General features: G+C 43.3%; 1 protein-coding gene and 1 non-coding gene across 2 annotated transcripts; one reads left to right on the top strand and one right to left on the bottom strand.

Moving 5' to 3' along the window:
* Positions 1-718: 718 nt before the first annotated feature.
* Positions 719-53,172, bottom strand: NEMF (nuclear export mediator factor; the record flags this gene model as incomplete). The annotated part of the gene is made up of 33 exons (XM_058665411.1): positions 719-825; positions 1,042-1,121; positions 1,203-1,246; positions 1,341-1,441; positions 2,564-2,596; positions 3,379-3,576; positions 3,716-3,793; positions 6,166-6,313; positions 8,311-8,360; positions 8,499-8,541; positions 10,758-11,034; positions 12,370-12,490; positions 12,582-12,640; positions 13,110-13,167; positions 16,199-16,311; positions 21,371-21,433; positions 21,795-21,898; positions 27,030-27,118; positions 29,054-29,117; positions 30,740-30,931; positions 31,121-31,329; positions 31,409-31,486; positions 32,904-32,966; positions 33,664-33,739; positions 33,819-33,889; positions 34,738-34,811; positions 39,211-39,297; positions 43,377-43,444; positions 44,310-44,458; positions 47,810-47,935; positions 52,203-52,305; positions 52,462-52,530; positions 53,114-53,172. Coding segments are annotated over 33 exons (3,225 nt in total), but the record flags the coding sequence as incomplete, so codon positions are not given.
* LOC118759363 (small nucleolar RNA SNORA44) lies at positions 49,993-50,110 on the top strand. The gene has a single exon (XR_004996155.2). It is a non-coding gene; the product is annotated as a small nucleolar RNA SNORA44 (small nucleolar RNA).
* Positions 53,173-54,921: the final 1,749 nt, after the last annotated feature.

The following is a 54,921-nucleotide window of genomic DNA, read 5'->3' on the forward strand; positions in this document are numbered from 1 at the left end:
GGTGTTTTCCAGTCAATTGGAAAGTAAATTTTGTAACTTAAAGTATTGTTACTTCCATTCATTTTATCTCCTTTGTTAAGTGTGGTCACTAGCAATCCTCAAGTGCACTTCTGATATAGTATATACTCAATGTTAGTAGCAATTAATAGAGATTGAAAATAGTAGAAAATTGAATCAGGTTACTAGGGAGAAAAAAAGTGAGGATGTATACTGAGACTTATACCAATTTCTTATAGGTATTTCATAAGCTGAGTCATGAAAGTTGTTAGTATCTTACATCTGATTAATTATTGACAAGTACAGGTGACTGCAAAAGAAAATTGATTCCAAGTCCTTTAGAGTTCTCAGGAGATAATCCTAAATATGTAATTACCTCATCACAGAAAACAACTGATTAGCCCATGAGTAATAGATGTATCTATTTCAGACATCAGACTACTGAAAAGGCAATAGATCAAATAATGAAATCACTCCTCCGTCCAGTTTTACAACATGATATGAATACTTAGTATTAACCTCATTTTCAGAAAATGTGTAGTAACTATATATGTATTTAGCATAACATGTAAGGAAATACTGTCAGTGCTTCGTCTATATAAAATTGGAGAAAACAAGTCCCTTTGACAAACATAAGATAATGTTCAGTTCATTTTTAAGTGTGGACATCCTATTACATGGTGTTTTCATCTTTAAACTTGGAAAGAGTTGTAAAACTGGATCTTCTCAAATACTTAGAATTTATTTCACCTATTTCCTTTTTACACTCAGAAGATTGGGTGCAGACACCTTCACTTTACCAGGAATGTTTCTTGATAAATCTGTGTCCTTTAAAAAGAACAAAAAAACAAAAAACTGAGTATCTTCATATCCAGTATGGTCAGCCACATTTCTGTAAGTTACATACCCTCCGTCATACTAAAACAAAGGCACTAACTAGCTCAAATGATCTTGTGCTTAGAGATAACATGTTGGCTTTTTTTTTTTTTTAGTAGAAAATGCTACGTTAGACCAGTTCCCTTAGAGTTCTAAAGGAAATCTTACCTTTACACTGCGGAATAAATCTTTCTCTCTTGCTGTTGCTTCTTTGGAATGCATGAAATTATTCAGGGCTGTTTTTGCAGCTGTATATAGAAAATAAAATAGTCTATTTTTGTTCACAGAAGTGTTTAGAAATGTAACTCAGGAAAACAAAGTTAAAATACCTTTTCCCTTCTTCTGAACTCCAGGAGTAAGCTTCACTTTGTATCTTTAAAAAGGGAATGACATGTGTTAGATAAACGAAACAATTCGTAAAAGTCACTGTGTGAACTGTGCTAATAAGTAAGCTCATGGTGACTTACTTATAGTTTGTCATGGTGGTGTAAGGAGCACAGATTGGAATGGCAAACAGCAGTATATCTTCAGGATGTGGCTGGCCTGTCAAAGAATCAAACAGATTTTCCTAAAAAGGGAAAATAGAAAAAAAACAATAATTTGTACCAGTCTTAAAGCAAACTCTGTATAGTTCTAAGCAGTTGAAAACCAATGTCTAAATATATCCTTTACTAATTAGTTTTGCTTGAAGAGCAAGTAAAAACGGTGGTTTCCTACTACCACCTATGGATGCAGTTAAGAAAAGTCTGGGGCCCGGCGGCTTGGCCTAGTGGCTAAAGTCCTCGCCTTGAACACGCCGGGATCCCATATGGGCGCCGGTTCTGGTCCCAGCAGCTCCGCTTCCCATCCAGCTCCCTGCTTGTGGCCTGGGAAAGCAGACGAGGATGGCCCAATGCGGGACCCTGCGCCCGCGTGGGAGACCCAGAGGAGGTTCCAGGTTCCTGGCTTCGGATTGGCACAGAACCAGCCGTTGTGGCTCGCTTGGGGAGTGAATCATTGGACGGGGGAATCTTCCTTTCTGTATATCTGACTTTGTAATAGAAATAAATGAATCTTAAAGTTTATGTTAAGTTGCACAATGCAATGAACTAAAATGTTTGGACAACACATGTAAGTCTATTGTATGGAAACTGGTCTGACACTTCAGGAGACCAACAGTTTCCTGGGAAGATTTTTTTTTTACCCGCCAGTGTCTGGAGATGGGAAGAATACAGGGTCCCACTGGCATTTAGAGAGCAGATAACATTTGTAAGATGGATAACCTTCTATTACAAAGTGCTAACAGTTACAAGCTTGAGCAACTCTGGGCTTAAGAAATTCCAGGCTTCTTGTCATTTGTGCATAAAACTGCCCCTATTGTTTAACATGAATAAACAATAAAATGCTTCGTGATGAATGGTAATTGTTTGCCATATGGCATTTGCTAAATGCTTTACTTCTGTTAACCTTTATTCTCAAAGCAACTCCCCTGGTATGTCAATGGGGATGACAAATGCTATCCTACTGTTCAGCTGCAGAAACTGAAGTTCAAGAAATATTTCCGTGTTTGCACAGGTAGCAGAATTGGGATTCAATCCCAGGAAGCTTGCCTCCAGAGCTCCACAGCATACTTTAAAAGTTTAAATCAGACGATGGAAACTATGTTACAATGACAGGATTGGTAATAGGAACCCCCACACAAATATCATACCTCATTTCCCTGTTGATCCAGATCTTGGTCTTCCTATGTGGAAAGAAGTTATAAATTAAAATGAAATTCCATACCATTGGATAAGAAGGTGGAGTCGTGTTGCCGTTTCTTACAAGAGCTCTGGGTCATGTTCTGCAGCCCTGCCTGCGGACAGGCTCTACCTGTTACCACTAATCACTTCCTCAAGACTTCACCTCTTAATACTGTTCTTACACAGTATTTTAGGTTCGAAAAACAGGGATTCCACAATTATATTAGCACTGAGGCTTCAGCACCTACCTATGAAAGAACATGCAAATTTAATACCACTAATGAGTATGTGTCGAGGATTTAGACTGGGAATGCCATACATGTTTGAGACAAAATTGGTTTTAGCATTACTAAATAACACAGTTCATTAAGAAAAACAGAATGTAATCCTAAACATTACTGCACTACACTGAACAAATGATTATAACTTTAAGATGCTTTATAACTTTGTGATGCTTTAGTTGGCATCTTAAATCTCAAAATGTTTATAGTAATATCTATTGGTAAAACAACTGGGTGACCATGTTAACTAGGAAAATGTTTACTTCCACTGGTTTTGCACCCAGACAAAACCAGTACTTTTAACTGTAAAACCACTCTCAGACTTTTTATGCCTCTCCATAATTTAGTATTTTTGCAGGTTTATGCGTAGGTGCTACAATTTGATCCTACAGTTTGTATTTAAAAAAGGACATTGCATCCTGAATAGCATTCGGCACCAGGCCCATGTCTGGGAACCCTGGGATGGGTTGGTCACCAGGATGAAGACAACAGTGTCGCCGTACCTTGTCATCCTGCGGATCATCCACAGCTAGGTCCTGTACCTCGTGAGTGACAACATCAATGGGCGGCTTTGCTTTCTGAAGGCTGTCAGGAACCCTCTGTCCACCTCTGGGTTTCTGAGGCTGTTTCTTCACAGGTTCATCCTTTGTTTTTCCTTTTTTCCCCTTTTTCCCTTTTTCTTCTTTGTTTGAACCTGCAGACTTTGATTTGCAGAACAAAAATCAGTTACTATTACACTATTTTGATTTATTTTTAAACAATGTCCTGAATACTTACTATGCTAGATAGGAGCTGGATGCCCACTGAAAAGCAAAAGAGATTCTTTTTGTTGTCACTTACCCCCAGCAATTTCATGATCAGTTCACGATCTTCTTCGTCTTGGTCTTTGTACTTCTCCTTCATCTTTTTCATTTTACTCTGTAAAATCAAAGATTCCACTTGGAAAAAGAGTAAAGAGAGACATTACAACATAGCACATTAAGTCTCTGCCTGCAAGTGCCAGCATCCCATAGAGGTGCCAGTTTGAGACCTATCTGCTGCGCTTTATCCAGTTCCCGACTAATACATCCAGGAAAGCAGCAGAAGACAGCCAAAATGGTTGGGCTCCAAAACCCACATCAGTGAGGATCCTGGCTTTTGCCTGGCCCAATCCTGGTTGTTGCAGCCGTATGGGAGGTAACCATGGGATGAAAGATGTTATCTTCTGTGTAACTCTGCCTTTCAAATTAATACCAAAGTTCAGTAGAATAAGCAAGTATTTGTAAAACAAGCCAAAACTTAAAAACTGGGACTTTTTAAAAATGCTTATTGAAAAAATCTGTGCAGAGGCACAGCATGCTAAGCACTCGATCCTGTGGCCAGGTCCTTACCTTTCAGCCCCACTTCCAACCTAGCTATGGCCTGGGAAAACAGAAAACAGCCCAAGACCTTGGGCTCATGTCCCTGTGGGAGACCAGGAGGAAGCTTCTGGATTCTAGCTCTGAATCAGCTCAGTTCTGCCTGCTATGCCCACATGCAGAATAAACCAGTACACAGAACGCCTTCTCTAACCTCTGTTCCTCTGTAAAAACTGCTTTTCAAATTAAAAAAAGTTTGCAAGTTTTCTACAAAAATGGATAAACTACAGTACTCATGCTGAGGAATTTATTTTCTGATAACAGAAGTAAGGATTAGTGAGTTTCTTTTTTTTTTTTTTTAAAGACTCGTTTATTTTTATTGCAAAGGCGGATATACAGAGAGGAGCAGAGACAGAGAGGAAGATCTTCCGTTCGATGATTCACTCCCCAAGTGAGCACAACAGCTGAAACTGAGCCAATCTGGAGCCAGGAGCTTCTTCTGGGTCTCCCACATGGGTACAGGGTCCCAAGGCATTGGGCTGTACTCTACTGCTTTCCCAGGCCACAAGCAGGAAGCTGGATGGGAAGCGGGGCGCCGGGATTAGAACCATCACCCATTTGGGATCCTGGTGCATTCAAGGTGAGGACATTAGCCACTAGGCTACTGTGCCAGGCCCTACGAATTCTTATTTAACTCCATGTTTTAATAATTCGTAATTCAAAATTTAGGAATTTATAATGTACTACTATATAATCGGGACACTACTCCTCATGACTCTTTTTATAACATCCTTGGCTATTCTTTGGAACTTACTTCAGAATTTTATCCTGTTAATTAAAATCTCAGGTGGATTTACATGTTCATATTAAAAACTTATATTTTTATTATACTGAAGTCTTCCATATGCATTTATTTGAGGCTTACTGGGAAAAAGTGTAAGAAATTCTGACCATCATGAACTTAAACGATCATGAAACATCTTCATAAATACTAAAAGGAAACTTAATTTTTAAAAAGATACACTGACAAAAATCATAACCCTTTTTCAGATTATGTTTAAAAATACATTCTATATCTACTTCCTCTTTGATCTTTAATGTAAGATCTCTAACCAAAAACATTAATAACTGAACAAGAAAACTGAGTAAGCTAAATTGTCAGTAAAGATCAGCTCTCCCTTTTAGCAGCTGAATGACTGGCAAATGTCAGTCTCCCGTTCTATCCTGCATGAATCGGCAGCTGCCATGTAAATGATCTTAGAGGTCTAAGGAGCTTGTCACAGTGACCTCTCCATGTTTCCCAAACCTTTATCTTGTCAGTTTTCCTCTAGGGAAGTCAGACAAAGTCTTTTTGTCTACATCTTCTGCTTGATGTAAACTTTTTTTTAGTTTTTTTTTTTTTAATATAAACTTTTAAAAACCAATGAGCCAGGCATGGTACAGTAAAAGATTTAATGTTTTGGACCCGATGCAATAGCCTAGTGGCTAGAGTCGTCGTGTTGCATGTGCTGGGATCCCATATGGGCGCTGATTCACTTCCCTTCCAGCTCCCTGCCTGTGGCCTGGGAAGGCAGTTGAGAAAGGCCCAAAACCTTGTGACCCTGCACTGTGAGAGACCTGAAAGCGGCTCCTGGCTTCGGACTGGCTCAGCTCCTGCCGTCTGGCCCCTAGGGGAGTGAACCAGTGGACGCAAGATATTTGTGTCTCTTCTTTCTGTAGATCTGCCTTTCCAATAAAAACAAATAAGATTTATTAAATAATAAATTTAAATATATATATTAAGGAGCCAGTACTGTAGCACAGTGGTTAATCCCATATTCCACGTCTTTGCTACTCTATTTGCAGCTTTTAGAAAGCCAAATAGAAATGACAATTGAGAAAAACCTAACACTACACAATTTGATAGGTGACCCACATTGTGCTCACTTTACCAAACCATCCCTAATTGATTACCTTTTGTCCTCGTTTCATTGGCTGTGTAGCTGCAGTATTTCTGCTTGCATTCAGATGAGCCTCGGTGGGTACAGTACTCTCTTTGTCTTTTCCCTCTGTCATTTCTGAATCTCCTGAGTCACTTGTAAATTTCTTCTTCTTCATTTCCCTAAATACAAATGAAATGCAAACGTCTAAGCTTTAGAATTTCAAAACGTTAGTGCCCTAAAAAAGATGTGTTCTAGAAAGTGGTTTCTGCTTCATCTGACAGTCACCAGGCCATAGTTTTTACAGTACTTAAAGTTGATGAGGCCATCAGAGGAGAAAGCTGAAACACATCCATCACCCATCGCTTTACCATTCCTCATGCCATTCAGCCAAGCCTACTCACTGTCCAGTCGGCCACTGAACACCCTGATGGACAGGCACTGAACTGACAGCTTTTGGACCAATATGGTCTTCGGTATATCTTGGACACTCAATGAAACATCCATGGATTGGTTATTTGTATAAACAGACAGATATTAAGAAGGAAGGGGAAAATCTTTTCATTGTGATGATATTTTTCTATTTGTTGCCTCTGGTCCAGGTCCCTGCCCCTTTCCTACTCACCCATGCTTCTTCCAGCATGTTCTCCATCAACTGTTGTATCTGGACTTTTTCATGGTATTTTGTAATTATATGTATCTCATACTCAAAGTCTTTCAAACCTATTATTCACATCAGTTTTGAGATAAAATCTAAAACTCTTAGGTTGTCATTCCATTTTTGTTGTAAATTCACCTCTCCAATCTACCCAGTTTACAAACACTATTTTCTTCTTGGAATGTTCCTCCTTATATTTGCTTACCTAACTGCTAACACATCTTCAAAATTTGCAAGGGCATTTCAAAATGTTCATGGAAAATAGAATTAAAAGGTAAATTCACAGGGATTGGTAAGATGGCTCAACTGGATAATCCTTCTGCAAGCTCAGGCATCCCATATGGGCGCCAGTTCATGTCCTGGCTGCTCTACTTCCCATCTAGCTCAATACTTGTAGCCTGGGAAAGCAGCAGAAGGCCCACAGCCTTGGAACTCTGCATCCACACGGGAGACCCAGAAGAAACTCCAGCTCCTGGCTTGGGAATGGCTGAGTTCCAGCCTCTGCAGCCATGTGGGGGGTGAACCAGCAGATGGAAGATCTTTCTTGGTCTGTCTCTCGCTCTTTGAATCCATCTTTCCATTGAAAATAGTCTCTCTTGTTTAAGTTAGTTCACTTTGGGGTGAAAATTTTTAAATCCTTGCACATTTTTTTTTATAAATTCCCATGAAATTCTTGAAGATGTCTCATGCTTTGAACACATTTCCGAAATATCTTTGGTAGATTCATCATTTTTATACAACATTATTTCTACAGATTTTACTTAGTGCTTTTCCAATTCAGGGTGCAAAAGCTTCCTGAAGACATGTTAAGATTTTATATCCTTTTCCATGCATTACTTTGCACAGTGCCAAGAGATTCAAATAATTCTCTGAGACTTTCTATGATTAGCTTTCCATAGCAACCAGTGCAGCTTCCTAAGGTGCTTTACCTACGCAATCCTGTCCACTCTTACAGATACTGTCCCCCTTTTGATCCTGCCATTCTAATTGCTTCCTGAGACCTGGTTTTTAAAAAATAAACAAAATAATTAAGTATAATTTTATGTAAAGCTTTCCTAACCAAAATTCAAACAAAAGAATGAGCAACAAGTAATGCAAAAATCCAAAGCAATCTCCAAAAATTTTTTAGGAATTCAGGAGAATTTGGGATTTTCAGATCATAAGAATGCTCGACTGGTAAAGTCTATGATTTCAAAACCCAAAAAAACTCTTGAAATCTGAAACCCCTCTAAAGCCTTTTGAATAAGGAGTCCTCGCCCTGTATTTACATATCTTATAAAACTCATCCTAGACCTAGTCTATCAAAAACCCAGATGTCATTTTGTACATGATCACACAATAAAAGCTCTGCCTCACCACCTGAGCTGTTTACCGTCACAATTAGCATCTTTAAAACAGGAAATCTGTATTAGAACTGAATGTTACAAATTTGGCAAATATCAGTAGCAAAGTGATACATGATAACTCAGTTGTTTAAAAAAAAAAGCAGGTTTTCAGTTAGATAACACAAATTATGTTTACCTTCTTTCCTTGGCTGACAAATGTCTCCGGCTCTGTAATTTACTGTCACTCTATTAAAATTAAAACAACAACAAAAAAACAAGCAAATACAAATAATAACATCACTATTAATATTCAAGAAGTAAAATCAAACAATTATTCTATTAAAGAATATGATGATCTTTTATAAAACTCTCAAAGAAGTTTACCAAATTAGAAGATTCCTCTTTTGAAGTCAACTTCTGGAGGGACCTAGGTAAACAACAAGAGAGAACTGGCTTGAAGAGATTGATTTACAAAATCCCAAAATGGCCCTGTATTAGACTTTGGACAATGGCAATTCCACCAATTTTCAAATTTCACAAGTTAGGAAAAAGACAAACTGCAATGCTTTCCCCATTTTTGTACATATTAATAAGTGGGGCCCAGCGCAGTGGCTTAGCAGCTTAAGTCCTTGCCGTGAACGTGCCGGAATCCCATATGGGTGCCGGTTCTAATCCCAGAAGCCCCGCTTCCCATCCAGCTCCCTGCTTGTGGCCTGGGAAAGCAGTTGAGGACGGCCCAAAGCCTTGGGACCCTGTACCCGCATGGGAGACCTGGAAGAAGTTCCTGGCTTTGGATCAGCTCAGTTCCAGCCGTTGTGGTCACTTGGGGAGTGAATCATTAGACAGAAGATCTTCCTCTCTGTCTCTCCTCTTTGTATATCTGACTTTGCAATAAAAATAAACGATAAATCTTAAATAAATAAATAAATAAGTGGCGTGGACTGAAAAGGTACTTTGCATCAGAGCCTGCCAGATTTTTTGGAAGACGCTTTGAGCCGTATCTCATACTGCCTTCCCAGGCCACAAGCAGGGAGCTGGATGGGAAGTGCAGCAGCAGGGACATGAACTGGTGACCATATGGGATCCCGGTGCATGCAAGGCAAGGATTTAGCCACTAGGCTGTTGCAATGGGCCTTCTGCTAGGTGTTTTATGCATAAAATCTTTACCAAAACCCCATAGTAGTAATACCATTCTTTTTTCACCAAGAAAGTACAGCTTAAATAGAGAATAACTTGCCTAAGAACACACCAGAAGACTGAATTCTGATGTGATTTCAAAGTGGCTTTCCTTTGTTGTTGTTTAAGATTTTCTTAATTTATATGAAATAGAGACAGAGACATAGAAGTATCTTCCATCCACTGATGCATTCCCCAAAAATGGTCCAGAAAACCAGGGCTTAGTCAGGTTCAAAGCTGGGAGTTTTCTCTGCCCATGTAGGTGGCAGGAGCCACGGATTCCCAAGCCATCTTTAACTACTTCCCCAGATGTATCAGTAGGGAGCCGATTCGGTATCCAGGTAGCAGGACTTGAATTGGTCCCCATATGAGATGCTGGTATTGCAAGTGGGAAGCTTTATACCTGAAGGCCACAATGGCCCGTAGGGCCTGGTGCAGTAGCGTAGTGGTTAAAGTCCTTGCCTTGAACATGCCGGGATCCCATATGGGCACTACTTCTAATCCTGGTGGTCCCGCTTCCAAACCAGTTCCCTGCCTATGGCCTGGGAGAGCAGTCGAAGACGGCCCAATGCTTTGGGACCCTGCACCCACGCGGGAGACCCAGAAGAAGCTCTTGGCTCCTGGCTTCTGGCCTGGCTCAGCTCCAGCTGTTGCAGCCACTTGGGGAGTGAATCAACGGAAGATCTTCCTATCTTTCCTCTTCTATATATATTTGACTTTCCAATAAAAATAAATAAATCTTCAAACAAACAAAAGAATCCTGGCCCGTGAGCAGTTTTTAATTTATTCCAAATAGTATGCTTTGAAATAATGGGTTTCTCAGGTGGTGGTCAATATGAAATTGAAGATGGAAACACCTTATTTTGTTTCACGGAATGACCTTTGTTATTAGCATTTCTAACCATATGCTTGCTTTGATTGTGACCTAGTTTTTCCATTTACTGTATTTTTGCTACCTGGATGGGAATTGCTTTAGAATGAGACTCAATCGGGCCCGGCGGCGTGGCCTAGCAGCTAAAGTCCTCGCCTTGAAAGCACCGGGATCCCATATGGGCGCCGGTTCTAATCCCGGCTGCTCCACTTCCCATCCAGCTCCCTGCTTGTGGCCTGGGAAAGCAGTTGAGGACGGCCCAATGCATTGGGACCCTGCACCCGCGTGGGAGACCCGGAAGAGGTTCCTGGTTCTCGGCTTTGGATCGTCGCGCACTGGCCCGTTGTGGCTCACTTGGGGAGTGAATCATCGGACGGAAGATCTTCCTCTCTGTCTCTCCTCCTCTGTGTATATCTGACTTTGTAATAAAATGAATAAATCTTTAAAAAAAAAAAAGGAATGAGACTCAATCATAGTCAGAAAAGACAAAAGGTAAAATACTGAAGAACAGCACAGAGAGGGTAAGTTCTGAAGTCAGTCTTGCTATTATTTGTGAGTGCACTGGCCCCACCATCCCTCTTGTGTTTCTGAGTCACCTTTGGGACTGAAGGTGGGACAAATCAATGGCAGTGTCAGGATAGTGCAGCAGCTCCTCCCCTTCATGCTCTGCTTCACCGGAAGGCTCTGGGTCTTTCACGGCCTCTTCCCCTTCTGCCTCGTCTCCAGAGCTCTCCTCAAGGACTTCTTCAATCAGTTCATTACCACCACTCTGCACAGCAACATCATCTTGGTCAAACTGAGCCCTAAACTCCACTTCTTCAGGAGGTTCATGTAATTCCTCTTTATCTTCTTCACTGCTGGTGTCATCTCCGTCTGTAGAATTATCATGAAAGGTTAGCGTAGGACTAACAAATCCATGAGATTTTTATGAAAACTTCATCAATAATATTCTACTAACTCCCTGTTTTCCTAAAAAGTCACTAAATAACATGTCTAGTCATTACCAAAGTACTGTCACTTAAAATAATCATCTGGGCTCAGCGCAATAGTCTAGTGGCTAAAGTCTTCACCTTGCATGTGCTGGGATCTCATATGGTTGCCGGTTCTAATCCCGGTTGCTCTACTTCCCATCCAGCTCCCGGTTCATGGCTTGGGAAAGCAGTTGAGGACAACCTGGGAACTTGGGACCTTGTGCCCACATGGGGGACCTGGAGGCGGCTCCCAGCTCCTGGTTTCAGATCGGCTCAGCTCCAGCCATAGTGACCAATTAGGGGCGAATCAGCAGACGTACGGGGGAGGGTCTTCTCTGTCTCTCCTTCCTTCTGTGTATCTGCCTTTCCAATAAACACAAATAAATCTTTAAAAAATATCTTAGGTGTTTATTTCATTTACATTTGAAACTGTAATTATTTAAGAGGAGGGGCAGATACAGAAAGCTCTCCTCCAATGGTTCACTCCCTAAATGCACACACAGGCTAGGCACCAAAGCCTGGAACTGTGAACTCAATCCAGCTCTCCCAGTGGGAAGCCCGGGCAACCTGAGTTAACACTGTTGACCAGCAGCGTTCGTCAGACTAAGGAACAATGGAGAAGGCAAAACCAGGAACTCCAGCGTGGACTTGGGCATCCTAATGGTGTCTTAACTGCTAGGCTCAACACCTACCCTGAATAAGCATATTTAATATTTCCAAAAATAAAATTTCATAAAACTGACAGCAAACATTTTGATTTGGTTTCTTAACAAATTATTATGTACTTTTATTTGAAAGTTAGAATTACAGAGCAAAAGGAGAGACACAGCTTTTCCCATCTACTGGTTCACTTCTGAAATGGCTACAATAGCCAGAACTGTACAGGTCCAAAACCAGGACCCCAAAGCCTCGTTCGGGTCTCCCACATGGGTGCATGGGTGCAGGGACCCAAGGCATTGACCCATCCTCTGCTGTTTCCCCAATTAGCACAGAGTCAGATGGGAAGTGGAGTCACTGGGACTTAAACCAGTGCCCACATGGGATGCTGGCACAATAGGTAGAGGCTCAACTTGCCAGGACACAACACTAACCCCATTTGGTATGTTTCTGAAATTTCACTTAACCCAATAGATAAAATCTTAGTAAGGATTCAGAAACAAAATTAAACGAAAAACAACAAAAAACAAAAACAAACAAAAATCCATCAGAAACTAATGTATTAAAATTTGTAAACTACCTAGCTGTTCCATCTCTTCTGAGATGAGCTCACTTGAGCCTCCTGCCAGGGCTTCCGCGTCTTCATCCTGTATTCTGACTTTCCGTTCGCCACGATGTCTCCAAACACAAGACTCATCTACCTGTAGAAATAGTTTTTTTACTAATGGCATTTTGGGCAAAACTAATGAAAATCATGAGGGGTTGGAGGGGGCACCAAGAAGCTGAAGGTACCTTAAAGAGGAAGCTAAACCCCATCATTAGATACGAAGGAGGAAGGAAGTTCTTTTTGCCTACAAAAGATAACATACATTAATGTTTTTAAAATCAGTTTTTTCTACTTCTTGTTTGTAAAATATATGACACCAATAATCAAATTTCTGAGTCTGTCATGGAGAACACTTCCCACTTACAGGTCTTGGTATCATAAACAGAAGAGTAATATTTTTAAAATACAGATCCTTGCTTTCATCTTTTGGGGAACGGTCTAGTTGACCTTTATTTTAAAAGGTAAGGCTACACTTCTTCACGTTTATAACTTAACTGTGCGAAAGCATGTCCTCCTCAACAGGAACACAGCCCACAATGACGTAACAAATGCTAAACTCGCTGCACGGAGGCAAGGATTTCCTCATCAGAACAGACTTCCTGTGTGAAGTCAGAAGAATGAGTTTTTGTACCGAGAATATTTGTAAATAGCCCTCAAATTTGTCTGCATAATATACTAACAAGTCTAGGGCTATTTTTCATATCAAACATTACCTCTTATCATGAAACTTCCTGTTGTCAAATATTCTCCGGTTGGCGCTGTTTTAGACACCTGAGGAACATAAAACACGCTCGTAAGAGAGGCAACACTTTCAGGGCGGTAGAGTTTGGTTTGAGTTTTGCCTCCACTCCTGATTCTAACTTTTGGCAAATGTGTACCCAGGAGGCAACAGGTGATGGGTCAAGTACTTGAGTCCCCAGCCATGGAAATGGGAAAACCAAAAGGAATTCCAGGCTCCTCGCTGCAGCCTACCACAGTCCAAGACATTGCAAGCATTCGAGGAGTAAACCAGCCCTCTCTCTCTCCATGTTGCAAACAAATACTTTTTTTTTTTTATTGCATGAAAGCATTTTTCTGCTGTTTTTTTCTTTCATTTATCTCATTCACTTAACACAGAAATGGTGTAGCCAACCAACTGGATGCTCATGTTATAATGAGACTTTGCCCCGCTCGCATTCACAAATCTTATACTTTATATAGCTGCAGTGAAAGCTGAAAAATAAGTGAAATACACTTTACAATATGATGAATATTTTATTTTTTTTCTGTTTTTAATTATTATTTATTATTTTTAATTCATTAATTACATTGTATTATGTGACACAGTTTCATAGGTACTTGGGTTACTCATTACTATGTCAATTAATTCCATAATGATGTAAATTTTTACTGATGGTATGTTGGAGCTTTTAATTGACTGGGATGATACTCTGCGGGCTCTGCCTTCAAACCAGAGAGGGTCTTCCTAAGAAGCCATTGAACTTGACTGGACAACAAGATGCTGGACTCTATGTTTGGTATACGCTTGCAATGGGGGAATCTCAACTGAACTTGAACTGTGGTTATGCAACAAGGTGGAGGAATCCACCATGGTGGGAGGGTTTGGGGAGGGGTGGGAGAACCCAAGTACCTATGTAACTGTGTCACATAAAACAAATAAACTTTTAAAAATCAGAGATTTTTTTTTCCCACTAAAGAAGATAAAGTCATTCAAGAAGCAGTACTATGTCCTGAGAAGTTTATAATTCTGTAAAAACTCTGAAGACACAGATCTCCTTAATGACAGACCTTTGACAGTAAGACAGACGCACATGACAAGATTCACCATGTTAGTCACCGTCAAAGGTCACGGGAGGAGCCACAACCGGTCTATTTATTTCTTCCAAGAAGAGATAAAATTAGGCAAGTATGGAAAGTTTAATAGACCTATCATAAAGCTCTATTTACTGAAACTATATTTGCTAAATATAATCCTTTCTGAGATTATATTTTTTGGTAATAAAATAATCTTTAATTTTAGGAAACAGCTAATTTTTTTAAAAGACTTATTTATTTTAATTACAAAGTCAGATATACAGAGAGGAAGACAGACAGAGAGGAAGATCTTCTGTCCAATGATTCACTCCCCAAGCGACCACAACAGCTGAAACTGAGCCAATCTGAAGCCAGGAGCCAAGAGCTTCCTACACGTCTCCCACGTGGGTGCAGGGTCCCAAAGCATTGGGCCATCCTCAACTGCTTTCCCAGGCCACAAGCAAGGAGCTGGATGGGAAGTGGAGCTGCCGGGATTAGAACCGGAGCCCATATGGGATCCCGGCACATTCAAGGCAAGGACTTCAGCTGCTAGGCCATGCCGCCAGGCCCAGAAACAATTAATTTCAAAATACATTTTAGTTTGGTAAAATACAAAGGTATCTTAGTCCATTATTTCTAAAAATTTTATACACCTATGAAACTAATCAGTTATTTAAATTAAAGGATTAACAATATCAAATTCTCTTCATTAAAAAACTAAAGCCTCTTTTATTTAGTTCCTTAGATGAACAGGTGCTATAATCTCCCATGTTACTGCTTTCCTAAAAACACTCATATATAATGGCTAGTAATGCAGCACAGTGGGTAAAACTGCCACCTGCAACACCAGTTTCCATGAGGGGTGCTGCTCCACTTCCAATCCAGTTTCCTGCTATTACCTGGGAAATGCTTGAACCATCCTGCAGCAATTTACAGGAGGCCCAGAAGTTTTTCTTGGCTCCGGGCTTCTGGCTGGCCCAGCCTCAGCCTTTGTAGCCATTTGGGGAGTGAACTCTGGGGTGGACCTGTGCCTTTCAAATAACTAAAACTTAAAAACCACCAAAACACTACTATAGCACAACATACAGTAAACACAGATATAAAATGAAAACAGACTTAAGGGAAGATAATGGAATTGAACTTTCACTATTGTGCAGTTGACCCATGTAAACGTTTCATTATCAATTTTAAATCTTTTCGAAAATTGTACTTAATTCTTGTTTCAGAGACACAGATGAAACTCTCACATTTCGGTTCACCTCCAGTACCTGTGACAGCTAGGTCTGCGACAAGTCACACCCAGGAGCCAGAAACTCCAGGTACGTCATGTGGTCAGCAGAGAACAAACTACTTGATCGTTACTACGTGATCTCCCAGTGTGTCTATCAGCAGGAAGCTGGGAGTCGGAAGCAGAGGCAGGCATTCTGACGTGGGACCAGGGTACCGCGACCAGCATCTCGGCCACTTCACTGAATGCCCTCCACCCAAGACACAAAGAAATGAGCAGCACCATGAAGCCAAATACAGAATAAAGGATCAACAAGTAAGCGCCTCTAACAGTGTCAAAATTACTTTGTGAAACAAAAAATGCCAGCATAAAAAACAAAGAGCAATTAATAAAACCAAATGCACAATAACACTTCTAGAGGATATACCTACTTTTCTGAAAAGCCAAATAGAATTCAGAAAGTTCCAACAAAGATGGACAGCAGAAAGACGTTTTTAGATCAGTCTGCGTGGCATAACTGAAGACTATGCTGTGTAACTGCGTAAGTCATTCTTTCCTTAGGTCTCTGCTCAAGCAAAGCTTCCAGAAAGGTTCCACTGACACTGTATTCAAATTGAGACTCCCTATCACCCTATTCTTTATGTTTTAGGAAAAACTGTCACAGCCTTCTATCAGTTGAAACTGTAAACATACTTTTCATTATTACCAAAATTTAAGTTCTCAATCCAGCACACAGCAGCTCTAAATAGATTTTTTAAAAAGGCCCACAGCCCTGATTACCTGATGATGGTACACCCACCAAGCACTAGTGATCACTCGGGCATCCCAGGCAGCACTGTAGCAAAGTGCCATGGTGCCAGCCTCAGTCAAGGTCCTTGGTGGGATGGGTTCTCCTGGAATTACAATGTCAACATCAAGGTACAGATTTTCAGTAGGACAAAATATGAAAATAATATGCAGCATAACAGGTTCAATCATATCTTAAATAGTAATGTGCCATTTTCATTTGAAAAGTACTGTTCTTATTAAAAATACATTTAACATGACAAACTACATGCAAACCTATGTAAATAATTACCTCTCATTTGATTAAGAAAAGTACAATTCAGAAAAATATATTTGTAGTTTCACAACTTCCAGAATACATTGCCTAACATCAAATTCACATTAAAAACAAATGTGTTAAACTTAGCTTTCAAATGTTTTTTTAAAATGAGATATGATGGGCCCTGTGATGTAGCCCAGTGGCTAAAATCCTAGCTTTGAACGTGCTGGGATCCCATATGGGCTCCGGTCCTAATCCTGGTGGCCCTGCTTCCCATCCAGCTTCCTGCTTGTGGCCTGGGAAAGCAGCTGAGACAGACCAATACCTTGGGCTCCTGAACTGCGTGGGAGACCTGGAGGAGGCTCAGGGCTCTTAGCTTCAGATCAGCACAGCTCTGGCCACTGTAGCCGCTTGGAGAGTGAATCAACAGATGCAAGCTCTTCCTCTCTGTCTTTCCTCCTCTCTGTATATCTGACTTTACAATGAAAATAATATAAATCTTAAAAAAAAAAAAATATGATGCAGACAACCTAAAATTCACCCTTTTAAATAAGTGTACAATGTAATGACTTTCAATCTGCTCATAAAGTAACCATTATCATTATATACTGTCAGAACATTTTTTCAATATCCAAAAAATATAAAGCATCAGTAAGTAGTCACTCTCCATTTTCCTCTCTGTATCCAACCCCTAACACTCACTAACATATTTCCTGCCTCTAAGAATTCACCCGGCTTGGAAATTTTGTGTAAATGGAACCATATATAGGCTTCCTTATCTGCCTTACATTTTTTTTTTGTTAAAGATTTATTTTTTATTTTCATTACAAAGTCAGATATACAGAGAGGAGGAGAGACAGAGAGGAAGATCTTCTGTCCGATGATTCACTCCACAAGTGACCGCAATGGCTGGTGCTGTGCCGATATGGAGCCAGGAGCCAGGAACCTCCCCTAGGTCTCCCACACGGATGCAGAGTCCCAAATCTTTGGGCTGTCCTCAATTGCTTTCCCAGGCCACAAGCAGGGAGCTAGATGGGAAGTGGAGCTGCCGGGATTAGAACCTGCACCCATATGGGATCCTGGCGCATTCAAGGCGAGAACTTTAGCCGCTAGGCCACGCTGCCGGGCCCCCTTATCTGCCTTCTTTAACTCAGTCTAATGTTTGTAAGATTCAACCAGGCAGAAAAGACAGAAGTACTCAATTTTTAAAGTTTGAATACCTATTATTGTAGATATACAGAGCTGTTTATTCATTAACTAATGGCACATCGTTCCTTTTCCCTGTCTTAGCTATTATGAATAATGCCTGCACAAAGATTTCCAAACACATTTTGTGTACACATAGGTCTTCAATTTTCTTACATATAAAAGTTAAAATGCTGGATGGGGTATAACTGTTAATTCATCAAGAAACTGACAAACCATTTTCTTAACAGCAATGTCATTTTCTATCCTCATCAGCAGTATTAGAGGGTTCTAATTCCTCCACATGTTCACCAACAATTATCATTACCCATTTTTCATTTTAAGCATTCTAGTGGGAAGACATAGAACTTCACTGCATTTTGGAATTACACTTCTCTAGAAAACTGACAATGTTAAGCATCTTTTTATTTGTTTCTTCTAGGCAGAAATGTCCACATGGAATCCTTTGCTTATTTTTAACAGTGGTATTCTTTTTTTTTTTTTTTTTAAAGATTTATTTATTTTATTACAAAGTCAGATATACAGAGAGGAGGAGAGACAGAGAGGAAGATCTTCCGTCCGATGATTCACTCCCCAAAGGTGAGCCGCAACGGGTCGATGCGCGCTGATCCGAAGCTGGGAACCTGGAACCTCTTCCGGGTCTCCCACACGGGTACAGGGTCCCAAAGCTTTGGGCCGTCCTCGACTGCTTTCCCAGGCTACAAGCAGGGAGCTGGATGGGAAGTGGAGCTGCCGGGATTAGAACCGGCACCCATATGGGATCCCGGGGCGTTCAAGGCGAGGACTTTAGCCGCTAGGCCATGCCGCAGGGCCCAACAGTGGTATTCTTTTACCGGTAAGTGTTATCTAGATACTGGTCCCTTATCAGACACATGCTTTTTAACCATTTTTTCCTATTCTGTGGGTTGCCTTACCAATTGAGCACTTTATTTTTTAATTTTTTTGTATTGGAAAGTCAGATATAGAGAGTAGTAGAGACAGATAGTGCACTTTTTAATACAGGTTTTCCATTTTTAAGTACTATATTCCTGTTTGGTTCCTTAGGATTTTCACATCTTCGGTAACAAAAAATTGCATGATCCAAGAATATTAAAATTTACACCTTATTTTTTTCTAACAGTTTTATAGTTAGACACGTGTTTTTAAAATTTATTTATTATCATTGGACAGGCAGATTTACAGAGAGAGAGATTTTCCATCTGCTGGCTCACTTCCCAAGTGGCCTTAATGGCCAAAGCTGAGCTGATCCAAAGCCAGATGCCAGGAGCTGCTTCTCGGTTTCCCATGCGGGTGCAGGGTACCAAGGCTTTGAGCCATCTCTACTCCTTTTCCCAGGCCACAAGCAGTGAGGTGGATGGGAAGTGGAGCAGCTGGGACAGGAACTAATGTCCATATGGGATCTTACTGTACGAAGGATTTAGCCACTGAGCTATCACACAGGGGGGCCCAATAGTTAGATCTTGATGCATGCACTGTGGTGCAGTTGGTTAAACTGATGATTGAAGCCTACACTGGCATGCCAGTGAGAGTCCTAGCTACTCCATTTCCAATGTATCTTCCTGCTGATACATCAAGTACAGCAGCAGAAGGCAAGTGCTTGGATCCTCTTTCATATGTGAGAGACTGGCCTAGTACAGTGGCCTAGTGCCTGAGGGCCTCGCCTTCCATGTCCTGGGATCCGATTTTAATCCCAGCAGTCCTGCTTCCCATCCAGCTCCCTGCTTGTGGCCTGGGAAAGCAGTCGACGATGGCCCAAAGCCTTGGAACCCTGCACTCACGTGGGAGACCTGGAAGAGGCTCTGGACTCCTAGCTTCAGATCTACACAGCTCCTGCCATTAGGGACACTTGGGGAATGAATTAGCGGATGGAGGATCTTCCTCTCTGTCTCTCTTCCTCTCTGTATATCTGACTTTCCAATAAAAATATATAAATCTTAGAAAAAAAATGTGGGAGACCTAGAAGCAGCTCCAAGTCCCAGGCTTCATCATGGCCCAGTCCTGACTACCACAGGTATTTTGGGGGTATGAGCCAGAAGATCTTTCTCACTCCCTCATTCTTTCTCCCACCTACCCCCTTTCTGCCAATCTGCCTTTCAAGCAGGTAAATAAAACTTTTTAAAAATCTAGGTCAATAAAGCATTTTAAGTTCAAGTTTGGGGCTGCTACTGTGGCATAGTGTTTTAAGCTGCAGCCTGCAATGCTAACTTCCCCTATGGACACCAATTCATGTCTCTGCTGCTGTTTCTGATTTGGGTCCCTGATAATGTGCCTAGGAAAACAGTGGAGGATGTCTAAATTCCTTGGGTCCCTACATCCACATGCACGCAGACTGAAACTCCTGCCCCCTGGCTTCACCTAAGCCTAGCCCTGGTTGCTGTGCCCATTTGTGGAGCAAGCCAGCAGACAGATAGGTGTTTCTCTTTCCTACTGTGCCTTTCAAATAAATAAAATGCATCTTTAAAAGAATAAAGGTAAATTTTTAAAATGGTAGATGCAAGAATGTCTAACTTTCTTCTTTTGCATATGGATATCTAGTTGCTCCAAACATGACTTGAAAAGAATATTCTATGAAAAGATAAGCCACATACTGGGTAAAAATACACGTAAAAGACACAGCAGGAAAAGGCCTGTTCCCCAAAATATATAAAGAACTCCGAGAACACAACCAACATACATTAACACAGAGTCCTTACTGGAAAGACATACAGAACACAAACATGTACAAAGATGCTCTGTACCATGTCATCAGGGAGTTCTACTGTTAAACCAAAATGACAAAAGGAAGAAACTGTCACCAACTGATGGCAAGGACGTGGAGCAACAGAAACTCTTTTATTGTGATTGGAACGCAGAAGCATTAAACTACTTGGCAATACAAGTTCTTAGCATGGACTCAAAGATCTTAATCTTTGGTATTTACTCATGTTAATTGTAAACTTTTGTCCATATGAAAACCATCACAGGGTTGGTTGCAGCAGCCTTATCCATAACTGCCAAAAAGTGGAAGCAATCCAGATGTCACGTTTGTGGATTTTCGAATTTTCCTCTACAAGGTTTCTAACATCACCCCACTATGGTCAGAAAAAATTTCATATGATTTCATTTATCCTGAATTTACTGAGTGGTTTTATAGACTATCATCCAGTCTATCCCAGAGAATGCTCCATAAGCACTTGAAAAGAATAGTCTGGGCCCGGCGGCGTGGCCTAGCGGCTAAAGTCCTCGCCTTCAACGCCCCGGGATCCCATATGGGCGCCGGTTCTAATCCCGGCAGCTCCACTTCCCATCCAGCTCCCTGCTTGTGGCCTGGGAAAGCAGTCGAGGACAGCCCAATACATTGGCACACTGCACCTGTGTGGGAGACCTGGAAGAGGTTCCTGGTTCCCAGCATCAGATTGGCGTGCACCGGCGCACTGCGGCTCACTTGGGGAGTGAATCATTGGACAGAAGATCTTCCTCTCTGTCTCTCCTCCTCTCTGTATATCTGACTTTCCAATAAAAATAAATAAATCTTAAAAAACAAAACAAAAAAAGTCTGTTGTTGAATGTATGCTTCGAGCAGCCACATCCTATTAACGGACTGACCCTTTTATCACAACACTCTTTATCTCTATTTATGTAAACATATTTTAAAGAATTTTAGAGAAGTTTAAAATATATTTTAAAGAAAGGAACCAAAATTCTGAAGGGAAATGTATTACCTGTTGGATTCTTAATCACACAACTGGTAGCTCCGTGCAGGTCAGCATGTACATAAATGTCTCCTTAAAGACCAATAAGAAGTAAAACTTTTAGTTCTATTTATACATACGAAAAATGGCTGCAAACATCAGCAATGAAAAGTTGACCTTTTAACAATGAGACCACAATTATTTGGGGGGACTAATAATTTTTATTAATGGGGTAAAGGATCAAGATTCAATACTGAATTAACTCAGCATCATTTGAGGAGCACATACCCCAACAACTGAGAATTACATGTCAAACCACATACTCAACATCACAAAGCATTAAATCCTTTTCCCCACTAAATCAAATAGAAGATGAAAATAAATTCCTAATATTAGTGAAATTGATCCAGTCAATAAATTTTTTTTAATTCCTTAAGATTTTAATCTCACCTACCTGGTGTCAAGTACCTTTTCACAATTATTTCATTCTGTTGCTGATCTCGTCCACCTATAATCAGATAGTTCTCTGAGCTAATGAACCACAGAAATTTTTCAAACCTACCAAATTGAAAGAAAACAAAGTTAACATTTCTTCTCCATTACAGCTGTCTGAATTCATACTTTTTTTTTTTATTAGAATAGGCAGCTACTGGGCCTCTATAGGCTTTTTTTTTTTAAAGAAACTCTCTTTCATATATTTGAAAGACAGGGAGAAAGAGACACAAAGTTCAGTTGGGTATCATTATCAGCTGGTTAACTCTAGCAACACCCACAAAAAGCTTGGAGTGGGCCAGGCCAACAAAGCAGCACGATCCTGGGCTCCGAGAGTGGCAGAGACTCAAGTACTTGATCTGTCCCCTGATATCGCCAGGATCTGTATCAGCAATGTTGAGTGAGGAAGTTAACCTGGGATTAGAAACCAGGCACTACAACATGGCATGCAGGAATTCCAATAAAACTTCACAATGTGACCCAAACACTATCTTCTACATCTCTGCAGATATAGATAAGAAATTAAACAATACGTTTTAAAAAGGTTATCTCTGGGACCTGATGCGATGGCGCAATGGCTAAATCCTCACATGCAAGCACTGGAATCCCATATGGGCGCCGGTTCATGTTCTGGCTACTCCACTTCCCATCCAGCTCCCTGTCTGTGGCCTGGGAAAGCAGTTGAGGATGGCCCAAAGCCTTGGGACCCTGCTCCCATATGGGAGACCTGGAAGTAGCTCCTGGCTCCTAGCTTTGGTTCAGTTCAGTTCTGGATGTCGTGGCCACTTGAGCACTTGGGGAGTGAATCAATGGATAGAAGCTCTGTTTCTCCTTCTCTCTATAAATCTGATTTGCCTTTCCAATAACAAACATTTAAAAAAAATGTTAATGTTTAGAAAATGTTATCTAGGGCTATTACAGTAGGTAAAGCTGCCATCTACAGTGCCAGCATCCCATATGGGTGTCAGTTAAAGACTTGAATGCTTCACTTTCCATCCAGTTCCCTGCTTATGTTCTGGGGAAAACAGCAGAAGACAGCCCAAGCCCCTGAGCCATGCAACCACTTGGAACGGAAAAACTAGCTCCCAGTTCCTGGCCTTGGCTTGGCCCGCCTTTGGCCATTTGGGGAGTGAAAGAGTGGAAGGAAGATCTCTTTGCCTCTTATTTTCTGTAACTCTTACTCTATATTTACAACCTTCTTACATTCAAGGAAACATAATGAGTTACAGAAAGCATGCGCATACACGGTCCAGCTTGCTTTCTGTGTGGCTTTGGACCACTCATAAGAAAGTTAGTTGTTTTACTACTGAATACTCAACTACCAAGGTAGTTAATGTTTACATGATACTTTTTTTTATATAGAAAAGGAAAAATTGCCTTCAGAAGGGTAAAATTGTACTTTTTCTAAGGAAACAGAGAAACAATTTTCATAAATTTAGAAAACTGGAAATACAGGCAAACAATTTTCAGAAAATTAGAAAACTGAAATACAGGCAAACATGAACATCTCCTACATCATATATGAACATAGATATTATAATCTTTATGATTTTTTTTAAAGATTTATTTTTTTATTTTTATTACAAAGTCAGATATACTGAGAGGTGGAGAGATAGAGAGGAAGTGGAGCTGCCGGGATTAGAACCAGCGGCCATATGGGATCAAGGCGAGGACCTTAGCCACTAGGCCACGCTGCTGAGCCCCTTCTTTATGATTTTTTAAAAAGATTTAATTGTTTGATAATCTGTAACAAAGCTGGCTCACTCCCCAAATGACCCCAATGGCCAGGGCTCGGCCAGGCAACCAGGTCTCCCACTCCGGCGGCAGGAGCTCAGACATCTAAAACATCTCCACTGCATCCAGGTGCATCAGGAGGGAACTGGATCAGAAATGGCACAGAGAGCTGGCACTGCGGCGTATATGCACCCAGCCACAGCACAGGATCCAACCACTGCTCACACAGGATACTGTCATCACAGCAGTGGCTTAACTCACTGTGCCACACCAGCTTCCTATACACGATTAAATCTGAAAATTGAAAATAATTATGGTTGGGGCTAACATTGTAGAGAGTGACAGTAAAACAGCAAATGGAAGGTCTCTGTCTCCATCTGTCTGTGTAATGCAGGCTCCTGACTGCTATGCATATTCAGGGGTGAGCCAAGGGACTACAGATCTCTGTGTTGTTCATGTGCATCTGCCTTTGCAGTTGGGATAGGACAGGGCAGTGGAAACAACTATCTAAACACGGAGTCATGAGGAAGACAGAAGAAAACACAATAAATAGTGCAGTCGATAAACTCTGCGGTACAACAGGTTGAGGGTTAAGCCACCACCTGTGATGCCAGCATCCCACATCAGAGCAACAGGTCAAGGCCTGCTTGCTTCATTTCAGATCCAGCTCCCTGCTAACATGCCTAGAAAAGCAGCAGCAGATGGTTCAAGTGATTGGGCTCCTGTCACACACACACAGGAGACTCACATGAAATCCCATGTTCCCAACTTCCACATTGCCCAACTCAGGCTATTACACCCATTTTGGAAATGAACCAATGGATGAAGATTTCTCTCTTCCTCATTCTCCAGATTTGCATTTAAACAGCAAATAAAACACACATCTGGAAAAAAAAAAAACTGGTGTGTACAAAAGCCTAAATGGACGAGGGACAGACAAGACTAATCTGCTACACAAACCATCAGGCACAGGAACCAGGACTGAGGCTGGCCTGGTGAGGATTATTGGAGGCTACTCCAACTGGGCTAGTTCCACTAGTGTGCATGAGATCCGAGTGTGTGGTGGGCAGGGTTATACCATCCACTGGTTTGTGTAAGAGATGGAGCAGGAAACAGAACCTACCCAGCCACTGCAAATACCATTGTGTGTAGGTTGATGTGGATGATGATCTGAGACAGACTTCGTACTGGCTAGCACATAAAGGAGTCAGGTCTGGTGTCACCTCAGATAAGGTTTCTTTGGGGACCTTCTCCTCAACTGAACTGCTGGACTCGGAACGCCAAGCAGGATCTGTGGTCTGACTGAGAAGTGCATGTGGCAGAACTGGGCCTCCAGTTGCTGCAGATGGTACAGCAGATGTCACACCCAGATGCACATGGGGGATATGGCAGTTGGGGCCTGCAGACGACATCTAGTACCATAGCAGAGCAAAGAGGGCAGAACAAATCAGACAACTCTCCCAGCTAAGCACTGAAATTATCTTGGAGAAGGAGACTCTAGGGTGGACTAGGTCAGCCAATGGACCTTGGAAGACTTCCTTTCCTTGGATTAAAGAAATCAACGGTATCTCAGAACTATCAAAACCACTTGAGCAGAACCCTTGGAGCATGCTTCACATCAGGGACCCTGGATTGACATTGGGTGGCCGTTCCCAATCCTCAGGTACTAATGTGGTTAGGATGCTGGGTATGGCTTCTCCCCTTCTCTCCCTTCCCTCAACCAGACACACTAAAAAGAAAACTGGAAACAAATCGTCTCGTCCACTTTCCCTTATTCTTGATCCTTACCCCCCTAATTAGTGGTCCACATGGGCATGCATCCTTTTCAACTATATAAACATCATCAAAAATAAAATTAAAAAAAAAAAAAAAAAAAAAAAGATGGGCCCATTTTGGTGGCTTAACGGGTTAATCTTCCACCTTGCAGCACTAGCTGGTTCAAGTAGCAGAGGACAGCCCAATATGCTGGGACACTGTCCCCACATGAGAGACTCCTGACTCTTGGTTTTGAATCTATTCAGCTCTGGCTGTTGCAGCCACCTAGGGCATGAACCAACAGACAGAAGCTCTCTCTCTCTTTGTCTTTCCTTCTCTCTGTGAATCTGCCTCTCAAATAAAAATAAATAAATCTTTAAAAAAAGAAAAAAAGAAACTTTCGGCCAGCATTGTGGCATAGCATATAAAGCTACAACGTGGCACACCAATTTGTGTCTCAGTTCCACCACTTTCGATCCGGATCCCCGCTAATGACCCAAGAAAAGCAGCCCAAGCACTTGGGCGGCTCACACATGCAGAAGTCACATACAAAGCTCCTGGTGACAGCATGGCCTAGCCCTGGCCATTACAGCCATCTGGGCAGTGAATCGGTGGCTACAAGAACAATCTCTCTCACTCACTCACTCACTCACTGTCTCCCCCATCTCTGTAAGTCTTTCAAATTAACTAAACAAATCTTGAAAAAAAAAAAAATTGGGACATATAGAAATCAAATAAGATAGTTGCAAGTCAACCGACCTTTATCAGAGTGAGCCTGCACTGTGACACAGCACATTAAGCTGCTGCCTTAGATGCCAGCACTCCTGATGAGAGCACCAGTGTGAGTCCCAGCTGACCTGTTCTCTACCTAACTCCCCATAAATGCACCGAGAATGGCATACAACATATGGTCCATCTACTTGGGGCCCTGCCATCCATGGGCGAAACCTGGATGGAGTGAGTGTTTATGATCCTAGCTTTGGGCCGACCCAGCCCTGGCCACTACAGCCTTTTGGGGAGTGAACCAACACATGAAGCTCTTTCCCTGTCACTCTGCCTGCCATAGCCATGTGAGTATGTAATGTAAAAGAAAGAAGTGGAAAAAAGATGTCTTCCACAACGGGGAAATAATAAAGACTGTAAAAGAGAAAGAGAAAGAGGCAGCAATACAAGTACATTACTAAGAGGAATGGAGGTAAGCACAAAGAATCATCTGGAAAAGCTACAAGGAATTTCCTTAGACAATGAGGTAATGGGAGTAAGAGTGAGGAATTTCATGGGCGGCAATGTGGCATTATGGGCTAAGCTTCTGGCTGTGATGCTAGCATCCCATATGGTTTATATGGGTCCTGGCTGCTCAACTTTCAATTCAGCTAACTCCTAATGTGCCTGGGAAAGCAGATGACCAAACAGCTTGGGCCACTACCATCCAGGTGGGAGACCTGGAAGAAGTTCTGATCCTGACTCCAGGCTTTGAGCCACCCCAAACTAGCCACTGTGGCCAATAGGGGAGTGAACCAGCAGACAAAAGATTGGTGTCCCCTCTTTAAAATCAATCATTAAGAAAAAAATTTTTAAAAAGTGAGGAATATCAGGGCTACTAAATTTTTTTAAAAAGTTTTAAAACACTGCTTCATTTTCTTAAAAAATGTATGTATGATTTTTATGAAAACAAAAACTAGATTTAAAAAAAATGTAGAAGACTTACCAATACACTTTTCTTGCTTTTTGAATAGAGGTCACTGTTTGAACTTCTTTTAAGGTTTGCTTTGTTTTCTTTTCAGCTGATTTGAATGCCTATTTATAAGAAAAGAGTTTCAAAAATAAATGCAAATTTTCTTAAATACTACCACAGTAAGTGGTGGGACAAAAGCAGTTTTCAGAATATCACAAAATAGCACTACCCACACAAACACAAATTACTAAAATAATTTAACTCAAAGATTTAATGCGTGTAAATATTTGCTCAGGATATACAAATTAAGAAATGCTTTGCACATTCACCAGATACTGGGAGCCTATCATGTCCCAGGTTCTGGGCTAAAGCTATGGATACAAGAGTGAACAGGAAGGACAAAGCTCCTTTCCTCACTCCATGGGGTTCCGGGAGAAGACACGATTATTAAACATGTAATCCCTCAAACATACGCTGAGTATGTGTAAGGATGCCGTGATAGTATGATGAAGGAAAGGGTCAAAACATCTTGGAGGAAAAGGAAATTAAGCTGAAGCTTTAAGGATGAGCAGTAAAAAATAAGTCTCTCATGAGCAGACAGATGAAAGTGGTGAGCAGAGAGCACCATGTCAAGAACGGACACAAGAGCAGTCGACCAAGGACCACATCCGTAACATCACTCATTCAACAGATACCCAACTTCCTAATGTGGTACAAGTAATATTACAAGGATTGACACACAGCAGTGAACAGAACAATGGTCCTACTTTCATACAATCTACATTCTACAGTAAAGATAAATGTTGAAGTAAATACATTTTGGGTTGGGGCTGTTGACAAAGAGATTGAAATATTTTATTAAGAGTGGTAAAACAGGCTTTTAAAAAAAAGATTTACTTATTTTTATTGGTAAGTTGGATATACAGAGAGGAGGAGAGACAGAAAAGAATATCTTCTGCCTGCTGATTCACTCCCCAAGTAGCCACAATGGCCAGAGTCAAACTGATCTGAAGCCAGAAGTCAGCCGCTTTTTCCAGGTCTCCCACGTAGGGGCAGGGTCCCAAGGCTTTGGGCCATCCTCAACTGCTTTCCCAGGCCACAGGCAGGAAGCTGGATGGGAAACGGGGTTACCAGGACACAAACTGGCACCCATATGGGATCCCAGTGCATTTAAGGCGAGGACTTTAGCCACTAGGCTACTGCACCAGGCCCAAAACAAGATTTTCTTCAAATTGGTGCCCATGAGATCTTGGCACATGCAAGGCGAGGAATTCAGCCACTTAGGCTACTGCGCCAAGCCCAATCATGTGCATATTCTAACATACAAAAATAACTGTAACTTCACAAGGAAAGTGTTCTCCCCTGGCACCCACTGGGGATCCTGGCACTTGCAAAGTGAGAATGTAGCTACTGAACCATTGTGCTGGGCTCAAAGACTTTCCTAATAGTCTTTTCTAAGCAAACACATGAATGCAAGGAAATTCTGAGGCAAGTGCGTTTCATGCAGAAAGAACAGTGAAGGGGCAAAAGTGCCAGAACAGCAGCTCTCAGCAGAGCCAGGAAGGTCAGGAAGAATGACACGGATGAGGCGCTCAGAGAGCAAGCCGATCCCATGATTCCTGGGGGCCAGGAGGGTGCCCTGAACTACAGTAATGGGGAAAGCCCCTGAAGATTTTAACCAGAAGAGCAAGGACTCGGCCTCCGACGTGAAGGAGCCACACGCGGCTTCTATGCAGGATGCAGGCTGTGACAGGCTGCTGCGGCCACCTGGAGGCGGATGACAGCCCTGCCACTGCAGTGCTAAGAAGCAGCCAGCCTCCAGTTTACCTGAACAGACATGTTTATGAGAAGAGTTCAAATCCCCAACACTTGTAACTTGGACAGACAAAAATGAAGGTGCTATTTACCAAGATGGGAAAGGCAGGTGTGTAAGATAACAAAAATATGTCAAATTAAATTTGAAAGAGCTCTCTGAATTAGAAAAAATCACATACGCTGAAATAACTAGACCCATTAAAGCAGATGACAACATTATTTATTCTAAGAAACATCAGTACCTTCTCAGCAGCTTCCACAGTCTTCTGTGTTTTCTTAGCAGCGTATCTCTTGTGATCATAATACCTAAAAAGATTTTCAAATTACATTTCAAGTAGTCTTTATTCATTACTTTTTACATTCATTCCTGCTTTTACAAATACAGCAATCATATAAACAAAGCTGCATAATACACAAAACTAAACATAAGGGACCAAGGTATGGTGCAGCATGTTAAGCCACCATCTGCAATGCCAGCACTCAGAACACCAGTTCAAGTTCTAGCTGTTTCAATTCCAATTCAACTCCCTGATGATGTGCCTGGAGAAGCAGCAGAAGATGGCCCAAGGATTTGGCCCCTGCATCCACCTGGGATTTCTGTAGAAACCTCCTGCTTTGGGCCTAGCCATTTGGGGATTGGCAGGGAACGGAAAATCTGTATCTCCATCTTTATCTTTATAACCCTACCTTTCATTCCTCCACCTACAGATGTCAGTATCCCATACGGGCATGGTTTGTATTCTGGCTGTTCTGCTTCTGCCCCAGCTCCCTGTTAGGGCCTGGGAAAGCAACAGAGAACGGCCCGAAGCCTTGGATCTCTACATCCACATGGGCGATCTGGAGGAAACTCCTAGCTCCTACCTTCGGATGAGCTCAGCTCTGGCCACTGCAGGCAACTGAGGAGTAAACCAGCAGTTGAAAGATCATTCTGTCTCTCCTCACGGTAAACCTCCTTTCCAGGAAAAATAAATCTTTCTAAAAAACAATTATTATTATTTTTTTTTCTAAGATTTTTTATTATTATTGGAAAGCCGGATATACAGAGAGGAGGAGAGACAGAGAGGAAGATCTTCCTTCCGATGTTTCACTCCCCAAGTGAGCCGCAACGGGCCGGTGCGCGCCAATCCGATGCCGGGACCAGGAACCTCTTCCGGGTCTCCCACGCGGGCGCAGGGTCCCAAAGCTTTGGGCCATCTTCTCCTGCTTTCCCAGGCCACAAGCAGGGAGCTGGATGGGAAGTGGAGCTGCTGGGATTAGAACCGGCGCCCATATGGGATCCTGGCGCTTTCAAGGTGAGGACTTTAGCCGCTAGGCCACGCCACCGGGCCCTATTATTATTATTATTAAAGATTTATTTCTTTTTATTAGAAAGGCACATATACTGAGAGGAGGAGAAGAGACAGAGAGGAAGATCTTCCACCCAATGATTCACTCCCCAAGCGGCTGCAATGGCTGAAGCCAAGCCAATCTGAAGCCAAGACCCAGGAGCTTCTTTCAGGTCTCCCACGCAGGTGCAGTGTCCCAAGGCTCTGGGCCGTCCTCCACTGCTTTCCCAGGCCACAAGCAGGGAGCTGGATGGGAAGCGGGTCTGCCGGGATTAGAACCGGTGCCCATTTGGGATGTCGGCACATTCAAGGCGAGGACTTTAACCGTTATGCTATCACACCGGGCCCTAAAAAATTATTTTTTTTAAAAAAGTATTTTCACCCAAAATAAAGGTATATGAGGTAGTCTTCAAAAAGTTCATGAAAAATTATTATGTAAGAACAATTCGAGAATCAAAAAAAATTTTTGCACAAAAATAAACTAACCCTTTACCATTTTCCCATAAACATTATTGAAGTGCCCTCACACAGGTGAAATAACCATGTCTCTTCACATCCTTAATATCCTAACTGATTTCACACAGGGAACACCGCCTGACTTACTTCTTGGCATTGCCATACGCCGACAGGCTGAGATCCACATCCACCAACAAGGGCCTGTTCTTCTGAGGCTTCTGCAGCTGTTTGTTCTTCTGCTTCTTCCTTTTTCCTTTTAGTGCTTCAGTCTCATTTTTCTCAACAGTGACATCGCCATCAACATCATCATCTTCCTCCTCTGATAACAAGTATGGATTTCTATTAAAAATATTCAATAGTATTTCACTCACGTCAATGACTTCACTTCTTAATAATCAATTATTTTCCTCAATGAAATTACAAATGTTTTACAACACTTAAAAACAGCTTAGGTGGAATTTTCTCTATTTTTTTGAGCATGTATTTCCAAATATGAAAAAGAATTTTGGAAGAATATGATGAACTTACCTTAGCAGCATTGTGACATGATTTGTTTGCAGTTTTAATTCTTTGATTGCATTTGCGACAGGGTCTCCCTGAGCTTGCGCTTCTTTCACAATTAACCCAATTTCCGTCCAGTCGATCTGGTTGGCTAAAGCACTTCGAACCACCTGAATGGCTCTGTCAACTATCTGCAGGTTCATTTCAATGAGCTCTCCTTTCAGTTTGTCTATTTCCTTAGGAAGCAAGGAAATGTATTTACTATCATGCCAATTCACATTTTTGAAAAGCTTCAGAAAAATCTAAATACAATACCTGAGCCTGCTGAAGAGCTTCTAATCTGTTTTCATGATCTTTCCGGACATTATCCAATTTCTTCAATGCTTGTTTTTCCTTTTTTTAAGAAAGCAGATTTTTAAACAGTTAGATTTCCCCAACTGTATGGTTCTTCTCTCTCCTCCCTCAAACCTCACTGCCCTGACCCCATCGCTGCCTATACCGGATATGGTCTCATGACTGGCTAACCTCCCTGGAGTCCAAAATGCACCAAGCTCTAACACTGCTTCTGCCCCACTCCTCCCATTCCCTAGAGAGAAAGATATCCTTCATCACACTGTTCGTAAGGTACGTCCCCACTGCCTGAGGCATTATTTAAACTAGAAGAATTTAAAACATTTTGTTCTAGGGCATAAACGTAAAGTTTGGGAAAATAAATTTTTCAAGTGTGTCAACTATAAATAACTTTGTATTTTATTACTGCATTTAAGTTTTCCAGCATTATTTCCATTATCTTACAGATTACTTTACCCTTACTTTACAGGAGATTAGTTATCCCTAAAATTAATGGGACAAAGGCTCACAGCAGTTATTTAACATTTATCATATATATCTCACATTTCAAGATTATTAATTTGGGGACAGACTTCCTGGCAACAGTAACAGCATCGCCATTTGAGCACTCGAATGCTGGACGAAATGCTAAAGATTTGAACTACAGGAATGATGACTACTAACAGTATCCATAATGATTACCAAAACAAATCACTGCTATTTCAAGGCACAGAAAAACCGGAGTTCAAGATTGATACCAAGTGTCTGTTTATCAGCAAAAGTGCTGCTGCCATATGGTAATCATGTGGTTTATTTAACCCTATGCTCTGAAGTTATGCTACTTGAACTTATTTGAATTGCGCTATTAAGTAATTTCTTATAAGTGAAGAGAAGGTACAAAGAATCACATAATTGGAAATCTTCTCACACACTTAACTTGAATTTTAGTGTACACATTTTAAGTTTTTATTAGCATTTTTACAGAAACATCTTCAGTCAACAGTGACTGCTGCAAATCTGCAAAATTAGATGCTCTAAAAATACAGTCAAACAACCCTGAACAACACTGCTTAGAAAATTCTCCTTGTGTAGTCATGTAATAGGGAACGGTATTACAGATTTAGTTTTCAGGTGTTCTATAAAACACATGTAACGATAAGCAAATAAATCTGGACAAAAACAATTTTTGTCACTTCTCTGGCCTGTTTATAATATCTTTAAAACTGTATTCCTCTAAAAGCAAAGTTTGAGACACTTTGTTTTAATAATCATATTAGGGTATAAATAAAGGCCTCACCTTTGCACTCTATTTCCCTTTTTGAGAGGGTCTGATCAATCAGCACAATACATGAGCACATACTTGTGACCTTACCATCAACTAGGAAGTCACAATTCCCACACTACTGCTATAAGGTTGCCCCTGCTTGCCAGAAAGCATCACCCACCCATCACAGCACTCCAAAACCAGCTGACTCCATACCTGTTGTAAGGCTTTTAAGTCAATTTTCTGACCTTCTATCTTGGAATAGAATTCATCCACGGCCTTATTAAAAACAGAAACAGAAACAACTAGCTGAAAACAAATAGCATGGTCTCTCCAACTCACCAACATGGAATCTGAGAGTCTATTTTATTTCAAAAATACCCAAAGAACTTGAACAGATTTCTATTTAGCTAAGTGTACTATGCAGCTAAACAGTACCAAGAATCAAACCAAGAATCATGCGCCCGGTGCTGTGGCCTAGTGGCTGAAGTTCTCGCCTTGAATGCGCCAGGATCCCATATGGGTGCCGGTTCTAATCCCGGCAGCTCTACTTCCCATCCAGCTCCCTGCTTGTGTCCTGGGAAAGCAGGAGAGGACGGCCCAAAGCCTTGGGACCCTGCACCCGCATGGGAGACCCGGAAGAGCTCCTGGTTCCCGGCTTCAGATCGGCTCAGATTCAGCCATTGTGGACGCTTGGGGAGTGAATCATCGGAAGGAAGATCTTCCTCTGTCTCTCCTCTCTGTATATCTGCCTTTCCAATAAAAATAAATACATCTTAGAAAAAAAAACAAAAAACAAGTGTCACGTTCCTTCGGCATCTAGATATGGTTGCTAACAAGTGTACCCCAACTGTGTATGTCCTTTATGCTCAGATTAATAGAAATCACAAAGTCTAATTCCAATTTCTCAAAGTTGTTATTAACAACTCACAGCATTGTTAATGAACTGATCAAAGAACAGAACTGGAAAACCCACCTTGTCAAAAGATTCAAATTCTATATATGGACACTGTGAATGCTGACAAAACAAGAAAGGATGAAATTCCTCATACCTGTAAAACACATTTATTATATCACATTCAAGAACATGAACAAATTTAAAAACAAATTGACCCAAGCCTATATGCTTACGTGAGTATATCTTCACTTGGTTTATCTGTTTCCAGGCTTGGTTTTACTTCTCTTTTCTGAATGATGTAGCCCTACAAAAAAATCAAACATTAAAATCACACTTTCGTTCATAATTACCAAAGAATTCCATCTATGACTGACAATCTTATTAACATGCTTAAAAATATGTATTTTGGGGGAACACAGAGTTACAGAGAGAATGAGAGAGAGAAAAACATATCTTGCATTCTCCAAGTGGCCACAACATCTAGAGCAGGACTAAGCCAAGTCAAAGCCAAAGCTCAGAACCAAAAGCTTCATCTGGGTCTCTGAAATGGGTACGACGCCCAAGTACTTGGGTCACCTTCCACTGCTTTTCATAGAAAAGCAGGAAACTGGATTGGAAGTGGAAGAGACAGGATTTGAACTAGCACCTATATGGGATAGCAGCATTACAGGCGATGGCTTAACGTGCTATGCCACAATGTTAGCCCCATATTAGCTCATTTATAAAGTTATACTTTTTTTTAATTTATTTTTATTACAAAGTCAGATATACAGAGAGGAGGAGAGATAGAGAGGAAGTAGAGCTGCCGGGATTAGAACCAGCGACAATATGGGATCCCGGCGAGGACCTTAGCCACTAGGCCACGCCACTGGGCTCTAAAGTTATACTTTTTTAAAAAAGACCTATTGTTATATATATATATAAAGGCAGAGTTTTTGACCCCTGGCCCCAACTCTAATCCTGCCACAGCTAGGCAGGCTTTCAGAGAGTGAACCAATGGATGGGAATCAGCCTCTTTTATAAATTTTTCAATTATTTCAAAAGGAGCAGAAAAAAATTAAAACATTTACTGATTTTTTAATTACACTTTAACTTCTAGAAAGGTAAATAAACAAAACCACAAGAGCATGCAGTAAGTATACACAGTGCTACCTTTCCCCTGAAGTTGGATGTTGTCTTCATATACTCTTCTGCCTTTTGGAGACAAGCCAGTACTTTTTCAACATCTAACAAGGAAACAAAAAGGGAGGGAAAATGCTACAGTGCTATGTAAAATACGCAGAAAAGCAGAAAAGTATTTATGAAGTAACGTATTCTAGAAAGGTAGATATTATTTTCAGTTTTAGCAGGTACACAAATAAGGCTACACTTCACCTAGCATATTAGCACAGGGGCTCAACCATCTTTCCTTCCAGGATCTGAGATGCACTTTGCTCATGAACTAAATTCTCATGTACAATCAGGTCTGCTTCTGGATTCTTTACTGGCTATTCCCTGCCACCAAACCTACTATTTCAGTTACAACAGCTTCATAATACATTATAACCTGTGAAAAAGTTACATAGGTAGTAAGAAATCACCTCTACTCCCTGAAGTTTTCCTGAACATTACCACATGCTTTTGTTGCAGATGTGGATCAAATTCATTCTACCATGGAGACTTTGGGGAGCAGTGGTCATTTAGCCTACAGGTGAAGACCAGTTAGGATGCCTGTATGCTACATCAGAGTGTCAGGTTGGATTCCAGCTCCAGCTCCTGACTGCAGCTTTCATAACCGGGTCCCTCCAGTCAGGACTCATTTTCTGTTTCCTAGCACAGTCTCAGCCATTGCAGACATGTGAAGAATAAATCAGCACATGCAATGTTCATTTTCTCTTTCTTCCTCTTCCTTTCCCTCTCTGAATATTTTTTAAAAATATCTATTTATTTTTTATTGGAAAGTCAGATTCACAGAGAGAAGGAGAGACAGACAGAAAGGTCTTCTATCCTCTGGTTCACTTCCTAAATGGTCACAATGGCTGGAGCTGAGCCAATCCAAAGCCAGGAGCCAGGAGCTTCTTCCATGACTCCAACATGGATACAGCGTCCCAAGGCTTTGTGCCATCCTTGACTACCTTCCCAGGCTACAAGCAGGTGCTGGATGGGAAGCGGAGCAGCCGGGATACAAACTGGCACCCATATGGGATCCTAGCATGTGCAAGGCAAGAAGTTCAGCCACTCAGCTACCACACAAGGCCCATAAATACACTTTTTAAAGCTTGTGGAAAACACATGAGTATCATTTAAAAATACTGCATGCAGGCCACCCTGTGGCACAGGAGCTAGAACCCTGCCGGTGGTGCTGGTGTATCATATGGACACCGGTTTGTGTCCCTGCTGCTTCATTTCGGATTCAGATCTCAGTTTATGGCCCAGGAAAGTAGAGCAGGATGACCAAAGTACTTGGGATCCTGCACCCAAGCGGAAGACCAAGAACATGTTCCTGGCCTTCCTTTCATGCAGCAGCACCTAGGTGGCCTTGAGGGCTTAGGAACTCAGGCTGGTGGCCGGCAGAGCAGAGCGGGCCTGGGAACTCCCCAACATGTTTGGGTCCCAGGCGTTGGAGGGAAGGTAGGGTTAGGATCTTATGCTAGGGCCCAGCAGCGTGGCCTAGCGGCTAAAGTCCTCACCTTGAATGTTCCGGGATCCCATATGGGTGCTGGTTCTAATCCCGGCTGCTCCACTTCCCATCCAGCTCCCTGCTTGTGGCCTGGGAAAGCAGTCGAGGATGGCCCAAAGCTTTGGGACCCTGCACCCACATGGGAGACCCGGAAGAGGTTCCTGGTTCCAGGCTTCGGATCAGCGCAGCACCGGCCATTGTGCTTAACTTGGGGAGTGAATCATCGGACGGAAGATCTTCCTCTCTGTCTCTCCTCCTCTATATATATCTGGCTTTGTAATAAAAATAAATAAATACATAAATCTTAAAAAAAAAAAAAAAAAGGATCTTAGGCTGGTATGCTGGCATGCTGTGCTGGGCTTATGGACTCATTAACATATGCCAGAGGACTAACTCTGGGGTACCAGGTGGGTGAGCAGGACTCCAGGCCAGCACACTACCCTTCCAGAAGACCAGGCTGGTGAACTCATGTGCTTGTGCGCACAGCGACTGTGGTTTGATCAGGAATGGGGGGACGACTGAGAGAGTATGTTACAGGTGAGGAATGACTTCTGGGGGACTTCTGCCAACAAGACCACTATACTTGCAAGTTAACAAAGGGGCAGAGGCAGAGCAGCTTGCAGGAGAGAAGCCGGAGGACCTGTCTAGGTCAGACTGATACACGCGCAAATGTGGGAGACCTGAGCTGGACTAGTTAGTACTGACCACCACTGATCCCCACCTACTGGCATACACTAAAGTTAAGGCTTGGGGCCTACCTCAAGGGGTAGGTCGCTGCTGTGAGTGTTGGAGCTGAGCCATGGCACTAACCAGAACTCAAGATAACCAGATCTGGGGGCAGAACTGCAATATTTGCTGGTTTGTTCAAGAGCTGGTGTGGGCGGCAGACTGAGTCAGGCATGACCATGGAACCACCTGACACTCATGGGTACTGGGGTTGGGAAAAGGCTGGACTGGTCCAGGCTACAGCATGGTGCATGCAAGAACTGGGTATGGGGTGGGCTGGGCCACAACATCCACCAGAACACACAGAGATAGAGGGGGCAGACTATGTTGGGTAAGAGCTGAGCACACAATGGCACATGTAAGATCTGGCTCTGGGAGTGGGCCTGGTGGGAACTCCCCTGGTGGGTTCCTGAGAGTGAGCATGTAAACCAGTACTGGGTGTTGATAAGGCTGCGCAAGGCCAATTCACTTGTCAGCAAGTGTGTAGGTTGGTTCTGGGTAGGGGGGAGCAGACCTAGCAGGTCTGGGCCAAATCTTAGCACCAAGACATGTGCAGGAGCCAAGATGGAGTGTGGGCTATACTAGGCTAGGTTATCACACCTACTATTGTGTATGAAAGCCAGGAATGGGGGCAGTTTGGGCAGGACTAGCCTGTAGCAATCACCAGCAAGACTTGGGACTGGCGGTGGGCAGGAACAGGCCAGGCTGCAGTATCCACTGACAAAGACCAAGAGTAGGATGGGCTATGCCAGGCTGGGTCGGAACAACCACCAGCATGTGTAAGATCCAGGTAGAAGCAGGCTGGTCGGGAGCTAAGGAGATGCCCCGACTGGGCTGTGGTTCCCACTGGTGAGCACAAAAGCCAGAATGGGGATGGCAAACTGGGCTGAACATGGCTGCAGTACACCTTGGCATGGGTGTGGACCAGATCTGGGTTGTGCTAGGCTGAGCCAGGCTAGGCCATTCACAGCACCCACTGGCAGATGTAAGGACCAGGACCAGGTGCAGGACAGGCAAGGTTGGGCCACAAAGAAATCCAGTTCACATTATGGCAGAGACTGGGGGCAGATCAGGCTGGGCTGGGCTAGGCTGCAGCACCCACAGCATGAGCTGGAACTGGGAACAGGCTGGGCCAAGCAGCAAATGCAGAGGTAAAGTGCATTGGGGCCTGCAGACGACATCTAGTACCATAGCAGAGCAAGGAGGACAGAACAAATCAGACAACTCTCCCAGCTAAGCACTGAAATTATCTCGGAGAGGGAGACTCTAGGGTGGACTAGGTCAGCCAATGGACCTTGGAAGACTTCCTTTCCTTGGATTAAAGAAATCAACAGTATCTCAGAACTATCAAAACCACTTGAGCAGAACCCTTGGAGCATGCTTCACATCAGGGACCCTGGATTGACACTGGGTGGCTGTCCCCAATCCTCAGGTACTAATGTGGTTAGGATGCTGGGTATGGCTTCTCTCCTTCTCTCCCTTCCCTCAATACAGGAAGAAAACTGGAAACAAGTAATCTCATCTATTCCCCCTATTCCTCAACCCTCACCTAATTAGTGGGGTCACATGGGCATGCATTCTTCTCAATATGTAAACATCATCAAAAACAGAAAAAAATTAACTTGCATTTTCAAACACAAAATTTATAACATTTAACTTATCCTTTAACCTTCATAAATTATACATAACACTCCAGTATAAACATCAAGAATAATTTTTAAATTTTAAATTACACAAGAAAATCTGCAAATTAAAATCTGTCAAAGACAAAACTTGCTATTTTCCTTTTATTCCTCAATACCTTTTTATTGCAGTGTATTTAGGTTTCCTAGTTTGGAATAACAACCTGATTCATCACTTAGCCATATCACAGTACTGGAGCAATTAAAATGTATGGCCAACACAATCTGTTGGCTCACCATAAGTTCTGAGTCACAGAGTTAATAATTCAACTGTTGGGACTTCAAGCATCCCAAGTTCAATAACCACTCTCAATTGGAAGGATGGAAAAGGAAAACATTTTAAAACTCAAAAGGTAACAACACAGATCAAGAGACGTAACTGTACTAGGACTGAAGCTTCAGAGTAGAGAAAGAAGTCCAGAATAATCCATGTGTGCAAAATAAATACAGGTCAGATTTTTAAAATTTACAACTACTTAACTTACTATTGTCCTAAAAGTAATTTCAGTTGTTACAAAGGAAATTAATGAAAGTAACATTTGAACTATGCACACATACCTTTACCTTCTAGCTTTTCATCCACTTTGACATTGCCAGGGAAACCACTTTCCATTAGGCAGTGTTCAATGAGAGCAGGCCCATAGGCTGCAAAAGCAAAGGGTATTATTTATAATACTATTTTTAAATTGTTTTAATGCCCATTGACACATGAGAGCTGAATGGGATGTGGGCCAGATAGGATCAATCTGCCATACATACTGGCAAACACAGGAACTAAGGCAGGGGCGGGCCTGGCTGGGGTTATTATGGGTCACTCCAAGTAGGCTGCAGCTCCCACTGGTTTGCGTGACAACTGAGTGTGTGGTGGGCAGGATCAGGATGGGCTCCAACACTCATTGATTTGCATTCAAGACAGGGCAAGAGACAGAACTGACAGAACTGACTGCAACTACCAGTGTGTACAACAGACTGTGCCAGGACCTGAATTGGCAAGCACACACAAGAATCAAGTCTGGGATCACCTCAAATGAAGTTTCTTTGGGGATCCTCCCAAACGAACCACTGGACTCAGAACTCCAGCCATGAAGAGAAGTGCAGGTTCCATGATCTGAGCATGGAGTGCATGTGTCATAGCTGAGCCTCTTCAGTGATGCAGACGGAACAGTGGACAGGATATCCAGGTAGGTACACATGGAGGATATGGCAGTACATTGGAGTCTGCAGAGGGCACTTGGTACCATAACAGAGGACAGAACAAACTGATCAAGCCAAGTGTTGGCAGCGAAAAGCTGGGCAAACGGAGACTCTAATGTGGACTATGTCAGCCAGTAGATTCTAGAGAGATTTCATCATGCTTGGAATGGTAAGATTGGCAGGAATTCAGAATAGCTGAACTATCAACACCACTTGAGCACCCTCAGAGCATGCCCCACATCAGGAACTGGGATGGGTGGGAGACTGGGTGGGGCTTCTCCCTTTATCACTCCCCTTCTCCCAGATACAGGAAAGAAAAGAGAATGTGGAAACAATGATCTTACTCACTTTCCTCTAGCCCTCGACCCTTTGCACCCTAATCAACTATATAAAGACCATCAAAATGAAATAATAATTTTATAAAAAAGTAAAAAAATATATATTTTTATTGGAAAGGCAGATTTACAGAGAAGGTGGAACAGAGAAAGATCTTCCATCTGAAGGTTCACTCCCCAAGCAACTACAATGGCTGGAGCTAAACCAATCAGAACCCATGAACCAGGAACCTCCTCCAGGCCTCCATGCGGGCACAGGGTCCTAAGGCTTTGGGCTGTGTTCTGCTGCTTTCTCAGGCCACAAGCAAGGAGCTGTATGGCAGTAGAGCAGCCGGGACAAGAACTGTTACCCATATGGGATCCCAGCGCATGTGAGGCAAAGATTTAGTCACCAAGCCATCATATCAGGTCCTATTTTTAATATTTTCCTACAAAATATGACGCTCAAAGTTTTCATACAATATAAATTTGTACTCAATATAAATGGCTGCAGTAACAGCAACCAATGAAAATCAGATTTACTTATTTTGAAATATTACTGGAAATGAAAATTCAAGTACTTATGGAGATACAAGACTACCATAAACTTACAAAAATCAATGTAAGTTATCAGAAGTTCAATGGATGTCAGCCACATATAAAAAGGTTTTTAAACCATGACCACAAGGATTCATACGTAAAGCACAACGTTATTTAGTCTAGCATTCAAAAAATGGCTACTGTAACACACTATTCTAATGGAATAAAAGACAAAACCCATGTGCCATTTAAAAAGAGGCTAGGGCCCAGCGGCGTGGCCTAGCAGCTAAAGTCCTCGCCTTCAACGCACCGGGATCCCATATGGGCGCCGGTTCTAATCCCGGCAGCTCCACTTCCCATCCAGCTCCCTGCTTGTGGCCTGAGAAAGCAGTCGAGGACGGCCCAATGCATTGGGACCCTGCACTTGTGTGGGAGACCCGGAAGAGGTTCCTGGTTCCTGGCTTCGAATCGGTGCGCACCAGCCTGTTGCGGCTCACTTGGGGAGTGAATCATCGGACGGAAGATCTTCCTCTCTGTCTCTCCTCCTCTCTGTTTATCTGACTTTGTAATGAAATAAATAAATCTTTAAAAAAAAAAAGAGGCAGAAAAAGCATTTGACCAAAGTCAATACTTCCAGATAAGTGCTCTCAATGATCCAAAAAAGAAGAGCTTTCCCAGCCTGGTAACCAGCATCTACAAGAAAGGCCACAACTTACATTATACTTGGTGAAAGAGTGAACGCTTTCCTACTAAAATCCTAAGACAGGATTATTCAGCCTCAGTAAGAATATTATACACCTTTCTAGAATTAGAGCTGGTGTAACAAGGCACAACTAATTAGACATTTCATTTCAAAAGGAAGAAGTAAAGCATCTGTAATCACAGATGGTATGAGGCTGTAAGTTTAAAAAAAAATTCTAAGGAATCAAATATTAAAAGTTACCAGAGGGCCTGGCATGGTAGCCTAGTGGATCAAGTTCTCACCACACACATGCCAGGATTTCACATGGGCACTGGTTCTAATCCTGGCAGTCCCGCTTCCCATCCAGCTTTCTGCTTGTGGCCTAGGAAAGCAGTGGAGTACAGCCCAAAGCTTGGGGACCCTGTACTTGTGTGGGAGATCTGGAAGAAGCTCCTGCCTCCTGGCTTTGGATCAGCTCAGCTGTGGCTGTTGTGGCTATTTGGAGAGTGAATCTTCAGACAGAAGATCTTTGTCTCTCCTCTCTGTAAATCTGCCTTTCCAATAAAAATATATTTTTAAAAAAAAAATCTACCAGAATAAATGAATTAATCAGGTTTGGAAAATACAAGTCAACATATATAAAAATTAACTGGGTTTCTGCTCAATGTGAAATTTAGGAAATTCCACTCATAAAAGCATCAAAAAGAATAAAACATTTGGAGACAAATCTAACACAGAAAGTGTAAAATCTACACACTGGAAATCATAAAACATAATGGAGAAAAATTAAAGTAACTGATAATAAATAAATAATAAATAAAGTAATAAATATTGATCTACAGATTCAACATAAGCCTTATCAAAATCCCAAAAGACTTTTCTTTTTAATTTGAAAGACAGTTATAGAGAGAGAGTAGGAGGAACAGACCAAAAGAGAGAGTTCTTCCATCTGCTGTTTCACTCCTCAAATGGCTATAACAGCCAGAGTTGGGCAGATCTCCTACATGGGTGCAGGAGTCCCAGGACTTAAGCCATACTCCACTGCTTTCCCAGACCATAAACAGAGAACTGGATCAGAAATGGAGCAACCAGGACTTGAACCAGCATCCATATAGGATACCAGTGCCACAGGCAGAAGAGTAGCCTATTATGAAACAGTGGAAACCCCTGCGAGACATTTTATTAATGTATTTTAACTTTTAAGATGAGAAAAGTAACTTTTTAAAGATTTTTCATTGGAAAGTCAGATATACAGAGAGAAAGAGAGGCAGAAAGGAAGATCTTCCGTCCAGTGGTTCATTCCCCAAATGACCGCAATAGCTGTAGCTGAGCTGATCTGAAGCCAGGAGCCCAGATCCTCTTTCAGGTCTCCCATATGGATGCAGGGTCCCAAGGCTTTGCGCCGTTCTCAACTGCTTTCCCAGGCCACAAGCAGGGAGCTGGATGGGAAGTGGGGCTTCTGGGATTAGAACCAGTGCCCATATGGGATCCCGGTGCGTTGAAGGCGAGGACTCTAGCCACCAGGCCACCGCGCCAAGCCGTCATGCCAGGCCCAGGAAAAGCTAGTCAATGGAACCTGCCAGCCACTTTGTCTGCCTCAGACTAATAAACGGTCACACAACAACAGTCCTAAGTTTAGGAGTTAAGTGGGACCATAAGGGTCTAGCAGATGCTGGGATAACCTAATATCCACTTTTTAAAAAAAAAATCAAGGAAAATGGTTATTAAAATGAATAATCAGTTTGAAAAACACTGACTTCTTACAGAAGACCTAGCACTGCAGTACTAGGTAACAAACTATGCATTGTTTTTAAACAGAATCACAGTTCAAACTTCACCTGGTAAAGTAACTTTATCCTTAAAAATAAACTCTTCTTTATTCAAAGGATCATTTTAAACTCCCCATTCTAATTTCCTGCCCAAATAAAAGATTTAAATATACCACTGAAAAACCAGTATCTTGCAAACACTTCATTTCTATACGGTTTACTCACGAAGTAAAGGGTTGAGAACTCTCTTCAGTAGTTCGCCCTTTGGTGCACTGGTTATTACTTCAGTCAATCTGTGAAACAAAATGACACACTTCTTACAATCTCACTTAGTAAACCTCATGGCAATGCTCATATTTTCCACTGCATTACATCATTTGATTTTTAACACTCTAACACATTAACAGAAATTAGTTCATTCTGTAGGTGAGAAAACAGGTGCCAGTTTAACAGATTATTAACCATCGGCTAAGACAAACACAGGTTTTCAAAAACAGTCCATTTTTCCAACTATGTCAACAGCACTTGCCATCAACGTGGCCAGCCACAATTTAGAAAAAGTGATGCAAAATGAACTTTTGTATAAAGGTGAAGCATACATGAATATTCTTGCCAAATCTTACCACCTAAAAGGGCTCTATTAGTTTAATAAGAACCCTTCAGGATGCTGTGGGTCAACGTGTTGATAAGCAGGATTATCATTAACAGGGATTGTGTTACAGACGTAAACCCGAGTCCCACTCCAGATCTAAGAATTAGCCAGGAGAAGCTAGAGTCTGTGTTGACCAGCCCCTCTAGGTGACCCTGATGCAAGCTCCATTTCCAAAACCACTGTGGCACACTACCAGCAGAGCCTTCAGAGTGAGGGGCACACCCACAGCCACCACCTCATGCCCACCCCCATTTCCCTTAGGAAAACCAGAGCCTCTCCCACCCTTTGCGCTGTGCCCAAAATATCCACATGTCTAACACAAAAAAAAACACTAAATGTCTCCACTTTACCAAAAGGCAGCTTAACTGCCTTCATGCATGTTTGTATAGCTCAAGCAGTCTACGTCTGGTAATATCCAATTAAACAGAAACCGACAGTGTCTCACACTCTGACATATGAACTGCCTCACCTTTTGCTACAAGCAGATGCATTTACAAACATGTTACCTTTCCAAAGTAAGCAAAGGCTCGGCAGCTCTGGCATGATCCACTGGATAGCGCTCACGAACGGCAAACTTCACATCATCGGTTTCATCAGTTCTAAACCTTAGGATATTTAAAATTAGGTACTCATAATCCGTAAGAATAATGTTCCCCTGTAAAAGAATACAACACAATTTAGGCACAGTGACAATCACGGCCTCGGAGTCTGTGGAACTTACTGGGAGAAGCACGATCACTGAACTCTGACACCTCCTACACTTGTATGAGACATGTCTGTCAACACTTGGGCACCAACAGCACCAACAGGTTGTCCACTTCAGAAGCCGCAAACAGCTATCATACCCTCCTCTGCAATCTGTCCTTTTGAAACAACAGCTATTTGGGAACAGCAGTAAAAACAATTATGTCCTTTACTCAAGCAATTTCACATTCAATAATGCAGCCTAATGAATTAACTCTGTAATTCAAGAGCTAAACACTAGAAAGATATTCCACGCTATTTATGCACCAAAAAAATAGAAATAGCCTCAATGTAAAAAACAGATCAAACAAAATCATGCTAGATCAACTTAATAGTAAAATATTATTACTGGGCCCAGCACCATGGCCTAGCGGCTAAAGTCCTTGCCCTGAACGCGCCAGGATCCCACAGCTACACAAGCCGAGGACGCAGTGGTCTGCTCAGATCTGCTCGATCTGGCTTTGACCACCAGCTCCATGGAGGCTTGGTGGCTAGGGGCCACACCAGCGTCTCGTGTTTTCCCTCACTTGTCCACAGTCGCCAGAGGCAGCTGTGGGACTCATGTGAGCTAGATCAGAGAAAGCCAGGTTGAGCTGACTGCTCTGACTGGTACAAACATAAATTAGAGTGGGTGAGGGTTTGATGGACTTTGCCGCAGCATCAGCTGGCAGAGGCTGGCACTGGGGGCTAAATCTGTCAGTTAAACTCCAGAAACACCTGGAGAGAACATCATTCAGGAGCAGGAGTGGCCTAATACGGAAATAGTGGGCACCTCCCTCCTGGGTTACCACTCCTACTGGAGAGCATGAAAACTAGGATTGCGGCAGGGGTGGCTAGACAGAAAGGCACCCGCCAGTATGTGTGTGGACTGAATAGTAGGGCTGGTTGGGTTGAACTATGCTTCAGTGCCCATTGACATGTACAAGAGCTAAATGCGATGTGGGACAGACTGAATAAGTCTGCGGTACAATTGGCAAGAATGGGAACCAGAGTAGGGGGCAGGCCTGGTAGGGGTTACGGGGAGTTGCCCAGACTAGGCTGCAGCTCCCATTGGTTTGTGTGAGGGCTGAGTATGAAGTGGGCAGGATCGGGCTGGACTGTAACACCCATTGGTTCGTGTGGAAGACAGGGCTGGAAACAGAACTGAGCCAGCAATTGCAATGACCAGTATGTGCATAAGCTGATTGGGCAACAGACTGTGCCAGACCCTGTACTGGCAAGCACACACAAGAATCAGGTCTGGGATCACCTCAGATGAAGTTTCTTTGGAGAGTCCTCCAGCTGAACTGCTCATCTCAGAACCCCAACCATGAAGAAACTATGTCAGCCAGTGGATTCTGAAGAGTTCATCATGCTTGGAATGGTGAGATTGGCAGCAATTCAGAACTGTTGAACTATCAAAACTGCTTGAGCAGGACCCTCGGAGCATGCCCCTCATCAGGGACCTGGGATGCTTGGGAGGCTGAGTGGGGCTTCTCCCTTTGTTTCTCCCCTGACCCAATACTGGGGGAAAAATGATGATATTAGTGTGGAAGCAATGGTCTTACCCACTTTCCTATAGCCCTTAACCCTATGTACCCTAATCAACTATGTAAGATTATCCAAAAAAAAAATCATCATTTAAAAAAAAAAGCACTCTCTCTGCAATCCTGCCATTCAAATATATAAAATCTATGAAAGAAAAGAATAGAATAGAAAAGAAAAGAAAGAAAAGGAAGGAAGGAAGGAAGGAAGGAAAGGATGGAGGGAGGGACGGAGGAAACAAAGCGAGAGAGATAGAGAGGAAGGAAGGAAGGAAGGATCAATCAATCAATCGATCGAATTCTCTAGGGCTGGTATTGTGGTACGGGCAAAATTACCACAGCACAACAGCTAGTCCCCTGCTCAAGCACCTGGAGAGGCAGCTCATGATGGCTTGAGTATCTACGCCCGTTACTCTCATTTGAGACCCAGATGGAGACCCAGGACCCTAGCATCAGGCTGGCCCAGCCCTGGCCACTGCAGCTAATTTAGAAGTGAATCTGTGAATGCAAGATCTTGATCTCAATCTCAGTGATTCTAACTTGCTATTAATGAACACCCTCTCTCTGTATCCCTGCCTTTCAAACAAATAAATCTTAAAAATACAAGCATTTTAAAACAAACAAACAAAAAAAATACAAGCATTTGGGGTCTGGGACAGTAGTCTAGTGGCTAAAGTCTTTGCCTTACACATGCCAGGATCCCATGTGGGCGCCAATTCTAATCCTAGCAGTTCTGCTTCCCATCCAGCTCCCTGCTTGTGGCCTGGGAAAGCAGTCGAAGATGGCCCAAAGCCTTGGTTTCCCTGCACCCACATGGGAGACCCGGAAGAAGCTCCTGGGTCCTGGCTTCGCATTGGTGCAGCTCTAGCTGCCGTGGTCACTTGCGGAGTGAACCAACAGGTGGAAGATCTTCCTGTCCGTCTCCTCCTCTCTGTATATCTGACTTTCCAATAAAAATAAATAAATATTGAAAGAAATAAAAGACTACTTATCAAGAGACAGTAATGCCAAAGGATGGTGAGAATACAAATGGCCTTTCCCTTGAGACTGGCCACAGTGTGAAAACAAAACCAAGGTGCTCAGTCCCCACAGCTGCCTTACGTAGACAGGACCATGTGACTGTCTCCCAGTGCCAGGACATTGGTATCAGGTAATTCCTGCAGTCCTCTGACACTCTGCTCCAACACTCACGAAGCTACACCACAAGGCTGAGGTCAGCTTCAACACCGACCTTCAGTCAAAATTAAGGGAATTACCAGAAAGTTATACTTCACCTGATTATTTTCTTAGAGTCTTCAACCCAGAAACAATGTTTATAGTTTTCTTTAAAGCAGCATTACACAGGGCCCGGCGGCGTGGCCTAGCGGCTAAAGTCCTCGCCTTGGATGCCCCGGGATCCCATATGGGCGCCGGTTCTGATCCCGGCAGCTCCACTTCCCATCCAGCTCCCTGCTTGTGGCCTGGGAAAGCAGTCGAGGACGGCCCAAGGCTTTGGGACCCTGCACCCACGTGGGAGACCCGGAAGAGGTTCCTGGTTCCCGGTTTCGGATCGGCGCGCACCGGCCCATTGCGGCTCACTTGGGGAGTGAAACATCGGATGGAAGATCTTCCTCTCTGTCTCTCCTCCTCTATATATATCTGACTTTGTAATAAAATGAATAAATCTTTAAAAAAAAAAAAGCAGCATTACACAATTGACTTAATGAGTTCTTTACCTTCCCGCTACAAATGTTACTTACCCTATCATAGAGCTCAATGATCAAATGATAAGCAGCTTCATCACTTCCAAACTGAAAATCGACAATTCTATCCACACCCAGTTGTTTCGCACTCACTAACCTCCGACTCTTCAAATGCTTTCGGCACTAGAAGAAAACAGAAGGAAAAGGCACTTGTGTAGTGAAAGTGGATCCTTAACCATGTTGTGTTGATTTATAAATACACATTTTCATGACTGTCAGTAATCTTTTTAAAAAGGTTGTAATAATGATTATAGATAATAAGGAAAACATTTTAGACAACACTGAAACGACATGCTGACTTAAAAAAAAATGTATTAAAATGGCTGCAGGGGCTGGGGTTGAGCCAAGCCAAAGGCAGGAGCAAGGCACTTCATCCAGGTCTCCATGTGGGTCCTGGGACCTGAGCAATGCATTGATCCTCCAGTGCCCTTCAAGGTGAAAGCAGGAACCGGATTGGAAGTGAAAGAGCCAGGAGTAGAAAGAGCCCCCACACACTGGATGTGGCATCCCCTCCGAAATGCCAGTGTCGCATCCAAGTACTCTGAGGTCTCGGACGCACATGCCTCACCTCCAGGGACAAAGAACACAACTCTATAAAGCAACTCTGAGCAGTACAACTCTATAAAGCAACAAACTCAGCAGTCTGGAAAGAAGTGGAGTACGTGGACCTCTGTCATCTAGGAGGAAGACAGGGCCCGTGCCTGGCTGTTGAGGTCATCTGGAAGTGAACAGCGGATTTGTTTCTCTCCCTCTTAAAAAAAAGTGTAGGGCCCGGTGGCGTGGTCTAGCGGCTAAAGTCCTCGCCTTGAAAGCCCCGGGATCCCATATGGGCGCCGGTTCTAGTCCCGGCAGCTCCACTTCCCATCCAGCTCCCTGCTTGTGGCCTGGGAAAGCAGTTGAGGACGGCCCAATGCATTGGGATCCTGCACCCGCGTGGGAGACCCGGAAGAGGTTCCAGGTTCCCGGCATCGGATCAGCGTGCATCGGCCCGTTGCGGCTCACTTGGGGAGTGAATCATCGGACGGAAGATCTTCCTCTCTGTCTCTCCTCCTCTGTGTATATCTGGCTGTAATAAAATGAATAAATCTTAAAAAAAAAAAAAAAAAAAAAAGTGTAAAAAAGTTAGAAAGGGGCCTGATGAGATAGTGTCTAAATCCTTGCTTGCACACTCCAGGATCCCACATGGGTGCCAGCCGGGTCATATCCTGGCTGTTTCACTTCCCATCCAGTTCCCTGCTTGTGGTCTGGGAAAAGCAGTCGAGGATGGCCCAAAACCTTGGGACCCTGCACCTGCGTGGGAGACCTGGAAGAAGCTCCTCGCTCCTGGCTTCAAATTGGTTCAGCTCTGGCCATTGCTGCCATTTGGGGAGTGAACCGGCAGATGGAAGCTCTCTCTCTCCTTCTCTCTGTAAATCTGCCTTTATTTAAAATAAATCTTAAAAACATAAATAAAGTCTCTAAGCCAATCTTCTTTAAATATCTCAAATTGCTGTCTATGTGCTTCAATTACATTCAAAACTAAGTTACCACAATCCTCCACTTCAAATCCGAACTCTGGACCAGGAGTTTACAATAGTCTTCCAGTAAATGAGCCCAAATGATATCCAGCTATTCTCTGTTCTCATAAGCTTTCCTATCTTTAAGTTCAGGTTTTCTTATTAAATTAATATTAGCACGTGAGGGACAGCATTCTGATGCATCCCTATGGGTGCCAGTTTGAGTCTCAGCTGCTCAACTTCTCATCCAGCTCCCTGCTAATGACCTAGGAAGGCAGTCTAGGAAGTCTTTGGGCCCTTGCACCATATGGAGACCCAGAGGCTTCTGGTTTCAAATAAGCCCAGCTCTGGATATTACGCTCATTTGGAGAGTGAACCGGTGAATCAAAGCTCTCTCCTTCCCTCTAAGTAACTCTCTTTCAAATAAAATCTTTAAAAACACAAACAAAAAATACCCCTGGCACTGGTGTTTGGTCTAGGAAAGGAGACACTGGCATCCCATCCTGGAGTGCCTAGCTCAGACAGCAGCCTCCAGTCTTGACGGTGGCTGCCTGTCAGCGAGGCCTCTGAGCAGCAGTACTGACTGCAGACACAGTACAACCATCAAGCACGTGGACTGCCTAGAACGAGTTCCTGACTCCTGCACCGACTCCAACTACTGTCTGCTTTTAAAGGGTGAACCAGCAGCATGTTTCCAAGGACTGTGGCTGCTTTTAGCCATGCAATCTTCAATTGTATGCAAGAGCAACCTGGACAGACTCTGACAGCGCAGGCCAGCAGCTGTTGCTCAGCTTTGACAGTGCCTTGGGTCCTGGCCTGGCAGCCTTGAACCTGTGTGTTGGGGGGTGAGGGGTCTGTCAGCTAAGAGCCCTCACCTACTCTTGTTCTGCAGCAACTCTCATTGCAACCAGGTCTGATGCTGACAGTTTCTGGAGCCGTGCTTTAGATCCAGGTCCATGCTACCAGTAACCCTGTCCTGGCAGTGGATCTGCAGGGAGCAAAACCTCCATGGGAAGAGAATGGTGAAACAGCGAGGGAGCAGACGTGGGGGAGTTATGCCCCACCTCTAAACAATAAGTTTTAGAAATATGAAAAAAAAAAATGAGACAAGCATGGTGTCTAGCAGCTAAAGTTCTCGCCTTGCACGTGCCAGGATCCCATTTGGGTGCTGGTTTTAATCCCAGCTGCTCAGCTTCCAATCCAGCTTCCTGTCTGTGGCCTGGGAAAGCAGTAGAGGACAGCTCAAAGCCTTGGGATCCTGCACCCACGTGGGAGACCTGGAAGAAGTTCCTGGCTCCTGGCTTTGGATCAGCGCAGCTCAGGCCGTTGTGGTCACTAGGGGAGTGAATCATCAGACGGAGATTTTTCTATCTCCTTCTCTCTGTACATCTGCCTTTCCAATAAAAAATATTTTTTAAAAGATTTATTTATTTTTATTGCAAAGTCAGATATATGGAGAGAGGAGGAGACAGAGAGGAAGATCTTCCGTCCGATGATCTAAACGAGTAAAGCTGTTGTCTACAAAATCCTCTAACGAGACGACACAAGACCGCACGCGGGCGCGCACACACACACACACCCCTTTAACACATCAGGCATTGCAGCCATGTGCTGCTACTGTTACTCTGACTCAGCCTCACTGACAACTTCACCAAAGAGATACATTCAAGTCCTAAGAGGCTGAGTATCTTTTTTATCAGGTTATAAAATTACTGAGGCAAAACCATTCAACTCAAAGCTAGCTCCCTGCTAATGGCCTGGGAGGGTAAGCAGAACACAACACAAAAGCTTGGGTCCTTGCATCCACTGTGGAGACTTCATGGCTTCAGGAAGGCCCCACCTTGGTGGCTGTGGCCACTGGAGAAATAATCAAAGACCTTTCTGTCTCTGTTTCTCTCTACATATATCTGCCTTTCACATAAATACAAAAATAAAATAAAATTTTAAAAAAGCCCCAAACCACAAAGTTAGGTTTACCTAATTCTAGTCTTTGAACTTTCACCTTCACTCTGCATGTGATATCAATAAAATACGTAATTTCGGCACAAATGAAAATTCTCAGTTTTAATAACAAAGAGGGAAGTAAAAATTAAAAATATAGCATCTTAGTAACATATTAATGTCACTGCACATTCCAACAGAATATGGTCTGCATAGAGAAGGGCCCTTCAGGCCAAGTGGCTGCTGACGGGCATTTGGTCTGGAGGCTAAAGCACCTGTTGGGGCACATGTTTCACTCATCAGCGTGCCTGCAGTTCAGGACCCAGCCCCATTCCAGCCTCCTCCTAACACGCAGCATGGGAGGCAATGGGTCATTCAAATACTAGGTCTGAACTGAGTTCCTGGTCCTGGTCCCGGCTCCGGCACAGGCTATTAGGGGTATCTGAGGAATGAACCAGGAGAGTAAAGCTCCTTCTATCTCTACCTCCTAAACAAACAACATAATAAACTGAGCTCTCGAAGGTAAGATTAGGTGGAAAAAAAACAAAACAAAACAGGGCAGGGCAGATCAGAGAAAGCCAATGACGTTTGATCATGGAATGAGGATTTAGAGATTAGCACTCCATGAAGGTGAAAAAATGAAGATGATACTTTAGCAAAACTAATGTTGGTCTGCCAGAGAATTGGAGAAATGAATTGTAGTAAAGGGTGAACATAATGTCTGTTCTAGAATGGTGACTGCAGCAACAGAAGAGGTCGGAAACAGTGTGTTGAGGTGGCAAGGAAAAGTCAATGAATAGCAATACAGCTTGATTAGTCCCACTGTCCCTGCACGACTCCCTCTCCTTCACACTTAGCACAAAGGAAAACCAAACACGGAATAAACTCAGGTGCTGGGGATCTCTCCAGCTCCAGGGCTTAACTTCAGCTTCAAGAGTCACTGAGGAGTTTACCTTCATAGCGAAACTAGAAGGCATCATGTTTTTCGGCCACTCAAATTCAGTCGTGTGAATTCGTATGCCAGATTCAAGCAAAAGCGTGGCTTTACAGTCTGGTCTATAGAAGAAGAAAACAACAATAACAAAAACGTGTTTCTTTAAGACATTAGCCAGCGTTAAAGACTTCAAATGTTATATTACATACACACACACACACATCAATCATTTCACATTGAATGATGGGAAGTAAAACAAACATGTAAAACCTTCTTACTTTTGAAGCCGGATAAGGTAGGTCTTATTATCCACATCATAAACATTGTTTACTCTCATTCCCAGCAAGCTGTAACGACACAGAAAACATGTAACTAATTCCACTCCAGGTCGAAAGGTAACAGCTACAGTCAACAACAGGCGGGGAGAAGGGAACTCGCGCTCAGGCTATGACGTCAACCCGACGCAGGTGTACCCGGTCAGGAACAGAGCCCAGCTGCATCTCGCCCAAACGAGCCCCTGCTTTTCCCTTTTTTCTTTTTTTAGTAAAACATATCAAAAGCTAATCCAACTGATGCATTCCTCAGTGGAGAAAAACGTACAGAGGCCGCCCCCAGCCCCACCCCACGTACACACACACCCGGCAACATGACCTAAAGCTCCCACGGCTGCACGAGCCAAGGACGCGGGGGTCCGCTCAGATCTGCTCGATCCGGCCGTGACCACCAGCTCGTGGAGGCTCCACGGCCAGGGCCACGCCGGCGTCTCGTGTTTTCCCTCCCGTGTCCGCGGCCGCCAGGGGCAGCTGGACACCCTGCGGTCCCCAGGGGAAGACGCCACTCGCCCACGCGGGCCTGGCCCTGGGACAGCAGAGGCCACGGAAGCGGGTCCGGCTCCCTCCACGGGCTCTCCCCCGACAGTCGGGGCCGCACCTCGCATTCAGCTCCGCGAGGACCGCGCAGAGGTCAATGGTGCTAAAGCGTGTGGCCAGAGCTGGCAGCCACCGCAGAGCTAGTCAACGATTGCCAGGGACATGACGCCTCTACGCTTCCGCGCAGGCGCACCGGTCGATCCTCTACGGCCGCCCGGAAGAGTCAAACTTCCTTGACGCGAATGTCTGCGTCTCTGATCTGAAAAAAAGAAGAAAAAAGAAAACCCCCTGATAAATCACCTCGGCCTGTTTTTCCCGTTGTGTTCAAAGCTAGATCCAGGCTATTCTTTCGGATCTGGCTTCCAACCCTGACGCCCTCGGGCTGGTTCGGAGACCTAAGACATTCCACACCAGCCTCCACCCTGACCCTGCTGGTCATGGCCATCCACCGGGCACGATCTACAACCGGCGCCCATGGCGCTTGGCAACCCCTATATATTCGAGTGTTTCGTTAGGGAATGGTGAAGCAACAAGATGAGCCACGCGCTGGGGGAGGGGGCGGGAATGAGGTAAAAACGGTACTTTGGGTTGTCTGAGGACTTGACTCGTGCGGAGAAGGCAAAAAGGACAGGGTCTCGCTATGTTGCCCAGGCTGGAGTGCAGTGGCTATTCACAGGCGCGATCCCACTACTGATCAGCACGGGAGTTTTGACCTGCTCCGTTTCCGACCTGGGCCGGTTCACCCCTCCTTAGGCAACCTGGTGGTCCCCCGCTCCCGGGAGGTCACCATATTGATGCCGAACTTAGTGCGGACACCCGATCGGCATAGCGCACTACAGCCCAGAACTCCTGGACTCAAGCGATCCTCCGGCCTCAGCCTCCCGAGTAGCTGGGACTACAGGCGCGCGCCACCGCGCCCGGCGGCTCAGGCTTCCAGCAGCAGAGTAGAGCAGCGCCGGCCCCGACCTGCCTGCATAACTACAGGTGCAGGTGCAGATCTCCGGGCACCAGCGTGGCCGTGCCACACGGCAGAGCAGCTGCGACTAAGCAATAAGTCACTTGCAGGGTTTAGGAAAGGGAGTCCAAGTTGACCCCAGGCCAGACTAAACATGAACGGTGTAAGTTTGCCTCCTAGGGTGTGTCCAGAAGTATCTCTCTATGTGTGTCCCCTTCTCTCTCTTTTTAATTTCTTTTTTTCCCCAAGTATTTATTTACTTTTACTGTAAAGGCAGATTTGCAGACACACACACACACACACACACACACACACACACACACACACACACATATCTTCCATCCATTGTTTTATTCCCCAAGTAGCCAAAACAGCTGAAGCTCAACCGATCTGAAGCCAGGAGCCAGCAGCTTCTTCCAGGTCTCCCACGTGCATGCAAGAGCCCAAAGCTTTGGGCAGTCCTTGACTGCTTTCCCAGGCCATAAGGAGGGCACTGGGTAGGAAATGTAGCAGCCAGGACACTAACTGGCGCCCATATGAGATCCTGGCACATGAAAGGGTAGGATCCCAGCCACTATGCCTTCGCACTGGGCACTACCAGGAAGTTTTCCAAAAATTATGTATTTGAGAAGGGTAGGGGGCCTGGCATGAGAGCTCAACTGATTTATCCTCCTCCTTCAAGCAGCAGCATCCCATATAGGTGCGGGTTCATGTCCTGGCTGCTCTACTTCCTATTCAGTGCCCAATTTATGGCCTGGGAAAGTAGTGGAGGATGGCCCAAAGCCTTGGGACCCTGAACCTTTGTAGAAGACCCAGAGGAGGTTCCTGCTCCTGGCTTCAGATTGGCTCAGCTTTGCGGCCACTTGGGAGTGAATCAGCAAATGGAAGATCTTTCTCTCCTTATATCTGCCTTC

The sequence above is a fragment of the Ochotona princeps genome, chromosome 6 (genome assembly GCF_030435755.1).
Source record: "Ochotona princeps isolate mOchPri1 chromosome 6, mOchPri1.hap1, whole genome shotgun sequence".
Classification (NCBI taxonomy): Eukaryota; Metazoa; Chordata; class Mammalia; order Lagomorpha; family Ochotonidae; genus Ochotona; species Ochotona princeps.